Raw genomic sequence first — 72,089 nt, 5'->3', positions numbered from 1 at the left:
TCTCATTCTCATTTCTGATGCATTTATTTAATTTTGATTCCCTTGAGCACTAAGCATTCCATTTTTACATTTTACTGCTTGCTTTAGTGTAAATAAAATAAATAATGATTTTGGGTTACAAGATTTTGGATAGTTTGACTTCTTTATGTTTTTAATGTTAATTAAAACAAGAAGTTAGCTAGTTTGGAGAAACTGATACTTTTCAGGCAAGATCAAAAGCGATTATCCAATGGTAAGATTCATGTACCCACTTTCATTAATTTCCATTTCGTTGTTTTAGTTTCAGTTTTGTTTTTCTGATATATAAATCTATTTTGCAGCTCTTCATAAAAAGCTTTCAACCCTCCGCCAGATCATATTTTTGAAGTCCATACTCTTCTCCTGGCTTAATTTCAAGAAGCAGTGATAGTCTTCATCGAAATAGCTACACTAGGGAATTTCTGAACCTTTAGTTTGTTTCTTTGAGCATTCATGTTATTAAAAAATGATCAAGACGATGCTTTGAAACAAGAAGATTGATATCAGATAGAAAATTTTCATTGTGGCTGAATTTTATGGTCGCTGCTATCCAAAAAAGCCTAAAACACTCACAACCCTGCAAGGTATGATTTTTCTAAATCCCGACATAAGAAAGAATGATTACACGATTATTTTCTTTTCTTCATATTGTTGAAACATTGGTATAAACATTCTTGTTTGAGTTTATCTTTCGAAACTTAGATTTTCCTTTCCACTTTCAAATTTCTTCATTTTTATGTTGGTTTGTTGACTTCTTTTCTCAATTTGGCTTAAATTCTTTTCCTTCGGTTTTCAGTTTTGATTTTGGTAACTTTGCCATGATTTATATGGAAGGCCTACTTGTTACCTAACAATGGTCAACATGCATAGAGAAAGATAGTTAATAGTCACCTATTAGCTTTTTCTTAAATCTCTTAATAATGGTTAATTTTCTTATTATAAAAGTATACATATTTAAGGAAGAGATTACCAATCAAGAGAAGTTGGCAAAGTATCATAAAATCTGAAAATTTTATTTTTCATCGAAATTGTAATTATTTTGAGATTGCAATATTTTATTAAGATCTTTCAAAGTTCTATTATCAGTCAAGAAAAAATATTTTTAACCAAGTAGAGACACTTTACACCAAAACACCTTTAACTCTAAAATTGTCATTCTTAACTTTGAAGGAGTCAATGATTCTCCATGTCCCAAAGAGTCTTATTTTTCTAGAGTATAATCCAGAAATATATTTAAACTTAAAAGATAAGAGGTCTCATCATGAGCCTGCTTACCATGATCATAGGCGAAAAATAGGCTCACATTACCAACACTGTTAAACAAACCAGGGTAATGGCTTATGATTGCCAACAATTATAAGACAAGGGGTCTCATCACGAGCCAACTTGTTCAGTCCAATTATAACCAGTGAATGGCATTGTCAACTATCTGGCCACCAAACCAGGACAATGGCTTTTAAGATTTATAACAAAAAATAAAAAATAAAAAAATAAAAATAAACATATATATATGGATTTATCTCTAGGTCAATAATTTTTAAAGAGATGGGATTCTGAATCATTGATGATTAAAAGGTAACCCTGTCGAGACTATAGATGTTTGTTGGCAGCAGTGGCTCTACCTGTGACAAATGAGTATATTTTAAAAGCTAAGCTGTAAAGTGACCCCTGCTTTATCTCTACAACTAATTAAAGACTGATATAGAACTTTGAAATATTTTAATTTATGAGGAATTTTAAGAAAAATTACAGTTAGATGATTCTTGCTTTTATTCAGACTAATGAACCTAGTCAAGCATTTCAAGCATAATTCTCTCTTCTTTAATTATTTTTACTTTAATTTTAGGAAAATCTCATTCATATCAAACAGAGATAACTGGTTCTTCTCCCGTGTGTCGCCATTGTTGTGGTAAAAACACAACCCCCCCATTTTTGAAGTGAACACATCAATAATGGGGACCCTTTCTATAAAATTTTGGCTAAACACCTTTTAGGATTTTTATTTAGTTGATTATCATACGCTTTTGTTAAATTTTCATTTTCTTTGGATTCTTGTTTTGATTGCTTTGTTAGAATTGATTTTTTATAAGCTTTCCATTGACGCTTGTTTCGCCTCATTTGGTCAACTGGTTTGAAAATGATACTTTTTTAAAGTCTCGTCATTTATCTAGCCTGGGTTAAAAAATGCATAAAATGTACACTATTGGATTTTGTAAATAAATTAGTTCAATAATGCATTCATTTTAAATATTAACCCTTAGTTAGTTTTCACTGACATTTTTCATTTCAACTTATGCAACCAAATCATTAAGCATCGGGATTTAAAGAAATTTACTCCAATTTCTAAATCAATTACTAATCTTAAAAAACCGGAATATCTAAATCGTTGTAGTTTAGATAATTTCATATCTAAATTTCATTAAAATAAAACCAAAAAAAAAAAATATTAAATCTTTATTTAATTAATATATAATTAATTTAATTAAATTAAAATTTAATATATAAAATAAAACTTAATCACATCGGGGATTTATATCAACGCATGTCATTCCATGCCCTCGATACCTCCATACCTCCAATCCCCGATACATCCATATCCCTGATCGCCAAAAAACTTAAGTCAAAAGGGAATAAACATTTATTTGAATGCATCGCATCGGGGCTCTCGTATGACACAAGTTTAACAAACCCCTACATCCTCCCGATTTGCCAATGCGAAGGGGCATAAGGCACTTACCAAAACTTTCATAACGTTAACTTTGTTTTGGTTTTGAATTTCAAGAAACTCACTCATACGTATGAGTGAAGCAGGTTAGTTCATTTTATTTTTATATTAGTTTTAATATTTATTAATTTAAATAATTAATTTTATATTAATTAATTTAAATATAAACTTTAATTCATTAAATTAAATTTAAATTTAAATATTATTTAAATTAGTATTAATTAGTTTATAAATAATTAATTATATTAATTGATTAGATTAATTTGTTAATTATATTAGTTAATTATAATAGTATGTTAGATATTAATTAATAAATAGTTTACTAATAATTAGTTTAGTTTATAATTAGCAATTAAATTAAAATTAATTAGAGACTAATTTAGGATTAGTTTTTAATTACACTATTTTTAGCTCAGTAACAGAATTTCCAGATTTATGCCAGATTTGACTTATCAATTTTGGAAGCTCATAGAATGAGTTTTACTTGGCCAAATGAGGCCTAGAACGGCTCATTGGAAAGAGAAAATCAAGGAGAACGTTTTTGAAGAGGTTTCAATAACAAATTTAATCATTTATTGGGTCAAAAATCAGGCAAAAGATCAAGCTCCGAATTTTGAAAACAAAATCAATTTTCTGAGTTATTTTCTTCATTTTCATTTGTCCAAAGACTCTTCTAATTGCAGATCCATTGGTTAATATATTTGGCCAATTAAACCACCCCAAACATCAATAGAGAGCTTATATTTTATTTTCAATTATTTATTTAAATATAATTTGATTGGATTTGATTTAATTGCCAAAAATGATATTTTAATTGCATCTTAATTTATTTTGATTTCATTTTGCAGGAAAACAGTGGAAGAAATATGGAGAAAATGATCTCAATCAATGAGAAGGCTCCAGCAATTAAAGATTGGAATTTTGAACAAATAAAATTGTATTTGGCAGATTTCTCTTCAACAAACTCTCATCTTCAAAATTCCTTTGCAAATAGTATAAATAATAGATTGCAAAATGTAATTAGGGGCTGCTCTCCTCTGCGATTTTAGACTTATAAAAGCACTACTGTAATAGGAATTTAAAGTTGTAGGAGGGAGGAGAAAAAATCTCAGATCTGGGGATTATTGAGGATTTTCCCTTTGTATCTTGAATTATGTATGAGGGGCAGAGTTTGCACTATTGTGGCTCTAGTTTTGAAGGCAGAAGTTCAAGCAATGTAAAGGACTGTTGGAGACCAAGATCAGAGAAATGGATGCAATAAATTGGTATTTTTAATACTACTGTTTCAAATATCAGTTTCATTTTTATGGTAATATGGGTGTCTCATTTTATTCATGTTTGTGCACTATTGTCAATATGGGTAATTTGTCTCAATGTTGTTGTTATGTATCTCTGCTCTTATGAATTAATTTCTGATTTCTGAGTAACTATTTACTCATAAATCTATCTTATAAAACTGATTTATCGAATGGTAATGTGTTGTGAACTATTTCCACATATTATTGTTTAATTATTGGAATGACTGATCTGATAATCAATATCATCTTTGTGAACTACTTCCTGAGTGTCGTTGGTTTATTATTTCAGTTAATAGGTCTCAATAAGATGTGTTTTGATATCCATAATATCAGTTAATTGAACTACTTCATTAACTTGATATGCATTATAAACAAGACATATTTAAATCCCAATACTTTAATTATCTTGCTCTTAGTTGGGTTAGATCTATATCTAACTAATTAAGATAGGACTTAGATTAGTTTCTTTTGCTTGCATCATAAAATAAGCTTGCATTTAGAGTAAATTCTACATTCTAGTAAGCCCTCTCCTCAAAGAGGCAAAATTTTAGTTGTGGCTTGGCTGAACCCAAATCAGCTTAAGGGTCATTCTCTTGCCTGATCAACAAGAAGAAGTGATCTGATATCCCTAACTATTGGTAGTGAAAGATACATCATAAACCAATAGCTATAGGGAGAAGGTAACTGGACCTAGTTAAACCAGTCGGAGCCACCGCACCAAACGGAAAAGGAGATGCTTTAAGGTCCGGACCGGGTGGTTATCTCCCAATGTTGTTGCAGCGATTTTCGAGGCATCAACAGAACCCTAAAATATTTGTTAAGCTTCTCTGGATAGAAATGTGGGTGTTAAATAAAAAATCATGGACTTTTTATTGTGAAATCTCAACAACCCCCATTTTTTAATTTATTATCTTTATTATAATAATGGAGACCCTTTTCATAAAGTTTGGCCAAACCAATTTTAATATATTTTTTATTCGGTTAAGTGTCTAACACTTTAGTGAGATTTTTGTTTTCTTTGGATTTCCATTTTGATTGCTTCATTGTATTTGATTTTTCACTAACTTTCCATTGGTTCTCGTTTTATCTTATTTGGACTCACAATTTACAAACAATGTTTATCCAAAGTTCGGTGATTTTTACCGCCTGTGCTAAAAAATGTACAAAATGTATATTATTTTAATATTTGTAAATTAATTAATGTTTTATTATTCATTATTCTAGAGAACCACCATGGCCAAACACCTTACATATTAATAAAACTATGTAATAAATATCAAATGTTATGAACATTAAAAAATTTAATAAAAAATTAACTCTTCTCTACATATCGGTGGGTAATATATCTCGGGGCCTATTTAAAATAAGTTTTGATGCCCATATGTCCCTTGACACATTGCATTTATCGAGACATTGGGATGTTATATTTCTCGGGGCTTATTGAAACAAACCTCTAATGGCTCCTAACCCCCAACAATACATATCTCGGCACATTAAATTACTTCAGGACATTATTCCTCAAGACCTCACTGCATTAATTTTCTCGGGGCCTATTTAAATAAGACTCCAAGGTTTAAACCTCCAATGGCAGTTTAACATAAAACAATTTGTGGTTTTGATACGAATAGCTTTGGTTTTATAATAGTTTTGTTTTATATTGTTTTGTTATATAATGTTATTTAATTTATTTTAACATAATTATAATGTTAATTAAATTAAATTAAATGTTAATTAAATTTTATATATAATTTAATTAATTTTTAACTTGTAATTAATTTAATTTAATAATTTGTATATATTTCCCCAATCAGGGTGTGATCCTGTGTTAGTGGGGTGTACGGGCCTAAAGCATAATGCAATTAATTAAGAGTGTCCTCGCCACCCTCCGCATACAACCAACACTTGGAGCGGTGGCCGCAAGCATACAACAGTTATTGCATGGGAGAAACATAATGTTAAGGCCATCTGGAGAGGGCAGAAACTTGTTTCGAATGTTAATGAGAGCAGTGTGGGTGATAACAGTCCTGTGGAGGTGGAGAGCAAGGGTAGCTAGCAGTCGGAGGCAGTGGACATCCGCAGAACTCAGTAGCAAATCCTCGTATGTTATCAGTCTTCACCCTGTAAATTTAGCTAAAATGGTGATGATTATTCAACCTTGTGTCAAGTATTTGTTTGTGTCTGGGCTGGGGGTGACGAGTTTTGGAGGGGCCAAAGGCATGGCATCGTCGGGCTCCAAGTCGGGTCGGTGTCAATTGTCTTACTTATCCCTGTGTCTGTGGAATTCAGGATATGTCTATCTCTAGTGGGTGTATGCATGGGAGAGGGCTTTGAGAGTAGGGATGGTGTAAATCCCCTGCCTAAGGGGCTGGAAGAGTGGACAGGGGGTTGGCTCTATAGAGTTTGAGGGGGTGTTTCATCCAGCACCGGTAAAGAGAGAGCCAAGGGCTCAAGAAACCCCATATATACCATCTAGTGGCAGGGGGTAGGCAGCGAAGCCCGGTCGGTCAAGCCTTGAGACAATCTAGTCCTCTGGTCTCAAACTTCCTAGGTTAGAATCTGGGGGCGAAAGGTATTCATTTCAGAGATTGGGGGAGGGTATGGAGTTACATCAAGCAATTAAAGCCAGCTATGATAAAATCGGGCCTAAATTCTAGTGTCTCAGCATCTTGTAAGGGGTCGTTTTGCAAAGGATTTGGTGGGAGAAGGGCTCAACCCCACGGCGGGCTTGAAACCCACTCCATTCCTCGTAATTGTGTTTGGTTGATGAATTGGAATTATGCTAGAAATTGTAGCTATATTATGGATGACATGGTGATGGTTGGTATGGATCTATATTGTTAATTTAAGCTCTACAATGGGCAAAGGAAGGCTTGCAATCATGAGGATATTAGAACCTTGTGTTCGTATTCAATTCCTTGCAGACAATGGAAGGGATCCTTACTCAACTGATGTCCTTTGACCTTGAAGAAAGTCTATGACGAGGGTGAGACCGCTGGCAGTGTCGAGCACCCATACTGTGGCCTTGGGTAGTAGAAAAGGTAAGAGTGTAGGGAAGCAAAGAGAAAGTGACAAACAAAGGCAGAAAAATGGCTCGAACGAAAGGGATAAAGAACAATGGAGGAGGGAACCGTGATCGAGGGAGGCAGAGAAAGGTGGCCCCGTCTCTGGGAAGCCTACCCAGCTCCTCTAGTAGGGTGATAGGGACGGGACATGGGCATAATCCAACCTCACGCATGTTTGATGAAGTAGCCTAAGCTTACCACGCCAGCAACTCTAACCTGGTCAAGCAATTAATAGCAAAGTGGGAAGAAGAAATCCAACAAACAGTGGAAGACTTCGATCTAGACCTGAATGAGTGGTAGCCAATGGCCCCAGATGAAAGTCATACTAGAGGGAGAGTAACTCAGTACAAGAATATTATGTGCCTATTCTAGATGATGAGGAGTATCCTGGTGAATTCTATGGAATAGTTTCCTCTGGACCTACATGCAGCCCCTCAAGGGTATTCGGTGAAGTCAGATTTTACCAAGGAACTGTGAAAAATCCAGTTTCAGTTGCAACAACAGAGTGGAAGGTTGAGCTAGATTGGGCAGCACATCCCATACATACCTCACTCGGGGCTGCCTGGTTCTTCAGTGAAGGACCCTGCTTCGGTTGATTCTATTGATGATGAACAGTGACAGTGCACCCATGATCTATTTTTGAATGCTTTTGTTATATAGTTATAGACTTATTATCAGTTATTTTTACAGTTATATAGAGAATAGGAAGTATAAATACTCTCAGGTTTATATAGCATGACTTGATAGACTTATGTTTTTTTCTTATGAATGGCATATTTTGCAGCTAGGTGGCCAATAGACCTAGTTTCCCACTGATGGAAATAATACTGAGAGGGGGGGTGAATCAGTATTATCAGATCAGATAAAACTTTTTCAATTTCATGCTCAGAAACATATACGCTACTTCAATTAAGTAAACCCGCGTGTACACGCTACTGTGTCTAATGAAACTCGCGTATATCCAGAGATCTTATAATTCAGTTAGCTTAATCTTCAGTAAATGCATCAGATCATTATTAAGCATATTAACAGTAAACGGGTGTAGAATAACAGAACAGAACATCACACAAGAGCCACACACATGAACACCATGATATAAGGTGGAAACCCAATGTGGGTGAAAACCACCTGCTGCAATTCGTCTCTTTCTTCTTTAATAAGAAACTTCTTTTACAATGCACTGGTGCAGTCATTTACCAGCACGCAGGCTGCAACCTGCAGAGGGCTACAACCCTCATAGCTCTTGTACTAGCCGATCCATTTACTAGTACGTAGGTACCAACCCTACAGAAGGCTACAACCTTCATAGCTCTTGTACTAGCCGATCCATTTACTAGTACGTAGGTGCCAACCCTACGATCTTCCCGGGACCACGTTTCATACATTTTCATACTGGATCCATGAAACAATCATCATTGTAGAACAACCTGCATCATCAATCACTGAAGCACCCAATTCTGAATCACTGTAACCCTGTCAACAACAACCAGACAACATAACAACAACCAGATCCAACTTCATCTTCAAATATCATACTTCACATTGTATACGCTACTTGGATGAACCCAACCTGCGTGTATACGCTCTTTTACCAAATCCAACCCGCGTACAGATCTGCAAATTCTAACTTATAACTCTGCAGCTATATAAAACATACCCAGATCATAATAATAAACATGTGTCAGTAGATCTGATCTATCCACAGGCAAACCATATGAAGATAATCATTCCAAGCCTTGAGATCTCGTTCCATCATTCATCATCCTCCACATGAGTGAAACCTTGGTTCAGATCACCAACCCATAACCAGCACTTGGATCACACTTTCTCAGATCTTCATCACTCACCCTTCCTCTCTTTGGCCTAGTGATCTTCTCCTTATATAGCCTTAGGCCTTGCTCAATACCAAGAGCCAAAACCATAGTAACACAATACCATCAACCTCGAAACTAGGGATCGACACGTCCGTCGAGACACCATGGTCCAAAACCATAGGCACAACTTCCAAGGACTAACTGCCACTGACCAAAGGTACGTTTTCACATGTACGCGCTTTTACTGAAGCCAACCTGCGTGTACACGCTGATTCTCCTTGATGAACCTGCGTATATCTCTTTCTTGTCCTGCTGTACTGAGATCTGTCCACTAGTTAAGTTGCCATCACCTATACCAGTCTCTGAGCACCTGTACCAACCTCTGAGTGAGTTGCCATCAAGGACAACACTTGAATCATAATGCCAACACCCACTGGGCAGGTTGAGGCCACCTAACTCATGGATATATGGATGTAACTTGCCTTATTTCCGAAAGTTAATAGAAAGGTACCACCAAGATTACAAAAAAAAAAAAAAAATTATATATATTTAATTAATCAAAAAATTGTAATTAATTAACATTTAATTTTAATTATAACTTTTTAATTAAAATACCCAATTTTGGCCCAAACATGCATTTTTCCAGGATTTTCGCAGTTTTAACACTTCGACTTTGGAAAGGCATATCTCAAGATTTACTTAGCCAAATGAGGGTCATAATAGCTCATGAGAAAGCTAATACTGAGGAGAATAATCTGAGAATGTTAAGTTTAGCAGATTCAATCATTTAATATACCAAAAAATCAGTAGAAGACAAAGTGACAAACTTGCAACAACAATTAGTTTTTTCAAATTTGATTTGGGAAAATTTCATTGGCTTGCGAAAACTGCTACCACTAACTCATTATCCAGTATTTTTAATAATATCCATTAGAAGCAATAATAGCGTGGAATTTCTTTGGATTTTATTTATTTTAATTTATTAATTTCATGAGAGTTTATTTTTTATTTCTAATTTGCAATTTAATTTATTTTGATTTTGCTTTTGATTGGTTTGTAGCAGGAGATCAGATGGAGAATTTCATATCTGAGGCATTTTGGAGCAATGGAAAAAGACCAACAAAGAGAAAAATGGGGAATTTTCAGCTCTAATTCAAGATCTAGAAACTACTCTCAACAATTCTCCATTGTTGGAAATTCTTGTAACTATTAAATATCAGTTTTGAGAATAAGGGGTTCCTCTTCTCTACAACTAGAGGCTCTCAAGAGACTATTGTATAGGACATTATAACTGGGGATAAGTGGAAAAATTCATATCTGAGGTGTTAGGGGAAACATTTGTGATTTTTTTTGCTGTGCATTTGGACTTTTGTAGTGTACTGTGAGTTAAATTATGGAGAGACATAGCATTTTGAGTTTCTAAAAGAGAATATTGTTTTTCACTAATGTAAGCAATTTCTTCAAGAAGCTAAAGTTTTTCATGGACTAAAATAATTGTAAATAAGTTCTGGTATGGTTTTAATAAATTTTCATTCCAATGCACTATTGTTTGGATTGTAAATGAATCTGCTATTGCCAGAATTTCTCTAATTGATTTTCATTTATGTTCTAAATAGTGTATTGCATTTTGATATTGAAAATTATTGTCATATCGATTTTTTTTATGCTATTGAAGTTCTTTAAGAGTTATCTTTGAGGAGCATAACAAAATTAGAATTAATATGAATTCATTGAAATAGGAATGTACTGAGAAGTAACTATTTATTGTTTAAATACATTCCCATTTTGTTTTCTCATTCATTAATTGATTGAACTACTTATTTAATTAATGAAAATCATATAATGAATTCAATCATACAAGCAATCCTTTGCCCCTAGTTAGTTAGTTCATCTACTCTTGAATTGAGAGAAGGCTATCATTTTCCAATTCAAGATAGGATTATCTTTTTGCTTGCATATTAGAGTAGATCTGCATATATATTTAATTCTTCATTCTAGAATTCCCCTCACACAGGGACAAACCTTAGTTGCAACGTGGCTGAGCCATAGAGTCATCTTAAGGACCTGCTTGCTTACATGTGCATAACAAGAAGACAAATTTGATTTCTCTCTTTCTATTGGTAAGTAATAGGAAAACTATAAGTCGGTAGAGAGAGAGGGTAACTGGACCCAATTGAGCCAGTCAGGACTACTACTTCAAAATGATAAGGGCTTAGTTAGGGCTCTCACCAGGTGGTCTCTCTCACATGTTGATAAGGTCATTTTTTTACCATCAACGGGACTTATACTGGTTTATCTCCATACTTGAATTTTCCATAAAGGTGTCTAGAAAGGTTTTGAAAGATCGAGCCTCCTTTACCATAGGAATACCATGAAGCATGGTATCAGCCACAAACTACTAATGCGTTGTCGCCTGAACTTCCTCATGCAGCGTAGGACCCTTTATGTCTCCTTCTTTTTTGGTCGCTTCAAATGCCCTCCCTAGGCCTTCCATCATTCAGATAAACAAGAAGGTATACAATGGGTCCGCTTGTCGAATTCCTCTAGATGGAAATAAAGTTTTTGTCAAGGCTCCATTAATCAAGATTGAAAAGTTGGGTGATGAGACCAATGCCTTAATCCATTTAATCTTGTGTTCATCAAAACCAAACACTTCTAACACCAATTCCATATATTCCCAACTAATCTTATAATAAGCCTTAGACAAATCTAGTTGCATGATCATACCTTTATTTTCCTGGATCTTCAATGAATGTGCTATTTCGAGTGCCAGAATGACATTATCCAGAATCTATCTCCCCTCGAAAAATCTTGACTTTTCCTCCAAGATCAGACATGGAAGAATTATTTTCATCCTGTTGGTGACTACTTTGGATATGATCTTGTATAAGACATTACATAGGGCTATCATCGTGAGCTTTTCAGGGGTGCTATCCATTTCTTCCATAGGAATAAGGGTTATAAAAGTCGAATTCAAGGCTTTGGGAATTGTTGTTGACTCCTGAGAATCCACCACCACCTAATATATATCATATTTAACAACTTCCCAACAAGATTTGAAGAAATCAATAGTAAATCCATCTGGTCCAGGGGATTTTCCATTAGTCATTTCATTCATGGCCAGGGCTACTTCGTCCATGGATGTAGAAATTTTGAATAATTTAACACATATTCAATGGAGATTATCCTGATCATGTACTAATGCGGAAAACATACACAATACATAAGCTCCTCTACGTTGATCAAGAATATAGCAGCATCAATAACAATAAAACATCAAGAGCATTCACACATTAACACATTATGTATCACGGGGAAAGCATCTCGCTAAAAACCCCACACTATCTGTATATTAATGATTGAGTCATGTAACATTACACAGCATAATACTTCTCACAAGTATCTCCACCTCTGTTACACACAATACAGCTCAGATCTGATCTCCAAATCTCTTCCACTGCTTGCCTGCCTCCACTGCTCAATACCTGCTCAAGAACTGATGAGAATTGCTTCCCAAACTCGATTTTCACCTGCAAAATAGTCACTCACTCTTTGTGGACGTGAGCAAAGGCTAAAATGCGGGCCAAATACGTGAGCAAACTCATTGGCATACTCAATCCTTTGATTGTGCAAGATCTGGTGCACAACTATAGTCACAACTGATAGCAATCTGATTCTCTACCACCTGTCCCTGTTGAACTGAACATGCACTGACATGCAACTGAGTTAACTGATGTATTCTTTAGTTGTATTATGAGTTAATAATTAGTTTAACAACTCATCATTAGTCTATCTGCAGTTAGACTAACTACAACCAGTTTAACTAAGTTAAACTGAACACAACTCCATCAACTGTACCTCCAGTCCACTAAACTCAACTCACTTGAGTTCTAACTGAAGTCATGCATGCAACAACTCAACTGACTCATAGGAAAAACGAATTTCCTTCTGACAGCTGCATGTGCCACTTCCGTAGCTCAAACTGAAGTGCTCCAAGAGAATAAGATTAAGTTTATAGTCCAAATATTATTGTGAGATAATAATATTTGACTTTTCTATTTTTGACAGCCAGTCTAAAAATAGACTTGATCACTCACACTGTGATCACTCACACTTTCATCAAAAATAGAAGTCCATCTATTTTTCCCAACTTGATCAATCATCCATAAACATAGACATGATCCATATGTCTAAAAATAGACATAGTCTAAAAATAGACTTGCGCCAAAAATAGCCTGCAGGCCCACTTAGTGAAGGCGACTCTTTTCACTAAGCTCCATCATCTTGTTGCAATCTCAACACTCCCTCTCGACAAGATATGGATTATCAGCAACCCCTATCCTGCCTCGGTGGTACTCGAATTTTCTCCTGGTGAGAGCCTTCGTCAGAATATCAGCATCCTGATCCTCCGTTGGAATGTACGAAAGTAACATGATCCTCCGCTGCACACAATCTCTGATATGATGGTACCTGATGTCAATATGTTTAGATCTATCATGAAATACAGGATTAGCCGAGAGTTTAATGCAACTCTGGTTATCACAGTAAACCACAGTAGGATCCAAATGAGAACCGAACAAACCAACCAGGATCTTCCTCATCCATATAGCCTCGCATGCAGCCAAACTTGCTGCCATATACTCGGCCTCCGCTGAACTGAGTGCCACAGATCTCTGCTTCCTGCTGTACCAAGAAACTGCTGTCGATCCGATACTGAAGACCCCTCCTGATGTGCTCTTTCTGTCTGTTGGGCTCCCTGCCCAATCTGCATCCGTGAAGCCACATAGCTTCACCTCATCCTCCTGTCTGTACCACAAACCATATCCCGATGTGCCTCTCAAGTAGCGCAATACATGCTTGCCCGCCTTCCAGAAGAGCTTGGTAGGCTTAACCATAGCTTGTGAAAGTTGGTTAACTACATAGCATATATCAGGTCGTGTATTGACCAAATACATCAGCGACCCCACCAACTGTCGATAAACAGTGGCATCCACTTCTTCTCCCGAAGTGGCATCCTCCTTCCTCCAACCTCCAGGAAGAGGAGTATCAACAGGCTTGCAGCCATGCATGTTGAACTTCTCCAGTATCTCCCGAGCATACTTGCCCTGAGAAACAAACAGTCCACCACTGCGCTGCCATATTTCCAATCCTAGGAAATAGTGAAGGAGGCCCAAATCCTTCATCTCAAACTCTGTAGCAAGATCCTTCTTGCATGACAGTATCAACAGCTCATCACCCGTTAGAATCAAATCATCAACATACAGTACAATGATAAGCAACTTACCCTCCACCACAATCTAGTATAGGTTCGGATCCGCCTCGCTCTTGGAGAATCCAAGTCCTGTGAAATAGCTGTCTATCCATGTGTACCAAGCACGTGGTGCTTGCTTCAACCCATATAGCGCTCTCTTGAGCCTGCACACATGCGACTCGCTGCTGAAGACTTCAAAGCCTTCGGGTTGCTCAATGTACACCTCCTCCTCAATGACTCCGTTGAGGAACACAGTCTTCACATCCATCTGATGAATGTGCCATCCCATCTGCGCTGAGAGAGCAAGAATCGTCCGTATGGAAGAATACCTTGCGACAGGTGCAAAGGTCTCCTCATAATCGATCCCCTCAATCTGTGAAAAGCCTCGGGCAACAAATCTTGCCTTGTACTTCTCCACACTCCCGTCAGCTGCCTGCTTAACTTTGTAGATCCATCTCGAACCTACCACTGATTTCCCTTCCGGTCTAGGAACAATCTCCCATGCACTGTTTCTGACAATAGAATCATACTCTTCCACCATGGCGTCTACCCATGCGGGATCCTCCACAGCTTCCTTGAAAGAGGATGGCTCAGTCACAACACACTTGCTCATAAGAGCCATGTATCCAGTGTACCGATCAGGTGACTGTCTCTGCCTGCGTTGGGCTGTAGGTGGTCCTACAACTTTCTCTGCATCTTGAGCCAGTCGCTCAGCTTCTGTCAAGCGCTTTCGCCCTCTGATGGTTGGCGCTGCATGAGTGGTCTCTTCCACTCCATGAACCTTGTCCTGTGGCTGATCCACGTCCTGAAGCTCATCCTTAGGAACTAATAGCTCCTCATCTGCATGCAAGTGTAGCTCCCTCTCAAGCGAACACTTCATGGCTTTCTCCTCCTGAAATTTTATATCCCGTCGCACAACAGTTTTACCACTATCTGGCAAATACACACGATAGTTGTGGGGCGTATCAGTGTACCCCACAAATATCCCAACCTCTGCAGTCGGTTCCAACTTCTTTCTGGCATCCTTCGTCACATGCATGTAAACGCTAGCACCAAAAATCCTCAAATGAGAAAGATCAGGCTTCTTACCAGAATAAGCCTCCTCGGGTGTACTCATGCCAAGTATCCTATGAGGACAACGGTTCTGCACATAAACTGCTGTATTGCATGCTTCCGCCCACAAGTGAAGGGGTAGGCCCTGATCATGCAACATTGCCCGTACAGCACCCACAATCGTTCTGTTCTTCCGCTCAGCTACCCCATTCTGCTGTGGGTTATGGGGAGCTATGAGCTCTCTACGAATCCCTTCTGCCTTGCAGAAATCCTTGAACTCGTCCGAGATGTATTCACCACCATTATCGCTCCTAAGAGCCTTCACCTTCTTCCCCAACTCCTTCTCGACCAGTGCTTTGAATTCACAGAACTTTGAATATGTCTCGCTCTTCTTCTGCATGAAGAAGATCCAGCACTTACGAGAGAAATCATCAACAAAAATCACATAATACCTGTGTTTTGCTGTCGAAGCAACTGAGAAAGGTCCACACACGTCTGTGTGAATTCTCTCAAGGATCGTCGTGGCGCAACTATCCTTCTCGTGAAAGGTGGCTTTCACAAACTTCCCCAAAGTACACCCCTTGCATTGATCTGACTGCGCAAGTGTGCCTTTAGGAAGCCCTGTAGTGATCTGCTGCAGTATCTTCAAGGCTCCATGGTGAAGGTGACCCAATCTCCTGTGCCACAACTCGCCATCATCCCGGCTCACCAATCCTTCTGCCTTGCCTGCCATTGCTGTGCATCCATCTACATGCAACTGATAAAGGTTCCTCACTCAAACCCCTATCTTCCGGGTTTCACTAGTTGTCTTGCTGCACAGGAAGGCCTTTCCCTTGCTGAAAACAACATCATACCCCTTGTCTTCTAACATCGCCACTGAGATGAGATTCTTCTTCAATCCTGGAACATGCATGACTTCCTTCAATACAAAGGGTTTACCAGACTCCCTCTCAAAGGAAATGGTACCGATACCGGTCGCATTGTATCTACCATCATCGCCCATCTCGATGTGCACTCCAAGATCTTTGTCCTCCAGATCAGAGAACAAATCTCTATCTCCCGTCATGTGAAAAGACGCACCACTGTCCAGAAACCACACTGATCCCATCACACTTGAAACCAAGCATGCGATCAATGAAAAATCAAGCTCAAACTGAGAAGCTAAAGCCTCTCCCCCTGCAGATCCAGCAGCTTGCTTGTTCTTCTTCTTCTGCGGACAATTTGTGGCATAGTGTCTGTGCTGGTGACAGTGAAAACACTTCACCTTGGACATATCCTGCTTCTTGCCTTTCGCACTGGAATGAGAAGCTTTCTTGTTCTTCCCCTTCTTTGCTTTGGCAGCCAAAGCGCAATTCTCTTCATCAGATACCTTTGATGAAGATCCATTCTCACCTTTATTGTTACTGAGTTTATCCTTGAGCGCCAGGTCGCTCTTGCTTTGGAATAACATTTGCAATCCGTTGAAAGACATTTCAACAACACTGCTGCAAATTCGAATTCCACCAGCTTCAACTCAACTGCCTCCGATCTAGAATTCGTGAGAACACAATATTTCTCGTACAGAGATTGACTGTATGGGCATTCACTGGATATCTCACCTTCCAAAGGAAGGATGAATCCAGAGGCTACCTGGCCCGATTACAGACTCTGCCTGAAGAAATAGAATGTAAACACTTCCTGAATAGTAGATCTGATGATCAACAGCTCCGATACCATGTAGAAACTTTTTCTACAATTATCTAGCTCGCTCTGATACCATGTAGAAATTTTGAATAATTTAACACATATTCAATGGAGATTATCCTGATCATGTACTAATGCGGAAAACATACACAATACATAAGCTCCTCTACGTTGATCAAGAATATAGCAGCATCAATAACAATAAAACATCAAGAGCATTCACACATTAACACAGTATGTATCACGGGGAAAGCATCTCGCTAAAAACCCCACACTATCTGTATATTAATGATTGAGTCATGTAACATTACACAGCATAATACTTCTCACAAGTATCTCCACCTCTGTTACACACAATACAGCTCAGATCTGATCTCCAAATCTCTTCCACTGCTTGCCTGCCTCCACTGCTCAATACCTGCTCAAGAACTGATGAGAATTGCTTCCCAAACTCGATTTTCACCTGCAAAATAGTCACTCACTCTTTGTGGACGTGAGCAAAGGCTAAAATGCGGGCCAAATACGTGAGCAAACTCATTGGCATACTCAATCCTTTGATTGTGCAAGATCTGGTGCACAACTATAGTCACAACTGATAGCAATCTGATTCTCTACCACCTGTCCCTGTTGAACTGAACATGCACTGACATGCAACTGAGTTAACTGATGTATTCTTTAGTTGTATTATGAGTTAATAATTAGTTTAACAACTCATCATTAGTCTATCTGCAGTTAGACTAACTACAACCAGTTTAACTAAGTTAAACTGAACACAACTCCATCAACTGTACCTCCAGTCCACTAAACTCAACTCACTTGAGTTCTAACTGAAGTCATGCATGCAACAACTCAACTGACTCATAAGAAAAATGAATTTCCTTCTAACAGCTGCATGTGCCACTTCCGTAGCTCAAACTGAAGTGCTCCAAGAGAATAAGATTAATTTTATAGTCCAAATATTATTGTGAGATAATAATATTTGACTTTTCTATTTTTGACAGCCAGTCTAAAAATAGACTTGATCACTCACACTGTGATCACTCACACTTTCATCAAAAATAGAAGTCCATCTATTTTTCCCAACTTGATCAATCATCCATAAACATAGACATGATCCATATGTCTAAAAATAGACATAGTCTAAAAATAGACTTGCGCCAAAAATAGCCTGCGGGCCCACTTAGTGAAGGCGACTCTTTTCACTAAGCTCCATCATCTTGTTGCAATCTCAACAATGGAGACCGGCTTGCTCAAATTCTTGTTGTGTTCTTCCGTGATCAACCTCACAATCCTTTGGATACTCGCTTGTTTATCCACTTTGGATTCTTTTGATATTTTTTTCAAGTGTTGAACCATGACATTTTCAATACCTTAATGTGCTTCATAGGTTTCCCCCCTCTCACACTTTATTCCTAGGAATCGATTGAAATTTTGATGTTCTATAGTTGATCTATGAAAGAACTTAGTGTTTCTCTCACCCTCCCTCAGCCATAACACCTAAGATTTTGGTCTCCATAAAATTTTCTCTTATCTACATCTATCCTCCCACTGCTTCAGTAACTCCATCTCCTCTCATCTTCTTTCCTCTCAGTAGCCTTCAGTGATTAGCTTTTTTTGTAGTGTTTCCATTTTTTGTTTGAATTATTTTTTTCTTGGAAGATGTTCCCAAATTCTATCTTATTCCATTGTTTTAATTTTCAATTTGATATGTTTTAACTTAGTCTATAAGGTGTACATTTTGGAGCCCCTAATTGGGAGTTGTTCCTCCCACCATATTTTTATATTCTCCATAAAGGTTGGGTGGTTCAACCATAAGGCTATTTTTGGAGTACCTAACATCTCAATCATTAATCTTACTGGCCAGTTGTTTGATCCTCCACAAGGAAGGATATTTGTTGCCGCATCTACCCCTCTCATCAGTAATCCTCAGAAATTAAAAATTTGTCAAGTCTGGACACAACTTGATGTTTCCCTCCTTGATTATTACTCCATGTGAAGAAACCATTAGCAGTTTCCATATCAATGAGGTTGACCTCCTCTATGAATTCCTTGAATTATTCAGCATCTCAATCTACCCCACTTTGGCCCTCCTTTTTTTTTGATATAGAGGTTATCATTGTTACACAGTAATTTGTCACCATTTATCGCCGTCCCTGTTTCCCCTCTCCCGTACATTGGAGGACTCATTCCGGGACTTGTGAGAAGTGAAATAACCTGAAACCACTTGCATTATATTCCTCTAAGTGTGAGCTTCATATGCCCTGAAGACATCTCCTGCAGTATACCCATAAAAACAGCCCTTTTTGCATTAGCTTGGGTCCGCAGTGTACTTCTCACGCCAATGGGGGAAATCCTCTAAAGAGGGTGCGCCAGTTGGCGCTCTGTCTCAGAGTCGCACTCGCGCCAACCGAGTTGGGTAACGTTTTTAACAAACAAACTTCCGAAGGTTCTCCCTAACCCATTCATCAACTGAATCTATGTTGAGCTAGGATGGTTTTGCTTTGAATCTCCATAGAAGGGAAGTGGTTTGCCACCTTTCATGGAAGCTTCTTAGTGATAAAGCCAATCCCATGAATATTGTGGTTGATCCTATCTCCTTCCCCTCTATCTATAAAAGCTTGTTCTTTTGCCTTGAGCAAGCTAGTTCCAGCAGAGTGCTAGTGATAGTGAGAATTCCAGGAGTTCAAGAGATTGAAGTTGCAAGAGCCTTCTTTGCATCCATAAGGCCAAATCTAAGTGAGGAGATTCTTGTCACCAAGGAGAGAGAGGCTTGTTTCCCATCCCAACAAGCTTTGCAAGACTTGTGTAGTTGATCACCCAGCCAAAGGAGGATTTGATGTCAGAACTATGGTTAATTCTTCTTTTTTATTTATCAATAATAGATGACTATCATTATGGTTCCACTCTCATTGTCCTTTGTAATGATTGATGTTGAGTTATATCTTTTCTGACTGATATATAATTGCATCTATTGGATTTTATGCTTGTATTTGTGTTGTTCTTTGCATGTGCAGGTGTCCAATCACGGAGATCGTGGGGATCGTGACCGGCCGAAGCAAAGGAACGAGAGCAACGTCTCTTCCACGAATATTAGCGTTGGAATCCAAGTAGTTTCTCATCATCCACCTTTAATTTGCAATTAGGAACTTGCGTGATAGCATTGTTTGATTGTTGCTAGACCCGGTCTGGGCTAGTAGGGATCGCCTCTGTCCGTAGAGGGGATTTACCTCCACAACAATCATATTAAAGTATCCCCCTAGAACTGAGGGGAGATGCCCTTTCCTGATTTTTATCTTACTCATATCTTGAAGTAATTTGATCAACTCTTCTATTATTTGGGCCCGTAAACATTTGTAAACACAATTGTGCCTGGAGTCCTTATAACATGCATTTCTATCAAGAAGTATGACCTTGTTTCTTTTGAATCAAGTAAGATCAAGGGTTGGGGATTCTATCCCATCGCCAATCCCCCTACAGATCCATGTGCTTCAACCTCCATTATATAATACCTTCTCCCCAATTTCCTACTTAAATCCTTGATTTTCTCAGCAAAGCACTTTGACTCTTGCAAGAAAATAAGGTTAGGTTGCTCCGTTTTAATCTTCTTGTTGGCTTGGTGGGGCCTGACCCAGGTTCAGCGTTAGTTAGCCAAACAAATCCCTACACTCTTGGCCCTTTTGGCATCATCCCGCCGAGCGTGGACCAAAGTATCACCCAAAGCAGTATGGGGGGATGCTAGAACCAATTTTCCGCACCCTAAGATGGTCGTGATGTCAATTTATTCCTCTTATTCATGTTTTCGTGTAGGTCGTTAAGTTCTAGGGCTCTGTCTATATAGCCCTTTATTCCGCCCTTCAGTACCTCCGCGAAGGGATACGATTGGCCTTCACACAACCCTAACCTGCAGTTCAGGTACTTTCGCACTGCTAAAGTAGCGTATCGAATAGGTTTCCAAGTTATCATTAAGTGTTTAATTATCTTACTAAACTATCATAGTTAGTGTCACGTAAACAGATATTCTTACTTGCGTTCGATTAACCAATGTAATTACATACATTCGCACATCACATAAGCATTATAAATGAAATTCATAAACAATATGACAAGATGAATTAACAGGAAACAAAGACACAAAATTTGTAGAATACTTCTCTTTATCGATATCTTCAGCTAATTATAGACTATCCGCCCTGCACATACAGCTATGGACTTCCACCCTAGTCCTTTGTGCACTCAGTTGTAGAGCCTCTACCTACACTAAGACCTGAAACTTAGACATCTCTCCTTACTGCTCAAGACTTCTACTACAACTTATGACTTCTTTTCTTCTTAGAGCTTACTTACTTAGATATTTTTATACAATCCCATGGTCCGCGGACCATGGGTAGATCTTTACAGCCGAATTTACTTTACAAAATAAGGGCGGACAACCCTTTATGACTTATGACACCTTCGCTCTCCATGGCCACAAAATGTGGAGACTTTACAACTTTATTACAAAATTCGACCCAAAACATGGGCTTTTAGCCCCAAAACTGTCCTTGGGGGATCCCATTCCCAACAGCCCCCCAACACAAACATTGTCACTCGCTCTCAAGACACTCAGTAGGTGCAGAGATCTTAGCGTGAAGACCTCCCAACTTGACCTGTATGACCGCAACCTCAGCAATGCATTGTGCGGCCATCTGCTTTGCATCTTCAACCATCTGCTCAGTCACGGCTCCTGAACTGTCGGCCTGAAGCTTTTGCAGAGTTGCTTGTAGAGTCACAAGCTTTCCTTCAATAGAGGTTGTCATCGTGTAAGCCTCATCCATCCAATGCTTTAGTTGTGCCTTCAGCACTGCTTCCTTGTCCAGTGTTGCATCCACCTGTTCCTTCAGTTGCTTGGCCTCCTGCAGCTTTTCTAGTCTCTGCGTGAGTGCGATGGTTCACATTGTGCCTTTGACCTCATCATAGCACTGTTGTAGATTGCGCACTTCTGTCTTTTGTCGTTATACATTAGGGTCATCTTGCAAGCTTGTCAAGACCCCGAACAATTTCTCAAAAAGTTTCGTGCAGTCTACTACCGCACTGTCAACTGCCGCTATTGCCTCTGTGATAGTAGTCGCTCGCTGCTCCTTTACTTTTGGCAGATTTGAAGGTTGGGCCTTCAAGTGTAACTCGGTGATCTGCAAGTTCAACTCCAACTGAACCCTCCCCATTTCTATTTGAGCATCGCGCACCCCTGTGGCCAACTTGCGGACATGCACCTTAACTGGTTCTTCCTCAGGAATGGCCAACTTTGGGACCATTCGGAATTCCTCCTCGATGACCTGCATTATATGCTTGTTCTAGTTGGTCGCCTCAGTCACAGTGGTGATGGCAGAGTCTCGTTGTAGTGCCATCTACTCATTGTTAATCTGCTGCTCACTGATCACTTGTAGGGTGCAGTGCTCACAGGCCCTCAACTCCAATATTACTCCATCCTGCAAGAGGTGTAGCATTGCCAGATTCAACCCTACCCCCTTAAGGGTGCTGACAATGGGCTTGTCAACTTCATTCTCCATGGTCATTGCCCCATCAGGCAGCACTATCGCGCTGGAGGCCTTTGCGCGCAGCATCACGGCAGCTTCAGAAGTGTCGATAGCAAGGCTGGTGGACACCGTACCAACCTGTGACGCGCGGGCCTGCAGTTCCTGCAGACTTGTTTGGATAGCCCCTAATATTAGTTGTTGTTGTTGCTCATACTGTTGTAGTACCTCCACGGTGACATCCTGCACCGTGTCACCGATGTCGTGCAAATCACCCTCAGTGAGGGTGATTGGGTCCAGCGATGTCTTAGTAGCCTCTTCCTAGATCCTCCTTTCTCTTGCTCCCTTGGACGTTTGATGCGGGTAGACATCACCTATGGGTCCGCGTCGTGCTGCTTTGTCTGCTCATTTGTCTCTTCCTCTGTCTCAGGTGAATTCAACCTCACGCCTTTGTCAAAGCCCCGCTCTGTTCCACTTGTTTGCTTCTTCGTCCGCTGAGCGGCATCGCGCTCTACCTAGGCCTTGTTAGCAACCTCCTTCTTTCTCTTTTCGGCCAACTGCGTCATCATGAGCTTGGCCTCCTCCTTCTTGTGTTTTGCGGCAGACTTGCTCCCCCGCCAAGTCTGTTGTAGTGCATCATTCTGCCGGTCAACGACCAAGTATTGCATCAATGGCATTATCTGTTGCCGGGTAAGGCAAGTCATACCATGTCTGTGTAGGGTCCTTCCATGCCCTGATGGACACATGGTGAAAATCTGCTTTAAAATCTGTGTAGCCCTGCAGATTGGCAAACACCATAGGCGACAACCACGGTTTGCGATTGATGGCCATGCATATGTTCATCTCCATCAAGATCCAGAAGATATTATTATCCTTGATGCATTGTGCATCCTTAGCCGCCCATAGCGAAGCATACTTCATTGCTTCTAGTAGGTCTGGCGCAACTAAAGGGAATTGGCTGTCCTTTGGCAGCTCCCATGCTACTAGCACAATCAATAGCAAGAGCCACGTGTAGGGGAATGTCTTGCTGAGCTCTTGTGCCTCACGATAGTTTGCTAGGAACTCTCCGCGAAGATAATCTGACCAATTGAACTGGACTCCTTTGGTGCACTGCACTGCTAGCGCGACAACAGGCGTCGGCACCTCATCGGCGTGACACTTCCTCATCACCTTCCCTACTAAAATATACATAGCCACCTTCACAGCAAGGTCACAGATGCTGGATATGGCATATCCACACGGCTTCTTTACCAGCTTAAACTTCTAATTCATGGCCTCCGCGAGGGCCTACTCACCACCTTTTCCTCCAAATATCATGGCCGAATTTTCTCCTGTGCAGGGCAACCGTGTGATCCTATGGATCAATCTGCCAGTGATGGGTATTGGCTCCTCCAGCCATAGACACCCTTCATGCACCAAGCATATCAATTGCTTAATGACCAAGACTGTAATCGGGGTGCGGTTGTAGTGTGGCACCCATAGAATATTGAGCAGACATGCCTTGTCTCCTCCTCTAAGCCACCTCCGCGGCTCCAATGCGGTCATCCCAGTGTTTGTATCAATAATGTGGTGCATCAGTTGCTCGGTCACCAAGTGTGGGAACTTCTCATGGTCATCCAAGTCCTAGTCTTCGATTTTAAACAGAGGAACTCGCGCCAAGCGCGGTCCTTTAAAAACAATATCATCTGGTAGCAGAGGGGTTTGCAAGGGGACCTTTCTTTCATCGATATCTCTTGGTACCTTGGTCTTGCCTTTGCATGGAGGGACGTACTCAGGCAACCGAGTGATAGGGTCAGCACCCTGGGCTTCAACTTTCTCCATGTCTATTCCCACATCCTCATCATCCATCAGGATGTCTTCGATTTCTTCCTCCTCCAGCTCTGGATTTATGGCTTTGCCTTTCTCCTGTGTGGTGGGTTTGTCCTTCGGTGGGTTTCTTCTTGGTGATGCGTGCACCAGTATTGCAAGCTACTTGCCCTTCTTATCCTTCATGCTTTCCTTGGTTGGGGTCAGCTTTGGTCTCAGTGTCCTTGGGATTTGGGAACTTCTGCTAATACTTCGACAACCTCGGGAGCAGCTTCTTCGGCCTCCATATCAATTTTTGGCACCGACTCCTCTGCTTCGGTATCTATAGTTGTGGCAGGTGTCGACATAACGCTTTCCAACAGTGCTCGTGATGTCTCTGGTAAGTTCTCAAATGTTAGACTCTCTAACAGAGCTTCAAAGAAGTCTCTATTCATGTGCGCCTGAGAACTCAACAACGTAATTCTCAAAATGCCAAGTGTTTTTCGTTGGGCAGACACCTGTAATTTATAGGGAATTTTGAATTCAAATCCAACCGTTCCCCCCAAATTTGGTTCATTAATGATGGATTGACGGCATATTTTCAAGGATCTGACCCATAAATTTCATCTTAAATTCCATTCGCCCACTCCATTTGGCCGCATTTCTACCATCAAATCATGAACAATGACTTTAACGGTCACTTTCCGGCCAACCTGCGCGATTTCTCCCCAGGTAGCGCAGCTCCCTTCGTGCTGTTGTGAACCCTGTGACACTTCCTTGCTTCGTACAATCCTCCAATCATGCAGCCCCCCAACTCGGGCAATGTAGTTTATAGTCTTGGGCCTCCTTTCAGCTGCTTGGAGTGCGAAGACTATGCTACCTTCATATAGTCACATGGCCAACCCACTGGTGTATGGATTCAATCGACTACCATTCATCTTTCCTGGGAAGGGATCCCCATTCAATTTGACTAACTGAACCACTCCTCCATCAGTAATCTTCTTAATGACATAGGGCCCTAACTAATGCATTCTGAATTTCCCTGGAAATTTATCAAACTTGCTATCATATAACAAAACCAAGTCATTTACCTTAAAGATGTGCATCTTAATGTGTCGATCATGCCATGCTTTTTTGCATTGCTTTTGGACCTGTTGGTGAAATCCAACTAGAAATCCTTCTTCCTTAAGCTCAGCCAGCTAAGCGAACCTCTCTTCCAAGGCTCCATGATCTGTCATACCCGTGAGTGTTGTTATCCGTAGACTAGGCACAATGTATTCCATGGGCATCACTACTTCAACACCATATACAAGCCTAAAGGGTGTTTGTCCAGTCAACTTCTTGCATGTCGTCCATTAGGCCCATAGTATTGTGGGTATGCGTAGGTGCCAATCACTTCATTGAGCATTGCAAACCTTGGTCAGTGCGTTCTCCAGTACTTTATTGAATGCTTCCACCGTCCCATTAGCCTGTGGGTGATAAGGCATGCTCTTCTGGTGATATACCTAAAATTCCTCCGTCAACGCGTTGATCGTCTCATTCAGAAAGTGCATACCGCAATCACTCATCAAAATCTTTGGACACCCAAATCACGTCAGTACATACTCAAAGAGGAACTTCACAGTAGTCGTTCTTGTACAATCCTTTACAAGCTGTGCCTCTGCCCATCGAGTCAAATACTCCATCACAGTGATAATGTACCTTGCTCCCGTCTTCTTCCCTTGGGGTTGTGTGGGTCCCACAAAATCTATTGCCCATTTCTCAAAGGGTTGTAACGTTATCCATGGATTCAGAGGCAGCTCATCTCTCCACAATGGCCTTCCAGTCCTTTGACACACATCACATGCTTTGCATTACGCTTTTGATTCTTGATGGAGGGTTGGCCACCACAACCCTGCACGTAGAATCTTATGTGTGATCGCTCTCCCTGCATAATGTCCTCTCGTGGCGCCCCCATGAGTGTCCACGAGGATACTACTCCTTTTAAACAATGGTACATATCGTCGCAATATTTCATCAGACCCCATTTTGTACAGATGCCCAATAATGAGAAAATTCTACCACTCGCACCACTAACTCCTTCTTCTGCTGGACGGTGTATCCTTCTGGGGCAGTTCCTGTCATTAGGAAGTGTATGATATCTTCAAAATGACCATCCACGACGCGCACTGCAAATAGTTGCATGTTAGGCAATCCCTCCTCCAAATTAGTGGGCTCTTCCCCTGTTTCAATGCGCGATAGATGGTTTGGTCCCACGTTCAGTCATCCAGGCTCTACAATAACTTCAAAATCATACTCCTGGAACAATAGCAACCACCTGCAGATTATCCCCCCTAACACAGGCTTATTGACCAAGTATTTCAACGTGTAATGATTTGTATACATCTTAAAATGGCCACCCAACAAATAGAGTCTAAACTTCTGGAGCGCGTATACCATAGCTAACCCTTCGTGCTCGCTGGTGGAATAGTTCTTCTCTGCCTTGGATAACCTTCTGCTTGTGAACGCTATAGGATGGTCCAAGTCTCCTCTGCTAGCCTGTGCCAGTACTGCTCCTAGCACAATACATGATGTGTCGATGTGTACATGAAACTCCTTCTTCCAATCCAGGAAGACTAAAATCGGCGCGGTGACCATCTTTTCTTTCAATACATCCAAGCTTCTTTTACAGTCCTCATTCCAGAAGAATGTGACATCCTTTTTCAACAACTTCTCCATAGGTGTGGTGATCTAGGAATAGCCTTTGATGAACTTTCTGTAATATCCTGTATGTCCTAGGGTAGCACGCAGCTGTTTCACACTCCTCGACGCTTCTAAGTTAAGTATCACCGCGATATTCGCGGGATCTACCATCAATCCCTGTCTACAAACCACATGACCCAGCAGGGTCCCAAAAGGAACAAAAAACAAGCACTTCTTCAGATTGAGCGCGCTCTGGTATCTTTGACAGGTATCTAGCATTGGGCGCAAGCTTGCCACATGAGTGCTAAGTGAACTAATATAATGCACTGCGTAAATCCCCCCTGTGAGCATCACCCGATGCAATGAGTGCTAAGTGAACTATTCAAAAATCATGAGAAATTAGTCAGTTACGACTACCTCTCATGGAAATGGTCATACATTTGAATGACTTACTTAACACAGTTGAATCCCAAAAATGATATCTAATATAATGCACTGCGTAAATCCCCCATACTTAAATTCAAAAAGAGTCAAGGGATCTCTACTTGAATGGTTCATGAGGCACAATACTTGCTAAGGTTTTGCAAATGGGGTAGCAAGCTAAGTGGGCTTGATTGTGGGGAAAAACTCCACAGTTAAGCGCGCTTGAGCCAGAGGAGTTCTGGGATGGGTGACCTCCTGGGAAGTCCTGGTTACCGGGTGCAAGCCCCGGAAGTGATGATTGATGCTATGTGATTCGTTCTCCACATTTCACTAGTTTCAATCCCACTTCTTCACCCCTGTGAGCATCACCCGATGCAATGAGTGCTAAGTGAACTATTCAAAAATCATGAGAAATTAGTCAGTTACGACTACCTCTCATGGAAATGGTCATACGTTTGAATGACTTACTTAACGCAGTTGAATCCCAAAAATGATATCTAATGTAATAGAAATTGTGGATGATAGCAACCCCTATCCTGAGCTCCTTGGAATTGATTGGCTACTGATATGAACGAGGTAATCAACCTGAAGAAGCAAAAGATGATATTTGAGAAGAAATCGCTCTGCGTAATAGTACCCCTAGATCCTGCTTAAGGATCACGCTATTCGGAACCAGTCCGTGATTATGGAAGTGATGACGAATTGGACTATATATATAAGATAACAGCGCGAGAACAAGACTGGGTGAATCCAACAACGAATGGACGAATTACATGGGATCGTGAGAGTTCCTACACCTCGGACTCTGATGAAGAATTAGAGCACTGGCAGAATCAGTTACATGAAGTAACCACGCTAAGCTGTAACATGATGACCCAATCGCTATGTTATGTGTTGTCAGAGGTAAGAAATATGCCCACTTATGATGGCCTCAATGATGTAGATATATTTTTGGATGCATTTGAGAGGGAGGTACCAGAGAAGCAGCGCTTCTAGGCTTTGGATTGGGCACTACATGCTACGCCCACAAGGTGGTGGGGTACGCACAAGGGTAGCTTTGATAATTGGCATGAGTGTAGGAGGATGATGAGAACACACTTTGGGAAGATGAAGGTACGAATGACAGACAAGTATGACGGGACGGATGATCTGCGTGCGTACTTGGCCAAATGGGCCGAGGCTTATGGAGCAAAGCCCAACCTGAATGGGTGCACTTATTTTGTCACACCATGGATGTCATCCTTATGAACTGGTACTTAGAAATGGAGCTCCGCCATGGTACAGATGAATGGGATATTTTGCGTGAGGGATTCATAATGACATTCAGCTTTGAAGATGGCTTTGACTATATTGACGAAGTGCTACAAGAAGTGAAAGCAACAATATTTAGGATACTGCAGGATCCTTTGGACCTGATTCAGCCTGATTGGACTACTCAGCTGAGTCACGTGCTGGAATGCTATAACGTAACCGCTAAATAAGAATATGAGGATCCACAAAAGATTAACATCCCTAAAATAGAAGGTCACCGTGAGGTTGAAGGACCGCAAATTGAGAATCCTGATATAACTACGCCACTGAAAATGAAACAGGTAAATATTGGTACAGAGGCAGAGCTGAAATTCACAAAGATTGGAGATTATTTGGATGACATGACGGTGGAGAAGGTCGCTAAATTGCTCTGCGAATACTAGGATTTATTCCCTAGTATTCGAACTGTCTTGTCCTGCTTCAAGATTTGCATTTCAATGCAAATATTTTGCAACTGCGCATGGATCTGTTGAACCCCTAGATTCAGATCCCGCATCGGTGTTTCATGCAGTCTCATTGCAATCTCCAAGGCTTATGCTTGAGTTGTTATCCTCTGTTGTGACAGTGCAACCCTTAGGTGTGGTAGGAGCGAAGCCACGAACCATTCGCGGCGTTGTCCATCTGTTAAGTTCATCTTAGCTTCACAGATTTTACACTGCAATCTTTGATCTAATTCCCAAGGTGTCTCGCCTGGTTTCATCGCGATTTCCTTGAACCCCACAATCAACTGTGCCTCAAATTTAGGCCTACTGAACTCTTTATTCAGTGCGGTATGGATGTCTACCACTCCAGCTTTTGGGTTATCATTAGATTATTTAATGTACCAAGTTAGCACGCAATCCTGCTACACACTAACCAGTGTTTCCTTCTTCATTTGATCATCTAAAATGCCCTGAGCTTCCCATACAGCTTTTACGATGAACTAGAACTGGTCTGGGTCCTCATTTCCCAAGCCTTTAAACAAAGGTAGCTTCACTGATTTTCCATGTTGAACTACGGTGGAGGTGGAAGTGGTACGGGTGAAGTCACAGGTGATGGTGGTGAAGTTGGAGGTGGTGTGGGTGGAGGTGGTAGTTGCAGGAATCCTTGTCCTATTAACTGAATAACACTTGGCGGAGAAGCCTACGCTAATCCCTCTTCCTCACCCCTTGGAGGTGAAATCAAGGGACTATATTCAAGACCCTTTCTTCCTTCGTTCCTATAAGTCTTTCCGCTTCACGTGGCTCTAAACATCAAGGTAGCTGCATAACCCAGTTTTCGCACAATAATATCTTAATCCATGTATTCAAAGACTTTAAGTACTTACCTTGCGGACCTTTGAAAAAGTGACGCTCTGCCTCGCTGTAGCTGACAGAGGTATCGACCGTAAATTCAGTCACAAATCCTCCTATGATGCGATCGAGCCAATGATCGACAACACGGGTGATCTTATCCTCAGAGGCTTCCAATCTCTGTACTAACTCCAAATTCCAAACAATAGGACCATCAAGTCTCCACCTTCCTTGGTTATTCGCTAAATTCCCGACCACTCATATAGCTCAACCGGAAAGGAACAGAAAAAGATCTCGTGGATCTCTGTATATAGGTATCTGTCCAGTCATTGTTCCTTTTTCAGTCGCAGATTTTTGTTCTCCTGCATCGCGAATTCATGGATCTTCCTATCCAACCAGTCTTTGATCTCTTTCTTAGTTGGATTCCAGTGATACAACATCACACATCTCTTATGCAGATTCCAGGTCCCAGCAATGGAACCATTTGTTGGCTTGGTGGGGCCTGACCTAGGTTCAGCATTAGTTAGCTAAACAAATCCCTCCACTACTGGCCCTTTCTGTATCAACCCACGGAGCGCGGACCGAAGTCTCACCTGAAGCAATATGGGGGGATGCTAGAACCAAGTTTCTGCACCCTGATATGGTTGTGATGTCGGTTTACTCCTCTGTTACACTAAAAAATGTCACCATGGCTATTTACAGTTAGTATGGCTCTATCAACAGTCATGCTATCCTCCTGGGCAAGTCTTATGCCTCTGCTCTCCATGTCAAAACTCCAAAAAGAGAGAAAGTCTTTGTAAATGTGTTTATCTCTGGGTACGCAGATTCTCTCGTCCTTACCTGCGTATACGCACCTAATGTTCACAAAAACTGCGTACTTGTACGCTCTGTATGTAAAGGGGCAGGTGCGTACCCCTGTAAAGGTCAAAAGGCACAAGTTTCACTCCAAAAAAGTTACTTGTGGTCATTTCTAGAGGCTTCTAGAAGTATGTTTGACGTGTATGAAGCGCCTCCAGATGGTTCATGTACCCATACCAAAGAGGAACTTATCCCATCAATAAGGGAGCTATCCCATCCAAAGAGGGGATTATCCCATTGATGGTGGACCTGATTAACTTCCTCTTGAGCACTATAAATACAGGCATTGGGCCAGAAGGAGGGGAGGTTGGAAGCTAAACATTTCTAAGGGTAGATGCTGCTGGAATTAGGACTCCCATTTAGAAGCTTGTGAGGAGAGATTGCCATCTTTGCTTGTTCTATTTGGAAGTGGGTGAGCTTTGTCAAAGTAAAGGACAACTCTTGATGGACCCTGGGAGGGACTTTCACAACACCAAGGCTCAGGTTGTAATTGTTCCTTTTGTTTCCTATTAATGCAAATGAGTCCATTCTTCTCAATAACTTGTTATTTATGAGTTATTTCATGTACTCCTTGGTCTATGTGTTAAATATGTTTTATTTTATGAGATTATCAAGTGCTATTTAATCGTTTGATTGTTAGTGAATGCAGGTTTCGAAGTGAAGGAGGAGCTCATCCGGATCAGCGAGGCTGGACTGCTACAACAGCGTTGGACTACAGGTAGGATCTAAACACTTGATTTCTTATATAGTATATGCATGTTTAGAGAAGGATTGCTCTTGTTTGTCTTGTTTGTCACTAGAGAGTCTTAGGCTCCTAGGGAGGTTGGTTGTGTCCGCACTATCGACTCTTTCTGCCTGACAAAATGGCGACTCCGCTGGGGAATCCATTGATGAGAAAGTTTTTTCCTTTGTATGCAACTTTGATCTGAGAAAAGTCATTTATTTTCTGGTTTTTGGCTCTGTGACTTTGTATTTGGGTGGGTTAGCTTAGGGTTAGATTGAATTTAGTTTTTCTTGGTTTTTTCAGTAGTACGCACCCTCTGAGTATTGCACAGTGCGTACCTGTACGCACTGTTACGGTGTGCACAGAGCGGGCCCGCACCTGTCTTAACAGGTTGCCTGCGTACCCTGCTAAAAATTAAGAAATTTTCATTTTTTACATTTTTCCTCTTAGATTTTGCTTTTTCTTAGTTTTTACTGCCCAGATCCATTAGTCTCTTGTCAAAGATCTTCACCTGAACTTGTTTCGATAGCATTGAGTGTTTTAGTGGATTTCATAGAAGTTTAAGCCCTAGGGTTTGATTTTTGAGTAGGTCCTGTAGTGACTTTGACGGTAGAAGTTGTCAAGCCTTAGATCTCTCTGGTTTTGTCAGCATTCTTAGTAGTCAGACCTGTCATAAAGTCTACTTGTGAGAGCAACTTACTTTTGAGTTGTCTCTTTGGCAAATTTCGAAGTGCTTGTTGATTGAGTATTGAATTCCATTTTACAAAAAGAACAAAAAGATTTGAGTTTTGTTTTGACTGGTCTTTTGATTCTGCATTAGCTGGTCCTTGGCTTGATTGTGGTCAAGTAAAACAACCTAGAATCATCTTTGTAGGCTTTTGCCTCGTTAGGTTTGCTTTAGAGTAAATTTCTTTTGATTTGCTTGTGAGTCAATTTTTCGTAGATTTTATAGATTTTGAGATTGATTTTCGTTAAAATAGATTTATATGCTTTATTAAATAAAAGAAAATACAAAAACATCTCCTTTGAAAAGGTTTGTTTCAAGTAGCTTTGAGGTATTTTGAAAGAAAAAGAATTTTTCGTGCACGTAAGGAGTGGTCATGTTTGTATGCTTGGAAAGATAAAGAGAATTGTTTCTTTGATTGTCTTTACTAGGAAAGTTGTTTTCTATAAAAATTTGCATTTTCCAACTCTCTTAGTTAGGAGTTTCATTGAAAGAGAAAAGTAGCGTAAATCATCTTAGGTGCATCTTTGTAGTGGTTTGAGTCGAGTCTACACACCATTGGTTTCATTTCCGCTACCTTTTGTCTTTAAGAAAAACCATAAAATTAACACTTAAAGTAAAATCAACGTAGTAACTTTTATTTACTAGGGCTTTGAAACACCAATTTAGATCAGGCTAGTGTCTTGGAGTAGGAGAGTAATTAACTCTCCAAGACAACAAAACCAAACAAGTAGCTTATCTTGTGATAGAATAAATCCAATTGTCTCATTTGTACTCTGGGAAAGCTCCTCTTAAAGGAGAAGCACGAGCTCGTGTCTGAACCAGTGAGGGGATTAATCCCCCCTCGTTGGGAACGATGCCAGACACGCACATATTACAAACGGTAAACCTCGGATTAACCATTGTCGAGGAGCCAGGGGTCACTTGTCGGTAAACCTTGGATTATTGTCAAGGAACCGGCAAGGGGATTGAGCTTGATACTCTGCCCTTGCGTGCTGTCGGAGTGTAGACTGTTCCCCCAGGTGCATTTGTTGCGGTTGGTAACCTTAGTGACCATTATCTTTAGGATTCTACCGAGGTGATGGTGGAGGGAAGATCCCACTGTACCTGGAGCAGACGTCGGCTAGACTCACTTGGATTTTCCGGGGGGTTCACTTCACTCGAGACGGTTAAAGTGGAGGAACTTGTGCCGGTCTATTCATTAAGCAGGTTGCCGGGGTAACTATTCCACCCGCCACTTCTGTACTGAATCCGGCAATGTTGGGTTTCAGCTTCAACTAGCGTTTTCGGTCTGGAAGGTTACTGTTTGTGCTTGGTTTGACGCCCTAGATTCTTTAGGCGTGTGATTCAAATTTGTTTGGTTCTTTAGCGACTTTAGGTGGTTTGATTTGAGATTTCACTTTGTTTTCGTGTGTAGTAGTTAAAAGTTTTTAGCTGTGGCGGAATTACCGAGACAGTCCCGTAGACTTCGGGGCAAGTCACCTGAGATTGTTACCGGAACTGATTTGTTGAGGAAACTCCGTATATCACGGGGTGGATCTCCTGAAGACGTCCCGGGTCAGTACGAAGGATTGAAGGTCCTTGTAACTCCTCCTAGTGGCAGTAGAGTAGGTTCACCTGAAGAAGGAGAATCTTCCTTGGTAGTCCATCCAGATTACCAAAGTTTAGAGACAGGTTATAATCCCGAAGCTGTTACAGTTTCTGAGCTTGCTGGTAGTTTTTCGTCTACTAGTGATATAGGCGAAGAACCTGAAATATCTGAACCTGTTACTCCAACTTCTAGTGTTCCAGATTCACCTAGAGTAGAACGAGTTATCACCGAAAATCTTCCTACTGGTTTGATTGCTATTGAAGAACTTGCTCCAGAGGAAGAAATAGGCGTCTCTAACCTTGAAGATCAACTTACTATTGACCTCAGGGAGCATGAATCTATCTTTTACAGTCCTCCTAGAAGTACTACTTGGTACCTTTCGTTAACCAATTATTTAGACAACTCAGGGATAGGTTTTTCTACACCTCGTACTCCTTTTCCACCTAGAGGTATTTATACTCCTGTAAATATGTCTGGTCAGTCGTCCGTGTTTACTCAAACTCCTGAATCTTTCTTACACGGCGGTCCTTCTGTTCCCACTGGGTATCAGTCACTTTCTGGTATCTTTGCGGGGGCATCTCCTCAACCCGTCGATCAAGGGTTATTAGCTGGAAACAATGGTAATAAACCGTTGGGTGTAGGAGACATTTACATGATGTCAGGTTCAGTTCCCGTTTCTCAACCTCAAGGTGGTCAATTACCGCCTGGGGGGCAGCCCCAATTAACCCCTGGGGGGCAACCTCAAGGTACACAAATTGTGTCTGGGGGGCAGCCTCAAGGGCAGTATGTACCTATGGTGCAATACATGCCTCAAGGTCAACCCCAGCCTCAATATGTACCCCAAGGTCAACCTCAGTATCAATATTTACCTCAAGGGTATCAACCCCAAGGGTATTAACCTCAAGGTCAAGGTCAACCCCAGTATTAGTATTTACCCCAAGGTTATCAACCTCAAGGTCAATACTCGAGTCAAGGTTATCAACCACCTCAAGGTCAGTCATATGTTCAAGGTATGGGAACTGTACCTTTCAATTATCAATCCTATCATCAATCCGGTTATGGATCTCAGTATCCTCAACCTGTTACGAGTCAATACCCTGGAATGATAGTGTGGGATCCATCACAGGGTCAACAGGTGTTGCAGCCAAGTATACAATTGGTACCTCAAGCTGGACAACCCGTAGTTTCTGGTCCACCCCAGCAACCGCAACCTGTCCAGTCAAATGTTCAAACTTCTGTAACTTCGGTAGTTACTCAGCCGCCAATTGCACCTAGTACTCCATCTCAAACGGCTACTGCAACTACCGCAACATCTGCCGCACTTACTTCTGGAGTATCGACAGCTCTGGTTTCTACTGTCTCTGCAACCACTCCTCAGACATCTTTACCGTTGTCTGGATCTACGATTCAAACCACGGTCCAGATGCCTACAGGTCAGCCTGGTATAAGTACGGTTGTCACTACTCAACCTCAATTTGTTCATCAACCGTACCAGGGACAGTACCAATATGGGCAAGCTGTCCAGCAGCCGGTTTACCAGTATCAACCGTATCCTGGGTACACTTATCAACAACCCCAGTACGGTCCGGTTAATCCTGGTTTTCCAGGAGGATATAATATCCCTAATGCGATTCCTGTTCCTAGTTATCCTGGATATCCTCCTCTTGGAACTGGTCTTGTGACCCAGAGTTTTAGAGATCCTAACCGGAAATTACCGTTTATCGCAACTTTGGATTTACCAGACTTGACGCGCCTAACGAACGATCCAATTCAATATCTTCTATTCTGGCCGCCAATGCCAAATAAGTTGCCCAGTGATATACCCAAGTTCGAAGGTAAGTCTGGAGAGGATCCGTCCAATCATGTGATGACTTACCACCTCTGGTGTGCTTCAAATTCTATCTCGGATGATTCGATCTGCTTACTTCTTTTCCAGCGTACACTCATCGGTCTCGCGGCCAAGTGGTACATTGAGTTGCCACGGGCATCTTTTTACAATTTTAGCCAGTTAGCTACCTCGTTCTTAACTCACTTTCAGTTGCCGGTCAGATACGATAACGGCACGGAGTTATTAACTTCACTAAAACAATCGACGTCCACGTATATTTCTGATCACATTCATGAGTGGAGACGTCGAAGAAGGTTAGTGAAAGTTTTTATTCCGGACCAAATCTTAGCTGAATGGTTTGTTAAATCATTATTACCAAAGATTACTGAAGGTGTAGCTAAGGCCGGAGTAGTTACTGAGGAGCAAGTCATTGCTCAGGCGCAGTACCTTGACTTAGTTTATACTCAGTCAGGTACGTTACACGAGAAGATCCCAGATCTTCCAAAATCGAATCAAATCGTTGTTTCTCCTTCAGGATCTCATGCCGCTGATGGTATGATTGGTACGGTGAACACAAATAGCAAGAAGAAGTCTTCCAAGAATTCTACTACTCCTATCATCACCTTGCCTGATTCCCCGACAGGAGAGTCTTCTCCTGAACTTTCCGCCGACATTCACGCTGTAGAGTCATCTACGGCCAAATCAAAAAACGGTGGAAAGAAGAAAGGAAAGAAGAAGGCTAAAGCAGACAAGGCTCCGAAGGAGAAAACAGAAAAGTCGGAAACCAATGACGAAAAGTGCAAACCTCGATATCCTTGTCTTATTTGTGAAGAGGATCATTTTACAAGAGATTGCCCTCATCGGGCCGAGGTTGTGAAAATAGTCAAAGGTTCTCCCACTCCTGCTGTGTTAAAAGATCCATTTCCAAAGCAGGAGAGTAAGATGATAGGTTCTTCCTTGACTGCCAGTGAAGAACCCATTTTGATGATGTCTCATGTGAGGATTGCGACTCGGTCGCAAGATTATGGTAGTAAGAATCATGTTGATGGTAAGGAAGCAGAATCTTCTCATTCTAATCCATCAACCTCAGCTCCTGGTTCCAATCCACTACAGATCGAAAAACCTAACCCGGACTTAGTAATCAAACCGCCCGCCAAGGGTGTACTTCGAAGGTCTGCTTTCAATCCACATGCGAGAGCAGCCCAGAATTACAACATTGTTGAGGACTTAGCTGTTTCACCCTCAGCAATGTCGGCTTTAGAAGTGCTGCAATCATGCCCAGCACAACGAAAATTACTTTTGTCAGCTATCAGAGTTGTTGATGTTCAGGACCCGAATCTGATAATCTTCGATCTAGAAAATAGTACATCGCGCCTTCCCCATCAAATGGCTTTCCAGATTCCAGTGATAGTCAAAAACAGGCCTATTCATCGGACTATAATTGATGAGGGAGCTTCCACGTGTATTATGTCGATTCAGTGTTGGAGATCGCTTGGTTCTCCTTCACTGAACCAATCCCCGACCATCCTTAAAGCCTTTGATGGCCGTGGGTTCCGTCCGTTTGGTATTCTACAGGAATTTCCTATAGGGGTAGAAGGGAAAACCGTTAGTTTGGATGTGGAAGTGGTTGATGCCCCTCTAGACTACAACCTTCTTTTGGGTCGAAGTTGGTCATATGCTATGACAGCGGTTGTTTCATCGGTCTTCAGAGTAATAAAGTTTCCACATAATGGCAAGATCGTGACAATTGATCAGCTGACATACTTTTCATCCGACCCAGCCTCTTCAGAGAGTATCCAGCATGTCGGTAAGACGACAATCCCTTATAGGGACGTTGGCGTAGGTTTAGTTAAAGATTCTGGTTTACTGGGAACTTTTCCTTTCCCTCCAATCAACGCAGACCCTTCATTTGCATCAATTCATATGATTACATCAGACACCATTATTTACGACGATCCTTGGATTGTCCCATCTGAATCTGAGATAGACTCATTCGGTGATGCTATGCCTTTGAGTCCATATGAAATTGCTTATGAAGCCGTCATGTCTTTTACCGACTCGTGTTCAACCCAAATCGACCAAATGAATGTGGTCAGTGAGGAATCACTTTTCACGTCAACCTCAGAACGGATAGCGTTTCCCGAAGTCGTGTCATCTGACGAACAACTTCGCGAAATCCTAAGTGTAGACGATCTACCGTGGGAAGATCTCCATCATAGATCTTCGTTTTTACCTGAGAATGATGCTTTTGAAAATGATTTTTCATCTATCTTTACCACTGAATATGTCAAAGACGCTCAGAATCCAACGAAACATTCTGATTCAGAGTTGAATTTAGGGAATATTTCTCACACTATTCCCATTGACATTTCAGTAAAGCCTGGAATTGAGGAAAACATTCATATAGGTGCCTCATGTACAGAAAATGAAATTCAAACTTACAAGGCCCTATTCCAAGAATTCCGCGATGTGTTTGCCTGGTCTTACGAGGAAATGCCAGGAATCGATCCTGCCATTGTTGTTCATGAAATAAAGACCTACCCGGATGCTAAACCCGTCCGGCAACGGTTGCGTCAGATTCACCCTCGGAAAGCGGCTGCGATTAAAGCAGAAGTCGAGAAGCTGTTGAAAGCAGGTTTCATTTATCCAATCCCGTTAACGGATTGGGTATCGAATATTGTTCTGGTTAACAAGAAGCAAGGAACAATAAGAATCTGTATCGACTATAGGGATATAAATCGAGCTTGTCCAAAAGACAACTATCCTACGCCCTATATCGATCAAATAATTGATGATTGTGCCGGAAGTGAAATGTTTTCCTTTATGGATGGTTTTTCTGGTTATAATCAAATCAATATTCTACCTACCGATCAACCAAAAACGGCATTCATTTGTCCATGGGGGACATTTTCTTACTGAAAATTACCTTTCGGACTTAAGAATGCCGGAGCCACTTTTCAACGGGCGATGTCTTACGCATTTCATGACATCAAGCACATTGTGCAACCGTACCTCGATGATTTGCCTGCTCATTCTTTACATCGAGCTGATCACCTTGTCCACTTACGAGCAATCTTTATGAGGTGTAGGCATTATCGTATTCGGTTAAATCCCCACAAGTGTCTATTCTGTATAGAAACAGGTTGATTGCTGGGATTTGTTGTTTCAAAAGTTGGCATTCACGTCGATCCCTCGAAGGTCGAAGCTATCATCAAATTGCCTCCTCCTTCGAGTTTGCGCCAACTCCAAAGTTTGCAAGGGAAAGCGAACTTTTTACGCCGATTCATTCCAAACTACGCCGAGGTCACTAAAGGTTTTACACGGTTGTTGAAACAGAACGCTCAATTCTTTTGGGATGAGATTGCTCAACAATCTTTTGATGCACTTAAGCACGCGTTGACCCATGCACCGTTGTTGCATCCTCCCAACTACAACCAGGACTACTTCTTATACCTCGCAGCTTCACATTCCACTATTGGAATGGTGTTAGTTCAAGAAGATGAATTCGGAGCGGAACATGTGATATATTATCTTAGTAGGACATTAAACCCCACTGAGCTAAAATATTCGCATGTGGAGAAATTGGCCCTGGCAGCCGTTCAAGCTGTCCAGCGTTTTTGTCACTACATTCTTCTCCGTAAAACTACAGTTATTTCGGATTGCAACCCTATGATTTATATTTTGACTAAACAACTGCTAGGGGGCAAGTACTCTAAATGGATCGTTATCCTGCAAGAGTTCGACTTGGAGTTCGAGAAGTCCAAGTCTAAGAAATCCTTAGTTTTTGCGGAATTGATGTGTGATTTCCCGCATGCTGACATAGAAACTGTGGCAGAGGAGTCCATTGCGGACGAATATTTGTTTCTTATCAGTACTTTAGATCCGTGGTACGGGGATATAATCATCTATCTCCAAACCCAAACCTTTCGGCCTGAAGCTTCAAAGTCGGAACGTCGAAAAATTCAGTTTCAATCCCAGCAATACAGAATTATTAGAGATACACTTTATCGCCGGGGGGCAAACTTAGTTTTTCGACGTTGTTTAACTCACGAAGAGGCTGAGAGGGTTTTGAATGATTGTCACTCTGGAGCATGTGGCGGTCATATGTCTGGGTATGCCACAGCTCAGAAGACGTTGCGCGCTGGCTATTTCTGGCCGTCCATGTTTAAAGATTGTATCATTGCGGTCCGAAAGTGCCACAACTGTCAAGTATTTGATCGTAAAATGCGTGCACCACCTGCTCCTCTCCATCCTATAATTGCCGTTGGTCCTTTCGCCAAATGGGGTATCGATTTTATTACTTGTAACCCTCACTCGGCCGGGGGCATGCATACATCATCCTCGCGGTTGATTATTTTACTAAATGGGCCGAGGCGATGCCTACATTCGACGCAAGCGGAAAAACAGCTGCAGTTTTCGTATTCAATCACATTATAACTAGGTTTGGTGTCCCACAAGCCATCATCACTGACCATGGGAGCCATTTTCGAAACATCATGATGACTGAGCTTACAAGCCAGCTTGGTTTGCGCCACGATAGCTCTACTCCTTATTATCCGCAAGCCAACGGTTTGGTTGAGTCTATCAACAAAGTTCTGGTTATCATGATCCGACGAATCATTGGTATTCATCGGTCGAATTGGCACAACATGTTATTTTCAGCGCTATGGGCATACTGAACTTCAGTGAAAACTTCAACAGGGTTCACTCCTTTCCAGCTAGTTTATGGCTTGGAAGCTGTGTTACCCATTGAATGCGAAATCCCATCACTTCAAATGGCTGTCGAATTACTCCCAGCTACTTCCGAAGAGGAGAAACGTTTATTATACTTAGCTCAGTTAGATGAGACTCGACGTGACGCTGCATTGGCAATCGAGACTCACGCGAAGCGAATGAAAGCTCAGTATGATAGAAATGTGACCCCTCGAAGTTTTTCGGAGGGAGACCTAGTGCTATTATATGATCAAGCTAACGATAAGCTAGGTGCTGGAAAATTCGTTCCTATGTGGCATGGACCCTATATTGTAAAGCGAAAGCTAGCAAAAGGGGCCTATGAGCTGGTAGATTTTGATGGGGACTCTTTGGGTAAACCCAGAAATGGACTTTACCTAAAGAGGTATTATGCTTAAATGGTGGGTATGGAGAAATTTAGTTAGGTTAGGTTTTCTTTCTCGCTAGTATGTTTGTTAGTTTAGATAGTGTGCTTAGCTTAGAAAGTGTGTTTTTCGTCATTATTCTGGCTTATCTTGGTTTTACTCTTGATATTGCAGATGTCGACACCTCTCCAAACGTACATTGGGTTTGCCGATGGTGCTTGTCGTAGTACACGGAATATCTCTTCCGCAGCTTGGGTTATCTATTCGCCCTCTGACGAGTTAGTCTCTATGCATGGGGTGAGCCTCGGTCAAACGACGAACAACATTGCAGAATACAGTGCAGTGGTTGAATTATTGTCTGAATCTATTTCATTTGGAATTCGACGTTTGATAGTGAGGTTAGATTCTGAACTCGTTGTATTACAGCTTAATAGAGTATATGCCATTAGAAATCCTGTGTTATTAAGGTTGTTTTTGAGAGTGCGTCTCTTGGAACATGAATTTGATTACATTGAATATCAGCATATTCCAAGGTCTTTAAATACATTAGCAGATGCAATTGCTTCTCGAATGTTGGACAGACATTTACGATAATCATGCAAGTAAATTTAAAAACATTTCATCACATATGTTAAACAAAATGAGCCGGTAATAATGATATATATATTTAGATAGGAGTGTGTCAAAAAAATATACATCGTCTTCGATCATAGGTTTAGAACACCTTATGATCGGCAAAAATGATAAGTACAAAAAACCAAAAATGTCATATGTGTCTACAAAAGTGACTAGCCAATCACTGGTGGTGCTCCCTATACGAGACCACTGCCCGTGCTACCCTACACAAGAACCTCCTAAAAGGTCCTGGGACTGCGACCACATAGCGCTGAAGTCGAATGGGAATGTCATCTATGGTGGTCTCTGGTATATCCGCCGTCAGACGCTCTAGATCCTGTTCCAGCTCGGCTAAGGTCTCTGCGGCCGCATCCTGTGGGGCTGGTGCTGGTACAGCTGGTACTCTCCTCTCAAAAGCCCGGAGGTTGGCTGGACGCCGTGGACCTACATCTGCATTTTGAAAATTTGTGCTGTCAGTTTTGAGGCGATATATATAAAAACAAAAAAAATATATACATAATTTAAAAACTTGTGAAAAATGAAATACCTCTGTCGTCCCACTGTTCTCCCTGTGGAAGAACCATGTCCGGATCATTCCGAAAATCCATTCCGGCATAAGGAAAGTCCTGAATAGCAAAGACCTGGCCCTCTAGCCAGTGAAAGTAACCATCAGGAAATCGAACCACTGTCGTGCCCTCATCAGGATGCCGGGCCATCACTGTAACCCATCTCGTCAACTTAGGCTCCCGAGGAGCCCCAACTGGAACAGTAAGCTGCTGAGGGATCAACATAGGAACTCTCTCTAGGGCAAAGCTCACAACCAAAGGCCCATACCCAAAGGTCTTTAGTTTCCCGGTCTTTACCCTAGTTAGTTGGGCCTTCATGTTGGCCAACATAGCTTCGCACCAGTTGAAAATGGTGCCTTGGTAGCAATCTATCGCTATCCGCATTTGGGACCCGGTGGCAATGTGCAAGGCGGCTGCGCCGCAGAGTCTGGTAACTGTAAAGGCAATTACCATAAGTTCAGGCAGGGATATATATTTGATTTCTATCCCTTTCTCCTGGTTCTGATTGTTGCACCACTCTAGCCGGAGGCTAGCAAGGGATTGGCCACCCGGCCTAGTCCCGGAGAGAGTCAGTTGCTCGCCCCTGTTGGGCAAACCAGTGAGAAAATATATATCAGAGGGCTCTATCTCAAGCTGGTGCTCTTCGATGTAAAAGCATTGTTCCTGGACGTTCCACCTTTCAACCAGCCACTCTAAGAATGGCACCTGTGCCCTCATGCCAGCTATGGCCCAGTATTTGTATAGTCTGCATGCCTTCAAAGCATCAATGGAGGGTTGATGATTGATTGCGGCTAAATCAACGTCCTCGTGCTCTCTTTCGCGCCAATCAAGCATGATGTGCTCCCTACACATCATAAAACATCAGTTAGGATCCATAAAATTTAAAAATTTTGGTCTGTTTTGGAGGTATGAGGGTTTCAATTTGCGTTTTGCGGGGTACGCACCCCGGCCTTTAGGAACAGAGCGTCTGGACGCAGCTGCCCTTAAGGTCGGGTGTGTACACCCCGTAATTTTCCCATTGAGAAAATATCGGGGTACGCAGGTCAGCAGTGCATGACCTGCGTACCCCGAAGTGCGCATCTTGAAACCCCAAGACCCCCAAAAAATCAAATAAAAGCTTAAAAATGAATTCTAAACAGATGGAAATCAAGAGAGGGGTGTTGTAGAATACCTGGTGAAACGGCGTTCGATTCTGACGGTCGAATTCTCCGCAATCTCCACGGGAATTTTCTTGTCAAAAGCCCTTTTCTCAACCTCAACAGTAAAATGGTAAAATGACATGGTAAAAAGTCTTTTTATAGGTTTTTTGGATGAATGAATGCTAAGTTTGTTTATTTTTCACCATGAAAGGACATTTTTCAATGTATTTTTACCCATCTTAAACAGGTATGAGTAATGTGTCGTTTTTGTGCAGGACAAAAGGACTTTAGAGTAAAATCATCATTTTTCACGAACCAAAACATCAGAGTCATCTTTTAAGCTCTTTTCTGACTCCTAAAACATGAAAAGATCGCCGAGCGTTTCTTTTACACTCGTTAAAACGGAATTAAAAGACGGTCCCCTTATAGCTCTTTTCTGACCGTAAAAAACAGGAAAAGATTGCCGGGTTTTTGTCGTTTCAAACTCGATATGGAAATAAAACGACGTGTCCTTGATCGCTTTTTAATTTTCAGGTCAGAGACACTAATCATGAAAGTACTCCTTGGTCGCAAGATCAAGCGGTTCTCCCAGGTATTATTTTATACTTTTTCGGGTTTGGGGGACACAAATTTACGAAAAAGTTCAACCTGGAGTCTTCTTAAGTTTTTTCAGACTCTCTAAAATTGAAAAACGCCGAGTTTCTCCTATACTGGGCTCGTTAAAATTTCACAATAAAGGACCTGTTCAATTACAAATAGGAACGAACCACTCCTTCCTAGGGTTCGAATCAAAACTAGGTTGGACTCATCCGAAGGATGAGCTTATAATCAAGCATATGTTATCCTCCTCAAGCTTGTTTAAAATAAGGAGGTACTTGCCAGAAATGGTGGGGGAAAAAAGAGAAGAATGAGCCTATTTGTTATCCTTTGTCTCAGAAGAAACCTTATTACCGCTCTTGAACACGACACTTCCCGTTCACCTGGGTTGGGAAATCCTTTTCCTTAAAAGTTAATTAAACCACTTTGAAAGTCTTCAACCGTTTCCGGGTATTAACTTTGGGTCAAATCATAACCAAACCATTTGTCGTGTCGTTATGTGTTCAAGAGGTCTCTGTAAATAAACTTTCATCTGCAAAATACTTGTCATCCATTTGACCATCCCTGAGTCAGTCCTTACAGCAACATTTCTTCAACTTGAACAATGATTTCGTGTTGTGGGCTTGCCTGCAACGGGTCGCTTTCTATCGACATCAGCACATTATCTAGAGAGATGACTTAGGAATCGTCAGTACCTTGAGGTCTGCATGCATCAATGGCAGGTTTCTCGCCTTTGACGTCAGTTTACATCATTGACTTTCGATCGAAGGATTCCATGAAATGTTCGACATCAACTCATTCATTCACATCTCATGGATTGTACTGGGTACTTTGAGAACCATTGACATTACTGGTGGTTTCTCTCACACTTGTTAACAGTTTACATCATCGACTGGTAATCAAGTGGTTTCTACCATGTTCGACATCAACCCATTTATTCGCATGGCTAGAATCGTACCAATTCGGGAAGTAGAAATGAAGACCCTGGATCTAGTTTCCACCATCCAGGCTGCGAGGAGTTTTGTATTCATTATCTAAGTAGACTAATCATAAACAGATGGCTGCGCCCATACTGTGTCTACAAAAGTCTATGATTATGATGTACTGCAAGATCATTCCTGTATCAGAATAGTTAGTCTGTTAGTTAAAGTTTTGATCTGAGTATGGGAATGCCTACCTCAGCGATGATATAATCTTATACATGTATTTTGTGTTGAAAATTGCAGGTTCTGACCAGGCTCTCCACGAGATAATCCTTGAAATGATAAAGCGCTTCACCCTTCTTAGATAATACAAAACCCTAATCGACTACAGGCTTCGCACTTTAGGGGGCAATCTGTTACACTAAAAAATGTCACCATGGCTATTTACAGTTAGTATGGCTCTATCAACAGTCATGCTATCCTCCTGGGCAAGTCTTATGCCTCTGCTCTCCATGTCAAAACTCTAAAAAGAGAGAAAGTCTTTGTAAATGTGTTTATCTCTGGGTACGCAGATTCTCTCGGCCTTACCTGCGTATACGCACCTAATGTTCACAAAAACTGCGTACTTGTACGCTCTGTATGTAAAGGGGCAGGTGCGTACCCCTGTAAAGGTCAAAAGGCGCAAGTTTCACTCCAAAAAAGTTACTTGTGGTCATTTCTAGAGGCTTCTAGAAGTATGTTTGACGTGTATGAAGCGCCTCCAGATGGTTCATGTACCCCTACCAAAGAGGAACTTATCCCATCAATAAGGGAGCTATCCCATCCAAAGAGGGGATTATCCCATTGATGGTGGACCTGATTAACTTCCTCTTGAGCACTATAAATACAGGCATTGGGCCAGAAGGAGGGGAGGTTGGAAGCTAAACATTTCTAAGGGTAGATGCTGCTGGAATTAGGACTCCCATTTAGAAGCTTGTGAGGAGAGATTGCCATCTTTTCTTGTTCTATTTGGAAGTGGGTGAGCTTTATCAAAGTAAAGGACAACTCTTGATGGACCCTGGGAGGGACTTGCACAACACCAAGGCTCAGGTTGTAATTGTTCTTTTTGTTTCCTATTAATGCAAATGAGTCCATTCTTCTCAATAACTTGTTATTTATGAGTTATTTCATGTACTCCTTGGTCTATGTGTTAAATATGTTTTATTTTATGAGATTATCAAGTGCTATTTAATCGTTTGATTGTTAGTGAATGCAGGTTTCGAAGTGAAGGAGGAGCTCATCCGGATCAGCGAGGCTGGACTGCTACAACAGCGTTGGACTACAGGTAGGATCTAAACACTTGATTTCTTATATAGTAAATGCATGTTTAGAGAAGGATTGCTCTTGTTTGTCACTAGAGAGTCTTAGGCTCCTAGGGAGGTTGGTTGTGTCCGCACTATCGACTCTTTCCGCCTGACATCCTCTTATTCCTACTTTCGCGTAGGTCATTAAGTTCTAGAGCTCTGTCTGTCTAGCCCTTTATTCCTCCCTTCAATACCTCCGCGAAGGGATATGATTGGCCTTCGCGCAACCCTAACCTGTGGTTCAGGTACTTCCAAGTTATCCTTAAGTGTTTAATTATCTTACTAAACAATCACAGTTAGCACCGCGTAAACAGATATTCTTACTTGCATTCGATTAACCAACGTAATTACATACATTCATGCATCACATAAGAATTATAAATGAAATTCATACAAAATATGACAAGATGAATTAACAGGAAACAAAGACACAAAATTTGTAGAATACTTCTCTTTATTGATATCTTCAACTGATTACAGACTGTATCCTCCCTGCACACACAGCTACAGGGGTCCGCGCACTCAGCTGCAGGCTTCTACCTTAGGCCTCTACGCACTCAGCTACAAAGCCTCTACCTGCGCTAAGACCCGAAACTTAGGCTTCTCTCCTTACCGCTGAAGACTTATACTACAACTTATGACTTCTTTTCTTCTTAGAACTTACTTACTTAGCTCTTTTTATACAATCCCATGGTTCGCTGACCATGGGTAGATATTTACAGCCAACTTTACTTTACAAAATAAGGGCGGATAACCCTTTATGACTCATGAGACCTTCGCGCTCTGTGACCACAAAATGCGGAGACTTTACAACTTTATTACAAAATTCGACCCAAAACATGGGCTTTTAGCCCCAAAACTGTCCTTGGAGGATCTCGTTCCCAACACTTCTTCTTAAGCAAATGTTGTTTCCTAAGGCTACTAATGCCTCTTATATTCCATGTTATAACTTTCATGATTTAACCATGGTTAAGGGTGGGCGATCTTAACACACTCATATTACCTAAATTATTAGCATGGCTCCCATCTCCTTCAGGGTGACATTGTTCGGCTTCCTCCCCCTTTTTTTTTCCTCTGTCATGGCACCAAAACCATCTGAGATCCCATTACTTTTACTCCCAATTTTTCTATTTCAGGATGTGATCTTTTTTGTCCCCTTAGTTTCATCTCTTCTCTCATCAAGTACAAATAGTGGATTCTATTAATTTTATCTGCAAGGATAGCTTCCAATCCTTTTTTTCTCACTTACTCCACCATATCCTAGAGGTTGATACCCTCTCGATCTAGTATTTCCTGCAGATTTGGATCCTCTGTTCCTACCTCTCTTGGGGTCATTTCTGCATCTCCCTCAAAATCCTTTGATAGATCCATGATATCTCCATGTTTTCCATTCTCTTCAGATGGCTACATCATTTCTTCTCCTTTCCTTTCACCTTTTTCCCTATTTTCCTCCTCCTCAACCTCTTGACCCTCTAGGTTTTCTTCGAATAAGATTTCAAAGCTATTTCTATGAGATTTTCTCCCTCCTTGATTTATTTGTTGTTGTCTTCTATTAGCTCCACCCCTTAGGTTAGGTCTAACAAATCTGTCTGCATCCTTTTGGTCTGCTTCTTTACCCTATTCCTCCACTTTATTTAATGGGAATTCGCTTATCAAGTGTCCATGTTCATGGCATCTAAAGGGAATCTTCTCATAGTCCATGGGTTGTAGTCATAATCCATTCTGAAATTCTAATTTGACTGCATCAGACAGTGCTCCAGACACATCCATTTCCACACATATTTTTTTGTACGATGTATATCTTCCTTGTAGCTTTGCTTCCGATACTTTAATAAATTTTCCCATGTGTCTCCTATCATCTTTCAAGTTGAAGGAAGCCAATAATCCAGGGGAAGGGAGTACAGCCGAACCTAGACTAGGACATTGGTAAAAGTTTCCTTCTCTAGGGTGAAATTCTCCATCCATGACCCATGTATAAACCATCTGATGCAAAAAAATAGGGATCCCTATCAAAGATTCAGTCTCTATCTTCCATATTGGCGAAGACTACCATAAAGAAACATGTAGACCCTAGATGTAACTCTATCTCCCCTCTCGATTTCCAATGATGTTTGATCCAGTCACATGAGCCTTTTCATGTGGGCCAAAGGCCCATAAACTTGCATATGATAACATATGACCTCATGCAATCCCTGAAATCCTGACTCTCAGGATCAATGATTAATGTCGTCAAGATCACTGTTGTTTTCGGCTTACACAACCCTATGGAGCCTTTTGACTTTTGTTCTTTCTGTTGATCTGCCAAAGCTTTGTATTCATCTCTTCATTATTTGTTCCCACCTTAGTCATACCTTGGACATTCTTTGACATGACATCTTCCTGACTACTGAAACCTGCCTTGATCCCCTTCCCCTTGTTCGTTACCACATTTCGATAGGAGGGAGCTTCACTCCCTCCCCCTCTAAAAACCATCAACGTCAAACCCTAGGTACCTCTTATCATAAAATCCTCGCTCCTCCTAAAACCAAGATATGTCGAACAAAAAATATCAAAACCCCCATATGGAGATTGATCTTCAAAATAAGCTAGCTACTATGATTAAAATGTTGAAAATAAAATGCAATTTAAATTATGAAATTGAGAAGTTAGTTAAAAGTTGTATGTATAATGACGAAAAAAGTCCAACTTAGATTATAGAGTTTTGAGATATCAAAAATTTTGTAAAAGAAAAAAAGTATTAATGGTGAATGAAATCCCAAAATACAAATATACATAAAACAATTAAACTACATTGAATTTAAATATTATGAAAAACCTCTTTTCCCACATTTAATGACAAGATTAAACTCAAATTTGTATCTTTCTACCTCTTATGATTTCACTTTCTTTAATTTTTTAAATTAATTCTTGTCACTATCTTGTCCATGGCAAGTATAACAGGGCAAGTATAACATGTTCAATAAATAATTGACCATTAATTAACCTGTCTTTTGACTATATATTGAACATTCATCCGTAAAGTTTTATATATACCATCAATTAACCTGTCTTTTGACTATATATTGAACATTCATTCATAAAGTTATATATATATATATATATAATTGGTTAATTGGCATTGAGTCTTATTGAATAATCATATGTCCACTGGATTTTCAATGATGGATCATACCATTTGCATTTATAGTGCCATGTGCCACAAACTCATACGACAATCTTACAAGATAAGACAATATAATGTCAAGGTGATTGGACAAGACAATCTTGTCATCGCGAAAGGCAGAGATGTTCAATTATGGTTGATAAATATAAATAATAAATACAAGCGGCTTGTTCTCAATGTCTTGATTATGTGGTGCCTCGGAAGGACTTTTGCAGGTAGGTTTGTGTTTGAGCATTTTATCTTTGCCTTTAATTCCATTGTTGTAATTTTTGGTATTGTCGCTTTGCTTCAGCATTAGAGGAAATTAAAAAAAAAAAAAAAAACTGTCATTTATATCTTATTAAATTTAGTCTTGAGGATGGATTTTTTTTGGGATTTGAAATGTAAACATAAGAAGTATAATATTGTGGAGAATCCGGATAATGCTACTTCAAAAAACTACCACAGAAGCTTAAAATAAGTCTAACAATCTTGTTGTGCTTGTGAATTGTACTAGTGTAAAGTTTGTACTTTGGTTTTGTCTTCAACAGCGACTGTAATGTTGCCCACATTCGCAATGAACAAAAACGATATGTAACTTAGATCCGATATTCTATGGAACTCAAAAATGTGGAAAACTTGTGCTCATGCGTTGGAGACTGTAATGTTGCCCACATTCGCAATGAACAAAAACGATATGTAACTTAGATCCGATATTCTATGGAACTCAAAAATGTGGAAAACTTGTGCTCATGCGTTGGAAAGTTGCAGAATAGTTTTGGAAGAGAAACTAGAAATGAGATGAGAATAGAGGAAAAAATGCCTAAATTGTGCTCTGTTTATTGCCACATTTATGGTTCTCTGCTAGAGTCATTCATTTTATCCCAATTACAACCTGCCCGAGCTGTCACCGGTGGTTGTGAGAAATTCACATACTAAAGCAACTTATCCTAAGCCCACTGCGTGGTCCGATATGGAATTGCTTCTTGTTATGCATTGCAACTTAATGTTTCTGCTCTGAGAACGAGCATTATTTTTAGTGAAATGGTACATCAATTAAACCTTTTTTCAGCAATGATCGCGAGAGCTGCCCAAAGCCCATGGTTGCAATTCACTGGCTCAGTGCAGCTAGAGCTACGAGGGATTGGGATTTGTCCATTGTCAGTGATGACATTTGCTAATAATAATGGTATCTACAATCATCCTGCGTGCAGAGAATTGTTGTTGACATTAGTTGTACCCAGTTACAAGGCACTTGAAATTTCATTACATATGGATTCAACTGTACATTGAACACAAACTATTGAGCATTTTGCAACATTATTATTTGAATTAAAGCATTTGTAAAGCCATCCTAGAGTTTCATTTTTATATTATTATTTTTGTATATTAATTGTTTTTACACCTTAATTTTTTCAAAAATAAAAAACCAAAAAAATGATTTTGTGGATATACACATTAATAGAGTTATTTTTTTCGAAATAGAAAATTATGATTAATGATAAATTCAATCATCTACCAATTCCATAATTAATAATAAAGAACAAGGAGTATCACATTTGCTCTAATATTTACATCATCTCACAAAAGAGCAACATTTGGAAGATTAATTTAGTATTATTGTGGGATAATGCTGGGAATTAAAGACTATTCAAGGAGTTACAAGATTATCTCAACTTCTTGAATTTCTTAAAAAAAATTACTCAATACGAAAGTGCCTATGGTGTGTACATGGTTTCTCTTATAGGCTAGTCTCTATTAGAATATTTCTTAATTTGTATTTATTTTAGGAAAGTTACATTTATTGCTCTCTTTCCTATAATTACTTTTATGGTATTTGATAATGATCTCATCTAAGTAGAGATATTTGGTCTCAAATTGCCTTATCTCTTCCTTTCTTTGAATAGTGTGTCTCTCTAGTTTATATGTAAGAGTGTTTTTCTTTTCTTGTATTCAAAAAAGACACTTTTCTAAGGGAAGCATTAACAAAAATACATGAACACCACCATACAATAGTTGTAAAGAGAGAAAAAATTCGCATAAAGTTGTGATAAAAAAACAAAACAAAACAAAACATGATATATTACAGATTTTTTAACTAATAACATTTAACAACTAATTACATTATAGCAACACAACGTAAATTAGTAGTTAAATCAAACTAACCGACAAAAACGCTAGCTATATAACTTTGCTAATAATATAAGTTTCTCAAATAAAATTTAACTTTGTTTAATTATTAAAACTATTTTTTATTATTGATATTATAAATTTTTAAATTTAAAAAATATATATATATATATTAATACACTCTTTTAAATCAAAATATTAAAATAAAACCAATCGCTTTAAAGTTAACTGTATATCTTTATATTTTTAATAAATTAATTTTTGTTTTCTTTTAATTTATTAAATTAACTTTTATTATTAAATTCCATAATAATATTAAATTTAAAAATCCATAATATTAATACATCACACCATCCCACTTTATCATTCTAGAACATCAAATGTTATTTATTTAATTAATTATAATAAAGATATTTTCTCTCTTTAACAGAAGTAAAATTTTACCCTTTGCCTATTATCACGTTCGGATTCCCGTATGAATCAAATGTTCAAATACTTGCACATTGTCACATTAATTATCTGCGCAGTAATATCACTTAGTTTCGTTTAATTGCAAAATGTATCAGTGAAAAAAATATAAAATATATATATATATATATATATATAAGAGCAAATATAATATTTTCAGAAGTTTAGGTTTGTTTCTTTTAGAATAGTAATATAATTATTAGGTATATCAATACATTTTAATATTTTGGAAATTTATTTATTAAGCTAATAGGTTTTTTTAAGCCAATAGGTTTTTTTAAACTAGTATGCTTTTTATGGTGAGGTTCCTCTTCACAATATTTTAGCAGATTCATTGACTTTTAAAGAATATACCATTTCGACGTGCGATTGACCGTGGGCCTCCGATTTGTGATTTTCTCTGCCTGAGGTTCTTTGCAATGACTGTGGAACCACATCACACGCACATGGGCCTTTATAATATCGCGGAATCGTAATCGGCGATTCCACAATCTAGCATTTGGTTGCAGTCTCAAAACTTGCGATCTCCGATGAGTGACGTGGCCTGATCTACGTGGAGAGGAAATGAGTGAAGCCCCAAATCAGAGCCCTCCCTATTGGCAATTTTCAATCAAAGGTGTAACCTTGGTGCATGACATGTCACTTCGTCAATTGTCAATCGCCGATCACCTTCTGCATTTAGGCCTTGGTCCTATGGGTCTTCTCGTGACCGCAGTCTAGCCCCCGTATCGGAGCCCTTCAATCAAAGGTTTCACTTCGATGCAAAATACGCCTCAACCTGTGATCAATGATCTCCCATAATGTTACACCATCACTGCCACATATCTGCCACGTGACACATTTTGAATAACGCCACGTATCACCCTTGATTCCTTTGAACTCTTTGTGACCAAATGATCAGGTACTCAGTGTTTAGCTCAAAAATCAAAGTTCTCATAATCAGTTGAAACCTGAACGATCGCGTCTGTCTTAGCGATACGATCCCAACACAACTCATTTCACTCAAAACCGAGTTCGTATGAGGAAGATATTGCGTTTTGTACTGCTGACGTGGCAAGTCACTGGGCAGAGTCAAGTCAACGTTCAATCAGAGTTTGACAAGTGGCATCCTGTGATTGGTTTGTAGGTTTATGATTTGGAGCGTTTTTATTGGTTTATGGTGGACCAATGAGGAGGGGACAAGTGGCAAGCCCAGAGGCTGCCACGTGTCCCTCCCCAAAGGTTGGCTATTGGTGCGCAATGTGGCAAAATAATGGGCAAGTCAGTGAGGTCGAACCCGCAACCTCGCCCCAACAAACTCCAAGACATATTGTTACACCACACTAATTTTTCTTACCAAGGTATGGTCACAATGCATATTTGAATTTTCAAAGGTTTTCAGTTGAGAGGAGGAGGGAGCCAATCCCCTCCCATGTGACCAGTTGCAAAGAACTGGCGGCTACACAAACACAAAACCATAACTGTAACCGTTAGCATTTATTGCAACATGTAACCACTATCATTAAACTGCCAGGTCAACGGTTACAAAACCGCGTGGGATTTGCGTTAAGCACAATTAGTGCTTTAATTAAACATGACTAATATTTAATTAAACGCACAGTTAACTACGGATTAACTTGGCAGAGAATTCGGCGGTCCTCCAATTTCAGAGATTCCTCCAGTTTTAGCAAGACTAACTGGAGTTCCTCCAGTTTTAGTGGAGGTTTACTAAGAGAAACTGTTTTGACCATAAATTGGGCAAAATTCGACAAAATTAAGATCAGGAAAAGGTGTTCCTAGCTGATTTGGATGTTCTGAGCACATTGAAGCAGGTTTCAGGAGAAGAAAAGCATTGTAAAGAGAAATTTTTCCATTATTGAGCTAATACAAAAGCCCAAGCCATGGAAGTTAGACCAAGGAGATGTAGCGTAGGAGAGGTGAACTCCTTCATCAAAACACTATGTTAAGTGTTCATTTTGATGCTTTGTTGTACATTTTATTATTGTTGTTCAGCACTTGCTTTTCATGCTATTTTTCTCATGAATTTAACATTAAACTTGATAAATTTACATGTTATCATTCACAAACACCATAAGGGAACCTATGCACATGAAGCATTTGATGAGCATTTGTTTATAAATCTAAAGTTGAAATTAGCATAGCAAAACTAACGTTCAATAACAGATCAAGTTGGTATCAAAGCAAAGGTTATTTGTTTGATTGCTTGAGTTTTGTGCAAGTAGGGTTTTAATGGTTGCAAATTTGTGATGCTTACAAGGTTAAAGTTGCAGAGAGGAGAACGGAAACTATGAGTTGCAACTCCTGAGGTAATGCCCAGAAGAAGGAGAGCCACAAGGCCACAATCTCCAGCCAAAGTTCCAATTCCAGCTGCACTTGAAGCACCTCGAGTTTTACCTTCAATTGAGATTGAGGAGGTACAAGCAGTACCAGAAGCTGAGCTTGAATCCAAAGCCATCATGTCTAGAGCAAGAGAGACTGAACGTCTTTCAGAAGAGGAAGCATTCAAGAAACTTTGTATGACTTAACTAACATGGTTAGAGTCCTCTATGAAGAGAGGAATACTAGAATTGCTGGAGAGAGTTCTAAGCCTCCACATGGAGAGGGAATATCAGGAGATAAAAGAAAATATGAAAAGAAGAATTCAAAGGGTAATGGAGGAAATCCTCCTCCATCTCCACCATCTTCATCTTCCTCATCATCTTCATCATCCTCAACATCTCAAACAGCATCATCTTCCACTTCCACCACAAAAACTGTTCATACTCATTCAAAAACCCCAAAGGAAAAAACTCCCTTACTCAAATTGGAAATTAAGTTTTAACTTCCCATGTACAATGGTGAGGTGAATGCAGAAAGGTTAGACAATTGGATTCGACAATTGGAGGTTTATTGCAGAATTCAAAACCTTAAAGAAGATGACATAAAGTTCCAATTGGCTTCATTGAGGCAAGAAGGAGCAGCACTAGTCTGGTGGGAAGCAAAGACTCAAGAGGAAGTGTGAATTCATGGTAAGATATCCATTTCTTGGGTTGAATTTGTTTATGCAATTAAAAGACGGTTTTATCCTTTAGCCTATATGAAAAATTCCATTATGAGTTGGCAGAATTTTAGGCAACTCAAGGGCCAAACAGTTCAAGATTATACCCAAGAGTTTAGGAAGAGGGCTTTGTTGTTAGGAGTAAACTTGAATTCCCAAGATACACTGTTGAAATATATTTGGGGTTTACGCCTACCTAAAACATACTATCCTTATGTTCAATCCAAGCAATTTAGATGAGGTATGTGTGCAAGCCACGCACCTTGAAGCAAGGAGAAAGAACATTTAGGAAGAGGGTAGTAAGAAGAAGCCATTCAAGGGTAAGGAGAAAGAGAAGGGAGGAAAATGGAAAGGAAAGAAGAATGCAAGTGTGAAGAAAGAAGGGGAAAAAACTATATGCCAACATTGTTCCAAAGTTGGGAATGATGAAACCCATTGTTGGAAATTGCATCCTGAACTAAGGCCTAAGAAACCAAACAATAAGGGAAAACAAAAGACAATTGCTACCACACAACATGATCTTGGATCATATTCTAGTGATGAGAACAAGATTTCAGCCATGGTTACAAAAGGAAAAGAATTTGTTGCAAGCACTAGTTCCACACATAGTCACAACAACACTCCAAAAGAAGAATCAAGGATAGAATTGTTCCATGTAAGGGTAATTTCAAATCATACAAATATTGATGCATTATTTGATAGTGGGTCACAATCGAACTTAATTTCAGAAGACTTGGTCAAAAAGCTTAACCTTGAAATTGTACCTCATCACAAGCCATATCCATTGGGTTGGATAGACAATAATGCAAAGTTACAAGTTACAAGGAAATGCTTATTCATATTTGCCATTACTGAAAAGTTCATTGATGAAGTTGAGTTAGATGTAGTTCCACTTGACATATCAGGAATTATTTTGGAAGTCCTTATTTGTATGATAGAAAAGCAGTATTTTATCGCTATGAGAACAAATACCTATTGTTCAAGGATGGTGTGGAGTATATTGTGAGAGCCCATCACAAAAAGTTAAACGTTTCTTTGGTTAATGCAGGGCAAATGAAGAGACTAGTAAATGCAAGTAAAAAATTTGTGCTTCTCATGATCAAAAAAAATAATGATATTGATTATGAATATTTTGAAGGTTGTGATGACAAATTAAAACCTGATTTGTTTGATGTGGTAAGCAAGCATGGAAATATGTTTCAGGAACCAAAGGGGTTACCTCCCAAGAGGGGAATTCAACATGAGATACAACTACAGTAGGATGTTCCACTTCCAAACATTGGCATGTATCACATATTGATTATGGAGAGCATGGAAATCAAGAAGAAAATTCAAGAATTGTTGAACAAAGGTATCATATGCCCATCTACTTCGCCATGTGGTTCACCCATTGTCTTGGTGCCAAAGAAGGACGAGACTTGGCGCATGTGTGTGGATTTTCATGCACTGAACAAAATAATGGTAAAGAATCGTTATCCACTCCCAAGAATTGATGATTTGCTTGATCAATTGAGGTATGCAAAGTATTTCACTAAGTTAGACTTACGAAGTGGTTATCATCAAGTTAGAATAGCAGAAGAGGACATTTGGAAAACTACGTTTAAAACTAAACAAGGATTATTTGAGTGGCTTTTTATGCTTTTCAGTATTACAAATGCTCCAACTACTTTCATGAGAGTTTTTTTTTCTGAATAAATGCTAATTCTATTAAGATAAGAAAAGTATAGTACAGTCAAGCTTGCATGCAATGGAAGTAGAAAATCAAGGGAGCCGAAGGTGAAAGACTATCCACCTCGCTCCATAGAGACTAACAAGGAGAGGGCTATAGAAAACACGGGAATACAAAAAGCTAGAACTAAGCAGATAGATCTACCCTGAGAGGGCAGTTACTGCCACACGACATTTTTTGCCTTTTGTCTTGCTTACTTTGACCCATCCAGAGGAGTTTGGCTGAGCCGTGACAAGTTGTAGACTATTCTGCCCCGGCGGTGGAATATCCTTATCAGAGTCTGAGGACGAAGATAAATGAGAGTGTTTATGAGAGATCTGAGAGGCGGAGGGGTTTGCCGGATCGACCAAGGGAGCGTCCAGCGGAATCTCAACATTCTGCCCATCTGCTACAATTTCCTCCTCATCCGAACTAGAGGAATCTATCTCATCCATAGGAGGGGGAGGCACACATGGATTCCAGCTTTTAGATTTGGGTTTGCGATTCAGATTCTTCTTTTTGTCGAGGAACTGGGTACAGGAATTCTGGAGGTGCCCCGTTTGATGACAATGGCGGCAACGAAAGGCTGTATTCTCATAATCCAAGGTTTGAGTCCAGTGGAAATCTCCATACTTGAGATTAATCTGATCCGGCAGTCCTTTGCTGATATCTATTTCTGCACAAAATCTACCGTAGGTGTAGAGTCCATTTTCCTTCCGTGAAGAATCTGCAGACAGGTAGCGTCCTAAGGTGTCTGCAATGGCTAAGAAGACAGAGACATGCCATAGATGCGCCGAAAGATTCGGGAGCCTGACCCAAATGGGAATCTTGGTGATGACAGTTGTAGAAGGGTCGAAGTCTGGAAACCAGGGGGTGAGAAAAAGCCCAGCTGAGCCCCAGAACCAAGGGCCTCCCGTTAAGGCCTTCTGGTAATCTTCATTTAAGTCAAAAGCCACAATGAAGAATCCTTTTGAACATAAGTAGATCTCGCTTTTTTTAGTCCAATTGGTATGGATCCATTGGTATAGATCTGATGTGCGAGGCCAGAGCCCATTAAATCTGCATATGAGTGCGGATTCTGCAAAAAGCTGATAGCGATCATCAATCCCAGGATGAGAGAGATTGATGGAAGGAATTTCCTCTGATTTGTCTACCAAAAATGGATTTGGAGCCCCATATGGTTGGGCTACTTTCGCAGAGGGCTGCGGTTGGGCACTGTCTTTGCGGACTGCATCTTTATAAGAGAAAGAAGGGGCAGAGGAGGTCTGCCTAAAAGAACCACCTCTTAAATGAAAGGTAGCCACAATAGAAGCATCCTTATGAATGCTGTAAGAGGAGAGGAAAGGGATTCATAAGTTTCTTACCCTTATATAGCAGTCTGAGGTAAGAGGAGGGGATCCCCAGCCGGCGTTCGAGTTTTTGCAAAAGATCCTGCACGAGATCTGTTGCGCGTACCCATTGCATTGTTGTTTTGCCCGAGAGATTGACTTGGATCTGAAATGCATGTGTTTCTTCAGGCAGATCTGGCTGGTTCAAGAGAGGAAGCTGCTTCAGATTTGTGCCCGTCTGAGGTTGCCGCCTGACGGTTGCATGCCCACAGATCGGGGTTTTTTTAAGGCTTCTTGTTCTTCTGGGCTTCTGATCTGTTGGTTCAACGGCAGATCTGAGCAGCTGACTGCCATCCATGGTCAGGACGCCCAATCTAGATCTGTGCAGTGACCCTGCAAACGCATCTTGGACTAGATCGGGTGTGTATGAAGGATATGGAAAAAACGAGATTGACCTTGCCGCAGTGTCGGTGGGGTGATACCCATTTCCAAGACCTCCAAACTTCTTGGGCTCGCAGCGCCTGGGATCGGCCACGAGCAGAGTCCTGTCGTACCTGACGAGAATATCTTTGATCTCCTGCTTTGACTGCTCGTCTACGTATTTTTGGTAGAAGGCGACCAGGGCCTTGGCTATGCTCTGTCGAATAGCATAGATCTGCAATGTGTGTCCTCCACCTTTTACCCTGATTCTCATATCGACGCCGGCGAAGCGGTGGCGGCCCAGCAGAAGAATGGGTTCGAAAGCCTTGTAGCGGAGAATCTTCGGCTCGATTAGCTCAATAGGGCATCCATTGATCTTAATCAAACCTCGCCCTTGCTTGCAGTGTGTAACAGCAACGACCGTCTTCTTTCGGCCGAAGCACTGGACAGAATCCACTGCCGCCATTGTTTGATAGATGATCAAGGTTTTCTGCTCTGAGTAAAAAAAAATTACTTTCATGAGAGTTATGAATGATGTATTGAGACCATTTCTAGATGAATTTGTCATTGTTTACTTAGATGTTATTATAATATTCAGCAAATCCAGAGATGAACATGTCATGCATGTGAACAAAGTACTTAATTTCTTGAGAAAAGAACAGTTGTTTTTAAAGTTTTCAAAGTGTGAATTTGGCAAGACTTCTTTAGTGTATTTGGGACACATTGTTGGAGGAGGTGAGCTGAAGATAGACCCCTCTAAGGATGAGGTCATTTTGAATTAGCCCAAGACCAATACAATTACATAGGTAAGAAGCTTTCTAGGGGCAGCACAAGATTGGAGGGAATTTTTTGCTAATTTTTCTTCCATTGCAGCTCCATTACATGCATCGACTAGTGTCAAGAAAGTCTTCCATTGGGGAGATGTACAACAGAAAGCATTTGATGCTTTAAAGCAAAAGATTAGTTCAACATTGGTATTGGCTCTTCCAAATCTTAGACAACCATTTGTGATTAAAATGGATGCTAGTGATTACGCCATGGGAGCAGTTCTTATGCAGCATGGTAAGCCCATTTCATTTATTAGTTGTAACTAACTATCCCACTTATGACAAAGAACTTTACGCATTGGTACAAAGTGTCAAAAAATGGAAACACTACTTGATGCGGAAGGAAACCATTATCCATACCGACCATCAACCATTGCAGTACTTATAGTCATAGTCAAAGTTGCAGCAATCACGACACTTCAGATGGATGGGTTTTATACAACAGTTTCATATGATTATCAAATACAAAAAAGGAATCTACAATAAGGTAGTTGATATGCTTTCTAGGCCTATTGTAAATTCATCTGTTATACTCAACCACAATTATGTTTTACATGAAAGTTACATTGAGAAATATGCATATGATAATGACTTTCAAGATGTGTATGCAAGCTTCAGGCAAGGAAACCAAATTGAAGAGTTAGATTATTATGTACATAACAGTTTTTTGTATCACTTGGCCAAGTTATGTATTCCACGGGTGTTATAGACATTTTTGTGCCTTACAGCTATAAGCATGAAATGTCCATAATCTAAGGGATCCAAAGTCCCTAAACATGTTGTTCCTACCCCTAGAGGAACAAGGCTAACAAACCATAGCAATTCACAGAAGTTCTCCACCAGAAACTGCTCAAAAACAAGTCAATTCAGGATCAATTCAGTGGCTCCACTAGCTGTCTGCACTGAAATGCAAAGTCAACGCTGGCTACCTGCACTACAACGCAGGTAGAAGCATTACCAGGGTGCGCTAAGCGAGAGTTGACAAATGGCAAGTTCATTCCAAGAGGTGTCAAGACCCAGGAAGCTTCCAGAATCTTCCTCAATGACACTTGCCTCAGTGAATTCGACTAGTGATGAGTAAGAGGTTCCCAATCTCCAAGTGGAAACAAGAACCTCCAAGTGGAATCAAGAACTGACAGAGGGAGATGACACTAGTCAGATCTCAAGCTGACTCATCCTCTCTCCAAACATCTATATATGGATCTCTCCTCCATGAGATCTAGGGGCTGGAATTTTGTTATTGCAAAGAATTGTTGTTGGTTTGAGATTGGAATCATTGGGTGCTTAATGCTTTGAGGGAAGGTGAACATAGGAATTTCATTTGCTGGGAAGGAGATGCTGGATTGGAGCCCTCTGGGTTGTATCTCTTCCTGAACCTTGTTATTCATCAATAAAGCTATCTTGGTTTCTCCTATATACTGATGTATCTTTGATGTATGATTGCATTAGTATGTTTAGTTTATTTCTAATCCTGAACTAGTTATGAATATGAATCCATGTCTTGTGTAGTGTTCTCTTCTTGTGATCTTGCAGAAACCTCTTGAAGCTGGGCGAGCGAGAAGGCAAGTAGCTGGGAACTCTCACAGAGAAGGGAAACCGGATCGAGGGACAAACGGAAGACACCGGTTAGTCCATCCATCTCTCTTCATTCTTAATTCATAAAGGAAGAATACTAGAATAGTTGTTTCTGTTTGTTGCTAAGGCACTGTCACACCTTAGGTGGATAGGATCGTCCTACATAGGCATTTTTCCCCACAACAAATTGGCGACTCCACTGGGGAGATCTGTTTAGTCATTTTATTTGTGTTTCTATCATTGTTTGTTTCATAGACTCAACAGCAACAATCGAATTGCATCTGCTATTCTCAGAAGCAAAGTAGACAGTTGCTACTTTGATCCAATCACTGGATTTGTCTATGATCTGAACAATGGACTCACAAATGATTTGATGATCCTTTGTGATAGATCTTAGCCCTTCCTCAAAGCATCCCTTTGATTGTACCTTGCTTGTTGCTTTTATTTGGCCTGAAACTGTAGATTAAATAGCAATCTGTGACCCAGAACCCAGTGAGAAACTCTCGTTTCTCCTTCAGTGCAGACCCTGTGAAGAGGTTCTGCATTTCAACGCAGGTCCCGTGAAGGCTACCTGCGCTGAATGTCAAAACCCCTGTGTTGAGGGTGCGCTGATCCAGTTAGGCCTTGTGCAGCTGGGGTTCTCTGCTCTGTTTTGCCTTGTTTTGATCTCTGATTTTTGCAACCTGTAACCAGCATAGGTACCAGTCTGATAACTCCTTTTCTCTGCTTAAATTCCGCCTCCTTTTGTACAAAAAGACTGTGAGTGTTTTTATGTGTTTGTGGCGTCATTTACAGTTTTCCTTTGCAAGAGTGAAATAGTCATCCTGTAGCCCTTGATTCAGATCTGTTGATTGTGATCTTAGGAGAGAGTTCATTAGCTTATTACAGTTGATTATACATTTACTTTTGCTTTTGGTTTGAGTTTGTCTCTTTTAAGTGTCGAAACAAGTATTCATTTCGTAAATCGTTAAGTGTTGTAATCTCTTCTACCCTCTCTGATTTCGAAAAGTAAATTTGTTTGTATTTGTCATTTAAAACCAAATTCAAAGTTGTGCAAAAAGCTTTCTTTGTAGGCATCAATACTAAGAAAGCGCAAAACAAACACCTACATTGTGCATTTGCATCTTGATAGTTTGCATGTTTGATTTAGGAAAAGTGAATTAGAGTGTGCTGATTGCTCTTTGAGAAAAGATGGTGTCTTTATTTTCCCTTTGTAGCTAGGATTTTCATAAGTTGAAAAGATATAAAGCTTGCTTATCATCTTTAGACTGCATTTAGGAATTGTATCATACATCTCGTGGTGAACCTCAAAAGGCAAACTTCTAAAAAGATCAACCTAAAATAAATTGAATGAACTTAACAACGCTTTGCAACATAACGCACAACATAGAGGTCTAGGCTAGAGACGTGTTCCGGCGTCGTAAAGCCTGGTGACTGTCGATCTCGTTGATGGTGGGTGATTCCTCCTGAGGGACGATAGCGCCAGTACGGATTGTGCTCCCGCGTACCGTCGCGTATATATTGGGAGACCCCTATAGGCATAAAACCTTTATCCTTAGGAAGTCGTGTCGGCCGCCCTACTGATCGCAATGCACTGAACACAGCATTCAGGAAGATCGACCGCCCGTACCTTAAAAAGTATTATGCGGTTTTGCGAAAAGTTTGGCACACCCTCTACCTAGATCTCCAGAGCAGTTCCTTTTGGCCTTTTTCAGACTCTATAACGGAAAAAGTCCATCCGAGCATTTGTCACTTCGGGCTCGTTAAAACATCGAAGGAGACTAGAGTCATCTTTAGCTTTTTCTCGACTCTTTAAAATTGAAAAAGCAAGTTGTGTCTAAAGCGTCGTTAAAATTTATTTTAAACGGAACAATCACCCCTATTCCTGCGTTGATCTTTAGGTTGAGAAAATGGATCACACCAACCAAGGAATTCCCCTTGGTGGAAATCCTAGTCCCTTCTCCTCTTGGGGAGATGTTGGTGTGCCCCACATGGCCACATTGTCGCTTCCAGGACTGACAATCGGCCTGCCGGTCTGGCTCTTCTCGACCAATGTTGTTCAAAACACCACTATTCCTGAACAGTCGAATCAAAAGTCAGAACAGACCAGAGTTACCCACCAGCCTTCTACTTCATCTAATTCTCCCTCTCCTCCTTCCTCTTCGCTTGACGGAACTGGTAAAACAAAAAACCAAGTTCCTAAGGAGAAGAAGGAAAAGAAGAAGAAAGAGAAGAAGAAGAAGGAGCCAAAAGCGACTGGGGGCAAACCAGTGGCGTCTGACAAAAATCCACACACAGCACTGACTAGGCCTAAATCGCCATGTGTCATATGGAAGGGAGACCACTTCCACAGAGATTGTCCTTGCATCCCTCAGATACTAAGGGACTGGTCTCCCCGTTTGCACAATTCGGTGGCGTCAACCTCTGATAACCATGTTGACAGCTCACCGTCAACTAGTGAAAGTGAAGTCACAGGACAGAGAGGGAAAGCTAGATTTCCCTGCAAACTGTGTGAAGGCGACCATGCCATCCACCGTTGTCCCTTCTTAGACGAGGCTAAAAGATTTTTGGAAGATCTCCCGGTTTTACCAGTGCAACTTCCTCCTGGATATCAAAAACTCCTGCCAAGTCCTTCACCAGTTGAGAACCCGGCTGGCCCGCTCAGGTGGTCAGCCAAAGCACCTATCATTGAGGATGAACCATCTGAATCCATACCTGACTAAAGCCAAAAGGTTGAGGCGGCAGTTGACCCGATTTTTCCTTCAGAGGCTCTATCTTCGAATGATACCATCACAGAGGAGAATAAAGACGACACCGTCCAAATTCTCTTCATCAACACAGACTCCGACGAACAAGGGGGAAATTTGCCCATTCCTTTATCGCAGGAAGGAACTTCGTCGGAGTCATACTCGGCCGTCTATTCGGTCCCACCACCAAGCAACCTAGTTGTCTCGTTCGACTGGAACCAACTAGGCAGACCCCGTTTGCCAGCAAGCATACCATTCAGAATTATCGTTCAAATATACAGAATGGTAATGGCTGGCACCATTATTGATGAGGGAGCATCTGTGAGTATCCTTTCCTCTATTGCTTGGAAAGCGCTTGGTTCGCCAGCGCTTTTGCCTGAAATGAGAAATCTGACAGGCTTTGATAAAGGAACCAGTCGACCTTTAGGGATCCTCCCCAATGTGCCCATAACATTGAAAGGGAAGACCGTTCAAATGAACGTGATGGTCGTTCAAGGACCCTTGGATTATAACCTACTCCTTGGACGAGGCTATATATATTGCATGGGAGCCATCGTCTCCTCACTCTTTAGAGTAATGTGTTTTCCGCACGAAGGAAGAGTGGTCAAGCTCGTGGACCAGCTTTCATTTCCCGGATCACGCATCGCAAATAGTCATATACCATCCCTAAATGGTCTCTTCACGCAAGAAATGTCTCAACCCATGGTCCGTCCTCCTGATGAGTGCGAGTAATCCAGGAGGATATGGCTGGAACCCAGGGGGCATGCGTCCTAGTCTGCTTCGGCAGGAAAACTTTGGGTATAGGGTAGGTTTCTGCGGGAGAATATGACTAGTCCGTACCCCGTCCATGAGTGGAAGAGGGGTTGTTCTAGAATAAGATTCTTTTGTCAAAGTTATGTGAGTTGGCGGGCATCGTCGCTCACCTTTGTCTATTTCAATAGACATCGCCGAGGAAGTGTTTTATTCGTGGCCGCGAATGGAGCAATCTTTGGGTAACCTGAAAGAGGTATGCCTCTCCCGGTAAAACAAATGTTTTATTGGACTAAAGAAGGGGTAACCTTGAAATCGTACTTTATGCTTGGGGGCATGCAAACCTTTTGGAGTGCAAGCAAGGGGCGGCTATTTATTTTTTAAATTTTTAGGTCCTCCCTTTAAACCTGTAGGTCTAACCCTTTAAACTCGTAGGATTAGTCGTTTCCGAACTTGCATAACGAAAGGATCTGGAGCAAAGCTTTGTAAGATCTAAGCTCCATAAAAAATAGCATCTTCAATGAGACATTCTTATCATATGACTGGGTAATCGAGCAGTTTTAGCACACAGTTCATGCTCGTTAAAAAATAAATGCAAGATCCGAGCAGTTTTATCGTATAGTTCATGCTCGTTAAAAAATAAACATAAAATCGAGCAAATGTTTCCACCCGCGTTTAAGCTCGTTAAAAAATGAACTATCCCGGTAAATAACCACAGTGAATGTAATATTATCAGCCATTAAAGCCTTGGTCGTGTTTGCACCGTCACCTCCACTTTTCCATTGGCCGATCGTTCACCTCCATATGTTTGTTTACCCATTTTGAGGAACAGCTGCGAAGAGTGATTTCACTAGCCATCCTTGTGACACTGCTGTGATTGGAAAATTCCAACCTGTACCTGGAATCAGCTGCTAACCTGTTTCATCACTCGTTCCTCAAAAGACGAGTCTTCTTTAAGCTCTTTTCATCTGACTCGTAAAATATGAAAAGATTGCCGAGTCCTTGGCCTTCCAGCTCATTAAAGGGACAGGAAGTGTTATCCCTCCTCTAGATTTTAATCTTTTTGGACCTGAGGGATTATTGCACAAAAAGATCGAGCGCTTGTTTTATTCGGCTCGTTAAAACTATCGAAAACTCATTCCTTCTGTATTGTTTTATACTTTTTCGGACCTAAGGGATTAGATGACGAAAAAGGACTTTTGGAGTTAACTTTATGTACCTTTTCAGACTCTCTAAAAATGAAAAGGACCGAGTTATCTTTGTCGTTAGACTCGTTAAAATCATTAAATAGCGACAAACTTGTCTTTAGACGAGAACGAGTTTCACTATCGCTAGGCTCGTTAAAACATAGCGATGGGCTTGCCCGAAGGGCAAGTTATAGAGCAAGCATATGTTATCCTCCTCAAGCTTGACAAAAATAAAGAGGTACTGGTCAGCAATGACTGGGGAAAAATTGGGAGAAACTCGAGAAAACTTTGATGGTAGCAAGTCGCTCTTGAACATGACACTTTTCCTCCGTACCACAATCGGGTTGGGTTGTTTCATTCACCGGTCACATCACCATGGTCTCGCCATACCATCCATATTTGGGGTAATGCTACCGGTCCATCGCATCAGTGTCGCCATATGTTCAAGAGAAGTCGTTCAGAAAAAGTCAACCATGTCCCATCCACTGCCGTACATTATCCTTCATCCTTTCATGACCGCCACCCTGAATCATATGTCACAGATTGTTTTCACCTCCATCAAAATCATTAGCTCCGTTCCGTGTCATTGATGTGGGATTCATTAAGGCCCTCCTTTGACGGATCGCTTCTTGTCGACATCAGCTCATTATCCAAGAAGTTGATCTAGGAACAACCCCTTCAGTACTTTGAAGCTTGCATGCCTCAATGGCAAGTTTCTCACTTCCGGCGACAGGTATACATCAATGACCTTCGACCAAAAGATTTTGCGTGGTGTCCGACGCCAAATCCTTTATTCACACCACGTGAATTGTACTGCAGTACCTTGAGGGTCATTATCATTATCGGTGATTCCTCTCGCGCTTGTTAACGGTTTACCTCATTGACCGGTAATCAAGCGATGTCTTTCCAAGTTCGACTTCAGAACATTTCTCACATGGATCGACTTGTACTTAGAGTGAAGATCGAACGAGTTTGAAGACCCCGGATCTAGTTTCATCTATCTGGGCTGCGATATATATTCAGGAAAGATAAAGACATTGACATGTACATCATTGCAGCAGATAATCATCCTACCCAAAGGATATCAAAATTATCAGTCTACCATCAGACGATTGTCTGTTCTATGTACAGGAAAATGAATTTATAAAGCTGAGCATGGGGATGCCCGCCTCAGCTAGATCATGAAAACAGTATGAAAAATAATGTATTGTATTGTATCTTATTACAGGTCTCCTCCCAGCATTGGATGAACTTCGGATTCCCCTGATAAAGCATTTCACCCGATAAACGGCCTCATACTTTAGGGGGCAACTGTTATAGACATTTTTGTGCCTTACAGCTATAAGCATGAAATGTCCATAATCTAAGGGATCCAAAGTCCCTAAACATGTTGTTCCTACCTCTAGAGGAACAAGGCTAACAAACCACAGCAATTCACAGAAGTTCTCCACCAGAAACTGCTCAAAAACAAATCAATTCAGGATCAATTCAGTGGCTCCACTAGCTGTCTGCGCTGAAATGCAAAGTCAACACTGGCTACCTGCACTGCAATGCAGGTAGAAGCACTACCAGGGTGCGCTGAGCGAGAGTTGACAAATGGCAAGTTCATTCCAAGAGGTGTCAAGACCCAGGAAGCTTCCAGAATCTTCCTCAATGACACTTGCCTCATTGAATTCGACTAGTGATGAGTAAGAGGTTCCCAATCTCCAAGTGGAAGCAAGAACCTCCAAGTGGAATCAAGAACTGACAGAGGGAGAGGACACTAGTCAGATCTCAAGCTGACTCATCCTCTCTCCAAACATCTATATATGGATCTCTCCTCCATGAGATCTAGGGGCTGGAATTTTGTTATTGCAAAGAATTGCTGTTGGTTTGAGATTGGAATCATTGGGTGCTTAATGCTTTGAGGGAAGGTGAAGATAGGAATTTCATTTGCTGGGAAGGAGATGCTGGATTGGAGCCCTCTGGGTTGTATCTCTTCCTGAACCTTGTTATTCATCAATAAAGCTATCTTGGTTTCTCCTATATACTGATGTATCTTTGATGTATGATTGCATTAGTATGTTTAGTTTATTTCTAATCCTGAACTAGTTATGAATATGAATCCATGTCTTGTGTAGTGTTCTCTTCTTGTGATCTTGCAGAAACCTCTTGAAGCTGGGCGAGCGAGAAGGAAAGTAGCTGGGAACTCTCACAGAGAAGGGAAACCAGATCAAGGGACAAACGGAAGACACCGGTTAGTCCATCCATCTCTCTTCATTCTTAATTCATAAAGGAAGAATACTAGAATAGCTGTTTCTGTTTGTTGCTAAGGCACTGTCACACCTTAGGTGGATAGGATCGTCCTGCATAGGCATTTTTCCCCACAACAACGGGGAGAAAGAAACAATATCATAAGGGAGGCAACACTTCATTGATTGTTGGACACTTTGGTGTAGGCAAGACAATAGTGAATCTCCAAAGGTATTGTTATTGGCCACGCATGTTTGATAATGTATCTCGTTTCATTAGAGGATGTTATTTGTGTGAAACAAGTAAGCCGAGCAATAGGAAACTAGGATTGTACACCCCACTTCCGGTACCTTCACATCCATGGAAGAGTATATAAATGGATTTTGTAAGAGGTCTTCCATTGTCAAGGAAATGTCATGATTACTTGTATTTAGTTGTAGACAGGTTCAGCAAGATGTGTTTTCTAACACCATGTAAAAACAAAATTATAGTTGAACAAATAGCTCATCTTTTCTTTCAAAATATTTGGTTTCATTTTGGTCTTCCTACTTCCATTGTAAGTGATTGAAATTCTCGATTTGTTGGGAATTTTTTGTCAAATTTGTGGGACATGATGGACACTAACTTGAAGAAGATTACAGCCTTTCGTCCGCAAACAGATGGAAAAACCGAGGTGGTCAACAAGATAGTAAAAATTCGTCTTCTTAGAGGATATTGCAGCAAACATCCCAAGTTGTGGGATGAACAGATGCATTATATACAACATGCATATAATAGGGCAAAGAATTCTTCCACAAGCACATCGTCATTTGAGACATGTTTTGGGTACTTGCCAAGATCACCAATGGACTTCATCTTTGATAAATATGTCACCATCGATGTTCATAGCAACATCGATAAGACAAGGAAGTTCATAGAGCAAATTCAATTGATACATCACACAGTGCAAGAACAACTTGAAAAGAGTCAGAGAAGCTACAAGGAAAGGCATGACAAACACTGTGTTGATCATAAATTTCAAGTTGGAGACGAAGTTTGGTTATATATTAGAAAAGAGAGAGACTTTAAGGGGATGGTAAAAAGCTTAAGCCAATCCATTATGGTCCTTTTAAAATTCTGGAAAAGATTGGTAACAATGCATTTAAGCTAGATTTGCCTCCTTATATGCAAATATACTATGTTGTTAATTTTGAGAATTTGAGATTGTTTGAGCCTCCTTTGACTGATTATCAAGGAGAGCATGTTCAGTTACCATCAATAGATGATTTCTCGCTAGAATATATTGATGAGATACAGCAAGATCTCATACTTGATAGAAGAACCAGAACTTCGAAGAGAGGGAATGTCGAATACCTTAGAGTGGGAATTAAGGGACAAAATCCTTCTAAAGCCAAATGGTTGCAAATTGAGAAGGTGAGGGAGTTGTACCCTCACTTGTTGAACAATTGATAGTATCTTTTGGGGTCCAAAAGCCTTTTAGTGGGGAGGAATGATCAGGTGCTCAGTATTTAGCACAAAAATAAAAGTTCTTCTAATCACTCAATACCTAAACAACCATGTCCATCTTGGCTATACGATCCCAATGCAACTCGTTTCACTCTAAATCGAGTTCGTATGAGGAAGATATCGCGTTTTTTCTACTTTGCCAAACAAAGGAATTTTCAAGAAAAAAATGTACAGCCACTGCAGAGTCAGCAGTCCGTATCGATGACATGGAAGGTGACTGCGAAGAGTCAACGGTGGTCAACGTTCAATCAGAGTTCAACAAGTGGCATCTGTGGTTGGTTTGTAGGTTGATGATTTGGAGTGTTTTTATTGGTTTATGGTGGACCAATGAGGAGGGAACAAGTGGCAAGCTCGGAGGCCGCCACGTGTCCCTCCCCAAAGGCTGGCTATCAACGCATAGTGTGGCAAAATAATGGGTAGGTCGGTAGGGTCAAACCCACGACCTCACCTCAAAAAACTTCAAGACATACCGTCGCACCACGCTAATGTTTCTTAACAAGGTATGGTCACAATGCATATTTGAATTTTCAAAGGTTTGCGATTGGGAGGAGGAGGGAGCCAGCCCCATCCCATGTGACTAGTTGCAAAGAACTGGTGGCTACGCAAACATAAAACCATGACCGTAACCGTTAGCATTTATTGCAACATGTAACCACTATCATTAAATCGACAGGTCAACGGTTACAGAACCGCGCGGGATTTCTGTTAAACACGATTAGTGCTTTAATTAAACATGTTTAAAATTTAATTAAAAGCACAGTTAATTGTGGATTAACTTGGCAAAGAATTCGAAGGTCCTCCAAGTTTGGAGATTCCTCCAATTTTAGTGGAGGTTTACTATGAGAAACTGTTTTGACCATAACTTGGGAAAAATTCGACCAAATTGAGATCAAGAAAAGGTGTTCTTCGCTGATTTGGATGTTCTGAGCACATTGAAGCAAGTTTCAGGAGAAGTAGAGCATTGTAAATAGAAATTTTTCCATTATTAAGCTAATACAGGGGCCCAAGCCATGGAAGCTGGACCGAGGAGATGTAGCCAAGGAGGGGTGAACTCCTTCATCAAAACACTATGTTAAGTGTTCATTTTGATGGTTTGTTGTACATTTGGTTGTTTTTGTTAAACACCTATTTTTCATGCTATTTTTCTCATGAATTTAACATAAAACTTGATAAATTTACCTGTTATCATTCATAAACACCACAAGGGAACCTATGCACATGAAGCAATTGACAAGCATTTGTTTATAAATCTGAAGTTGAAATTAGGATATAAAAACTAACATTTAATAATAGATAAGTGGTGCTAGCCTAAAATCGTAGCCCTCTCTATTGGCGATTTCCAATCGGAGGTGTAACCTTGGTGTACACCATGTCAATTCGATGATTTCCGATCGTTGATCACCTTCTACGTTTGGACATTCGTCTCGTGGCTCTTCATGTGACCACAATCTAGTCCCCGTATTGGGGCCCTCCAATCAGAGGTTATGAATTGAAGGTTTCACTTCGATTTTTCAAATCGCCTCAACCTCTGATCATTGATCTCCCATACGTGACGTCATCACTGCCACGTATCTGCCGCATGTAACCTTTTGAATAATGCCACGTGCCACCCTTTTTTGGCTTGTTGTGAGCCTTGAAACTATCAAATATTCCTGCAACATGTCAACCCTTTTGGAACGTCATGATGATGTCAGCCTCCCCATGTCACTTGTCATAACCAATTGTTTCCTACAACACGTCCCTAAACGCATCCAGTCTCATATCACAACTTGCGTATCACAACTCACAATATCAACACTTTAAGATGTGGTTGCTTCTTGAAAAGTTCTTCTTAAGAGAGGATGCGATGTTCTATTGAATTATTTTTCATACCTCTTGAGGGTTCGGATATCGGATGGAACAGAAATCTCCAAAGTCGGAAGTCGAAACTTGAAAAAACAGGGCATTTGGAGGCAAACAAGGATCACTAGATATCTAAAACAGATAAGGCACTAACACCTCGGACCTCTAGGACATTCCTATTGATCTATTGGTCAGATGAAATTCTTTATAATAGATTTATATTATACTAACAACATCGCGGAAATTCTTTTCGAAATTCTTGATACATGTAGCATTGGTCCCGTATAATAATAAACAAATATCTAAATTTGAATCTCTGAACTGTGTTATGGACCTCCAACCACTAATATGCAACCCCGATTGTTTTATCATACCAAACTTAAATGTGAAATCGCATCCACCCCTTATCGTAGCTTTTGGAATACGACCTCTGATAAGATCCACTCTCTATGCATGTATCTTTCTCTCGTTGTCTAATTTTATTCATTAATTACTGCTAGTTAGCCGACTATGTGCATTTACTGTCGTTTTATTCTCCCTCGTACAAATATATAATGTTTTATGCCCTTGTACAGAGGCAAATTAATATGATCAATTGGTCTTTTCTTCCCATAGACTTCCAAAATATTTCTTCTGGTGTGAAGGTTTCAATGCCCGAAAACTCCCATATATATTTAATCAAAATGCCAAAATTTTTTAACGATTACAACTTAAAACCTCTACATGCATCTTAGTCACAATGGCTACTCTATTCATTAATCTAATTACTGGACCAAGCATGTGCATTTACTTTATGTTTATTCTCGCTCGCACAAAATTGATATGTTTTAGGTCTTAGACACTTTATTATATGTGTTTATTCAAACGAACCACATAGATACTCAAGAGCGACTTTAAAATTCCAAGATTTTGAAAAGGATTCTTCTCATGTCAAAGTTTCAAAATCCCAAAGTTCCCATTTATATCTAATCAATATGTGACATTTTCGTTTGATTAAGGTTTGAAACTTATCCACGCATCCTGGCGTCAAGGATTGTTCTATTCTATAATCTAATTAATGGCCCACCTATGTGCATTTATTCTCACTTTACTCTCGCTCAGACGAGAATCTATGTTATTGTCTTTGTCATCGGTAACCCCGCAACCTCTGCCACGTGTCCTGACTCTAATTTATTGATCCCTCTTCTTAGCTGGTATATGGGTGTGTGCTCTATTTAGCCTCTTTATGCCATACTATTCTACTAATTTTTCGAGTTGCATTTTCTGTTGTGGTTGTTGTGCTATTGTTGTTACTCTTTTT

At 40.5% G+C, this 72,089-nt stretch overlaps 1 protein-coding gene across 1 annotated transcript; it reads right to left on the bottom strand.

Moving 5' to 3' along the window:
• Positions 1–24,435: 24,435 nt before the first annotated feature.
• LOC149265693 (uncharacterized) lies at positions 24,436–58,589 on the bottom strand. Its single transcript, XM_089405626.1, has 2 exons — positions 57,831–58,589; positions 24,436–24,660 (listed from the first exon to the last, which is right to left on the bottom strand). The coding sequence occupies exons 1-2, from the start codon at positions 58,587–58,589 to the stop codon at positions 24,436–24,438; spliced, it is 984 nt and encodes a 327-aa protein (XP_089261752.1).
• Positions 58,590–72,089: the final 13,500 nt, after the last annotated feature.

Source organism: Pinus tabuliformis, chromosome 6 (assembly GCF_031772625.1).
Source record: "Pinus tabuliformis cultivar Carrire ecotype Pingquan chromosome 6, CPIR1, whole genome shotgun sequence".
Lineage (NCBI taxonomy): Eukaryota > Viridiplantae > Streptophyta > Pinopsida > Pinales > Pinaceae > Pinus > Pinus tabuliformis.
This window is presented reverse-complemented; position numbering and strand designations above follow the sequence as displayed.

Bases quoted from the DNA above. Each gene is read 5' to 3' on its own strand.
- LOC149265693 (XM_089405626.1), bottom strand. From the start codon at position 58,589: ATGGCGGCAGTGGATTCTGTCCAGTGCTTCGGCCGAAAGAAGACGGTC. The intron at 24,661-57,830 runs GTACGCGCAACA...TTGAGTTCTCAG, and splicing joins GCAAAACAACAATGCAATGG to GCGCACATGAATAGAGACTT.